We start from the raw sequence: 69,413 nt of genomic DNA on the forward strand, positions 1-69,413 counted from the left end.
CTTTCAGGAAAAAGTGAACAATCTCTCATCTAAAGAAGCGGAAGGCTAGTTAGCTTTCTGCCGTGATGTTGGGTCTTGTTGAAAAAGAGAGATGTTGATTTAACTGCAGTTTAATGAAGAGCTCAGTGGGTGGGAGAAAGAAGAGTGGGGATTTGTATTTCCTTAACTTTCTGGACTTGATGCATCCCAGGCGAGGGCTCTAATTTTAGTTAGAAACACTCCAGTCAGGGCGCCTGGGTGGCTCAGTTGGTGAAGCATCTGCCTTTTGCTCAGGACATAATCCCAGGGTCCTGGAATCCAGTCCCATGTTGGACTCCCTGTTCAGTGGGGAGTCTGCTTCTCCCTCTGCCCCTCACCCCCGTGCGACCCCGCCACTCGTACTCTCAATATCTGCTCTCTCTCTTTCAAATAAATAAATAAAATCTCTGAAAAAGAGAGAGAGAGAGGAACACTCCAATCACTCCACCCCATTGGGGAAGCATGGCTGACGCCCTCAATATCAACAGTGAAATCTGGGTGAGGTCTGTCTCGTGGTGGGACTAGAGATTAGTACTCCATCAGGTTCTTCTCTGATAAACCTTCTCACTGGACTAATGAATGCTCCAAACCAGTTGAATTCAACAAATTGTCGCAAGCACTTACTGGTGCCGAGGACTGTGTTAAATGTTGGGAGTGGGGTCTGAGGTAGAGGTGGAGACGCATACCTGCCCTTTATCATGGTGTCCTCCCCTTGGCCCTTTCCAGCCGGATCTATTTTTAAAGTGTCATTGTTTTTGTGATTTTGTAACTTTGCTCTCACTACAGGAGAATTTTTAAAAATCAAAACAATCCTGGAAACTATACAAATAATATAAAAAGAAATATTTGTGGGAAGTATCATGCTATAAACTCTCCACATCATCACACACTTGATCTCATTTAATCTTCAACAACAATATGAAGTAGATACTATTGCAAAGAAGAAATTAAAAATCACTTTAAATCCCACCATCCAGGGCACCTTGGTGGCTCAGTCAGTTAAGTGTCTGCCTTCAGCTCAGGTCATGATCCCAGGGTCCTGGGATCGAGGCCCACATCAGGTTCCCTGCTCAGCGGGAAGCCTGCTTCTCCCTCTCCCTCTGCCTCTGCCCTCGCTCATGCTCTCTCTGTTGCGCACACACTCCCTCTCTCAAATAAATAAATAAAATCTTAAAAAAATAAATCCCACCATCCGAAGGTAAATATTCTTTGCATTTTGGTAACATCTATTTACACCTCTATGCATTCATAGGGAGAGGGCTACAATTTTATGTAAATTGGATCATATTTTACAGATTATTTTGTATCTTGATTTCATTTTCTCAACAATATGAGATAAGTACCTTCCCCAAAGGGCTGGATATTATTATCTTTAACAGTTGTAGCATATTCCATTGTATAGATATATCAATTTACTTAACCTGCCAGTGAACATCTAAGTTGGGGTAGTTTCCAGAGTTTGCTTTCTAAACACTGTTGCCATGAGTAAATTTCAATAAGCAGGATTGTTTACATTTCTATTCCAAATGCTGAACTGTTTTTCAGAAGAGTTGAATTAACTTCTCTACCTCAAACAGTGTCCAAACAGTGTCTGCTACTTTTTTCTGCAAAGAATGCTGAGGGCAGGGCGCCTGGGTGGTTCAGATGGTTAAGCGTCTGCCTTCGGCTCAGGTCATGATCCCAGGGTCCTGGGATCGAGTCCCGCATCGGGCTCCCTGCTCCGCGGGAAGCCTTCTTCTCCCTCTGCCTCTCTCTCTCTGTCTCTAATGAATAAATAAATAAAATCTTAAAAAAAAAAAAAAAGAATGCTGAGGGCAGATGTGAGAGAGTGCAGGTGAATGTGTTCTTGTGTGAATACCTGTGTGTCTGTGTGAGCTGTGCACGTGTGTGAGGGTTGGTTTATTCATTCAACAAATGTTTCTGAGCATCTACCATGAGGCAGGTAGGGATGCAGCTGTGATAAACTCAGCGTGATCCTGTCTCTCATGGGATCAAACATACTTTTTTGAGGGGGGGGAGGGAGCCCATGCATGCACATATGGGGTGGGGAGGGGCAGAGAGAGAGAGAATCTTAAGCAGGCTCCATGCCCAGTGTGCAGCCCGATGCAGGGCTCTATCTCACGACTCTGGGATCATGACCTGAGCTGAGATCAAGAGTTGGATGCTTAACTGACTAAGCCACCCAGGTGCCCCTAAGACATATATTTTTTTAAAAACCTGCCATAACCGTGTGAAAAAAAGTTATATGAAGATATGGCCACTTATAACTGGGCTCTGCCTTGGTCTAGTGATGGTGGCCAGGGTAGTAGAGGAAATCAGAGAAGGCTTCCTTGAAAAAGGGCTTAGGGCTAAGGTCTGAAGGCTAAGGAGGCATTAACCAGACCGAGATTAGCAGGACGCATGTTCCAGTGGAGAGAAAGTTTTACATCCCTTTTTCCACCCTCAGTGGGAACCATCTTGCCAGGAGAATCTCCTGCCATTCCCCACATTCCTGCCTTTCCCCCTCAGTTCGCTCTTCTCCCACCTCTTTTCCCTCCCGAGGCAGGAGGAGCACATCTTGGAGAATGCAAAGAAGACCGGAGAGGTTGGAGCCCAGAGAGTGAGGCAGGAGCGTGGGGCCCACGGGTGCTGAAGAGGAGGCAGGACCTTGTGTCTGAACATGCCCGTGCCTTTGAGCACATGTGTGACCATCTGAGAGCTGTTGGCAGGTGTATGAGGCGGCTGGTTCTCAAAGTGTGGTCCCCTGACCAGAAGTATCAGCATCCCCTTGTTGGGGGGGGGGGGCAGTGGGCAGCAGTTTGTGATTTAACCCCTGGCGGTTGAGATTTGCACATCAGTTTGAAAAGCATTCCCAGAGGACGTGAGTGTCTGAATGCACCTGTGTGGGACAGGCTTTGGGATATTTGACTTGCAGGTGGAGGTTTGCATGGAGGCATCCTCGTGGCAGGAAACTCACCCCATCTTCTTGACTTTGTCCTCTCAAAGCACTCCCAAGTCTAGCGCAGGCACTCTGGGCCACTTAGCAGATATTAAATGACGATGGTAATGAAGATAGGTAGATAGGTCTCCAGCTGAGCCCCTATTTCTCACCAGTCCTTGGGCAGAGCAGCCACGAGGTGCCCTTCTTTTATCACAGACAGAAATCTAATCTCAATGGTGCAGAAAGCAGGAAATTCACAATGGGAGAGCAAGAGAAATGGCCTATTCAGAGTGGAAAAATACCTCCTTGCACGGCCCCTAAGCTGATGGCCAGGGCAAAGAGAACAATTTCCTGCCTATCCCTGGCTAACGGCTCTGGTGTGCAGGGAGAGACAGAGAGGGCGGGGCAGGTGCTAGGGCCTGGGCCCCACACAGGGCAGGGCTTGCGGGTGGCTGGTGGCTGTGAGAAGGTGTCCTTGTATCATAGGATCATGCACGGTGGGAGCCCGGGGAGCAGAATCTCCTCCTGGGAAGAAGGGGTCAGAGTGCCTGAAAGCCAAGCACTAAGGTTGCATCTTCACCAAACGAAACCCCAAATGAAACCCCAAACGAGTACCCGATTTGCACCTAGATTCGTGTCCTGGCTCTGCCGCTTATCGACTCGGCGACTCTGAGGAAGTTGCTTCAGTTCTTTCGGGCTCAGTTTCCCCGTCTTGGAAATAGGGGTGATGGATCATAGGGTCTGCATCGCAGGGCTGATCTTCGGATTAAGTGAGGTGATGCATGTGAACTCATTAGCACTGTGCCAGGCATACAGGAAATGCTCACTTCAAATTGGCAGTGGCTTGACATGCAGTTCCCTGGCTCTGTAACCTGAGCCAGCTCAGTGAGTTCAGCTGGGTTGATCAGGGTCCCCCAGACACAGGGTGGGGCCGGTGATGCTTGCATCCCTCCCAGAGCACCCAGGGTCCTGGTGGTCTGCAAAGGTGTCAAGGTCAGATGCAGGGGGCATGTTACATGGCGACCTGCCTCGTTCCATGCCTGGCATGTGGTAGGGTCATAGTGGGTGTCAGTTAAAGATAAGATTCTATCTTGGGGCTGGTCAAAGTGGGTTTAGTGAGGACAGGGAAGTCAAGAAAGGATTATTGACTGAGCAATTGTCATTGCTAGTCAGCATGTACTTTCTGAGGGTTAGCTTGATCGGTCCCCACAAGAACCCTATGGAATAGAGAGTAGCCTTAATACCATCTTCCCAGAGAGGAAATGGACACTCAGAGAAGTCAGGTGACTTGTTCAAGACCAGCAGTCCTGGATTCTAATTCGCGGCTCCCCATGCTCATCCTACCAGCCTCTTACTCCTTTTCCAAAGGAACCTGCTCTTCAGCGTGGAACCTGCAGACAGCGTTATCGATTCAACCGCTGAGCGAGAATTATTTGCCAAAGAAAGAAATTGACCAGCCTCACTCGTTTTGCCCACTCTGACGACAAAGGTAGTTCTTCCGTCTGCTTGGCCTTGACCTCTCCTATTATAAGCAAAATCCCTTCTCTTTTGTTCAGTCCTCAGCACAGGGCAGCTGGGAACACTTAAGTTATGTGCTCTGTGCATGGCAGCTCTTAGGAAAGAATAGGAAGCTAAAAATAAACCCACTTGGGTGGTGTCTCTGGGGCCTCCTGTAATGATAAAGCGGGGGGTTGGACTCCGAGGGGAGGGGGGGGAGAGCAGAATTCTGACAGCAGATTCAGAAGCCTTGGCCTCACAGATAGAGTTTCCCAGTTCACAGAGCTGTCTCCCAGGCCCTGGTCAGCTTTCTTAGCAGCCCAACGGGGTGGGTGGGGGCTCAGGAAGTCTGTGCCATGGGCCCTCCCCTTTGGGCAGCCGCCAGTCCTATCTCCCCTCCGTGGGTGGAGGAACCAGATAAGAAAACAGACCCTAGATGGACTCTTGTAAATCCCTGTTCCTTCCCAGCAGGCCTTTCTGAACCTGCCAAGTAGATCAGACTGCACCTCCCACGTGTCTCATTGCAACCTCCGTGCCTGGGTTTGCTCTTTTCCTGCCTCAAACCCCCATCCTCTTCCTTCAGAGGTCAACTCTTTTAGGAAGGCAGCCCAGATTAATTCCACCTTTTATTCTGATCTTTCTCTTACTCTGGATACTCTTGGGATGTTCACATTAATTGGGACATTAATAATTGGTACTCACATGTACAAGGCTTAGTTAATATTTTAAGATAGTTACCATGCATTTAAGAAAGCATCTGTTTTTCTCACTCCTCAGGACACAGAAATCCTGAGAGATAGACGGGCAAGGGAAAGAGTGGGCCAGTACTGAGAAGACCTCGCTCTGGTCCCGACTGGGCCACGAACAAGCTAGGTAACTTTGACTTAGTCAGTTCCCCTCTCTGGGCCGTGGGCTCCCAATTTGCAAAACGTCCTCTAAGGCCTCATCCGGTTCAGATATCCCGTGGCTCTGTTCAGGGCTCTGTGCACAGAGCTCTCTGGTGCCCTGTTTCATCCAAGATGTGGCCTTATCTCTCTTGCCAAGTGTGTCCCTGGCCCGGGTTCCTGCAGCTCAGACGCACTGTGCGCTCTAGGGCTTTAGACCCACTGAGTCTGCGAGCCACGAATGAAGCCGTCCATGGGAGAAGTCACGGGGAGGCTCAGCTCTTTCCCTGGCCCTGGGCAGGTGCTGTTAAAAAGCTGATGCCCAGGTCCTGTTCCTGGATAATCGGATTCATGGGTCTGGGGTGGGGCCCAATCACCTTGCTTGAGTCATCTATTGCTGCAAAACAAAATGCTCCCAAACTTGATGGCTTACAAAACAACCACCATTTTATTTACTCAAGATCTGAGGAGTAGGAGCTGAGATGGGAACGTTGAAGATGGCTTCAGTCCTTTCTCCACGTTCTCTCTCTCTCTCAATCTCTCCAGCAGGGTAGTCTAACTTCTTCTAAGGTGGCTGGCTTCCAAGAGGTGGTGTTCCAAACATTGAAGGCAGAGCTGCAGCTCTTTTACGGCCCCATCTAAAAAGTTATACGGCGATCGTTCTGCCTCTTTCTGTTGTTCAAACTAAGTCCCACGGCCAGCCCAGATTGCAGGGAGGAGAGACAGATGCCACCTTGCCATGGTCGGCGCTGCAGAAGAGCCCGTGGGATGGGAGATACCATCGAGGCCATCTTTGGAAACACAACTTACCATAATTTAAGAGCAGTCTCCAAATGCGTCTGCTGTGGCCCATGTCCCCGGAAGCCTGCTTTCCACCTCCCCCTTTCGTCTGCCGGTCAGACAAGGCAGGCTCAGATGGCCTCACAGCGCTGGTCTGGGGCATCTTGTTCTCGATGCACATTGGTTTTCTCTGTCAATATCACTCTAATCTTTTGCATTAGTAAATACTGATTATCCACCTATTATATTGGCAAGTGTTAGAGACCAGGTGTTAAAAGCATAAAATAAGAAAAAAAAAAAAACCTTAAAAACACCCCCGAACAAAACAAACAAACAAAAAACATAAACTAGACATCCTTCCTGTCTTCAAGTTACTCACCATCCAGGAGCAACCCACTTAGGGGATTGCCCCGGTCAAATCATTGCAACTCTCCTGCCAATTGGGGAACTGAAGGTTCTGAGTTAAACTTAGGAAAACGATTGTGGACTCTCTTTTAAACAATGTGCCGGGAAGGAGTCGTGTTCAAGGGCTATATAAATGTTTAATATTTGAGTGAATGGCCAGAATGGTGAGTGTTTTATGCCCATCGCCTCCCACCAGCCACATCTAAAGTCCATACAAGGCCTGAAAGATGAAAATCAATAGAGATAATGCTTTAAATGGTGGACATCAAACATACCTTTGGTCCGAGAGGCAATTACATGAACAACAACATCAAAGAGAGAACGGAATGATAGGAGGGTTGAGAGAGATGGAGAAGTCAATGAACCCAAGGGTCCATTATAAACAGACAAGAGATATAGTGTCCCCACGACCGCAAGTGGTCTGCTGACCTGTCCGGCATCCCTCTTGGAAGCCCATTGCCATCAGAAATGAGCCCCTTTCCCAAGACAGGCCAGGCACAGCCCCAGGATGCCAAGCCTGCCTGTTTCTTGGGAGAAATGCAGCTTTATCTACAGGCACTGAGTTTGCCCTGCACGGAAGTTGCTTTCCCCTCACGGCAATTAGTCTTCAGGCTTCACACAACACTCTGCTATAAAGTTCAGCCACCTGCCTGCCCCAGATCATTTTTATTGCTCCCCTCAACTCTAGCTTAGGCTTTGGGGAGGGGGTGGGAGTGGGGGATGCAAAAGAGAAAAAGTGGATGCAAGTCTTTCTTGCCTGGATGCGTGACTGGGCTAGTGGGTTATTGTCTGGTTGCAGGGCTGGTCAAGAGACTGAATGGGGGTGCCTGCTGGGTCCCTATGGTTCTTCCTGGCTCAAAAGCTCAGCTACAGCCTCTGTTCTGAGCCTGGATCCAGTGGGTTGAAGGAAGTATATGATGATAAACAGGTGCCTCTCCTCACAAACGTTGGCTCCAGGCACTCCGGGAAGGGTGGGGGGTTCAGACGCCTGCTTATGCCAACAGGCTGTCCGCTTCTCTGTGCATGGGGAAAGCAGAAACATGAAGCTATTCTGGTCTCGTCTAGGGAGCCATTATGTATTGAATTTCCAACGTCATTATCTCCAAAGGGCAACATTGCTCGTTTTCTCCCATTTGCATTCACTGGGAAAAGACAAATGGGTGCATATTTGTGGAGTGGAGAGGCGGGGTGGGGGGGGTGGGAGGGGAGGAGTAGTCATGTGCTCGATTTGGACAACCAGCAGCTCTGGAAGAGGCATGCTCATAATTAGAGACTGGCACCTTGAGGTGACACTTCACACTTACACGGCAAGTTTAAGTTAATCAGGCAGAATTAGTTCTCTAGAGTAATGGCACTGGGGTGGATTTTTCACTTAGAGACAAATCTCATGCACGCTCTGGCGGGCCTTGTTTCCTGACATATGTTAGAGTTTTCCTGTGAGAAGAGAGGGTGAAGTTTTATTTCAGACCTCCCCCACTCTGCCTGCCTTTGCATTCTTCCCTTCTCAAAATCCAGACCCTGCTATAAAGGTGGCTAAGGAAGGGGGCGCTCTGGGGGGGCCGGCTCCAGGAAGAGAGGTGCTGGGGTTGGTATGTGTCAGGTGTGTAAATGGCAGGTAGTGTAAATGGCAGGTAGGGGTCTTACAGGTGAGAAAGCTTCGCTCGTGCTGAATTTCTGCTTTCTCATGATGCGAGGCTGTCCTTCCGAGGTGTTCCTTCCTATTCGTACCAGTTAGGACTGTGTTGGCTACATGGAACAGGAAACCAGCTGCATTTCTGTAATGGGAGCGGAATTTTCTCAGGTGACAAGAACTCTGGAATGTAAGAAGGCTGCTTTATCTCTAGGCATCACATTCATATTTCTGACAAAAAATGGATGAGGAGGAAGAGGAGGAGAAGTAGGAAGGAGAAGAGGAGAAAGTGTTCAAGGTGAATCTGGAGAGGTTGGCTGGGACACAATCGTGCAGGGTCTTGGGAGCTACAATTCCCTTGAATTCAACTAGTTATAGATGGGTCACCAGGCAAGACACTGGGGTTTACAAATGGAGTGAGAGGCCAGGCTGCCCCCAAGGACTTCCCAGTCCATTAAGGCCACACACAGGCAATTATACATAGTAAAAGCCAGATGATGATATGCACCATTATAAATGCAGAGTCACAACACCGTTCGTTCGTGACAGCAGGACAAGACGGCCTTAATTTCAATAAGATGATGTTTGGATTTAGCTTTGCAGAGTAGGTAGGATTCTCACAAGGGGAGAAGGGAAAGAGGGGATGTTTTAAGTAGAGAAACTGTACGAGCAAAGATTGGGGGCAGGCAAGCAGGCAGCATATTCAGATCATTGTGAGTGGCCCTCTTGGGCTGGGGGACAGCATTTGTAAGGATTGGGGTAACAGGGGTGGGGATGGGATGGGGAAGGCCGAGCAAAGAGTGGGGTCAGGAGATGGAGCACAGAAGATGGGTGGGTACTGTGTTGTAAAGACTGGACGTTGTATTAAGAAGTTGGACTGTAGCGCGTAGAAGACACGGAGCTGCTGAAGGTTTGAGTCACATCTGAGCTGCAGAAAATACTGAAGAGTTGATAGCCAGGGGGTGGGGAGACTAAGGCAGAGTCTCCAGCAGGAATCTAGCAGCAGAGAGAACTGATCTAGAACAGAAGCAGTTGGGGGAGAGGAGTAAGGATGGTACGTGACTTCCCGGGTGAGTGACTGGGTGGGGGCAATGCCATTTAGGAATTCAAGAAAGACACAGGAGGGGAAGCACTTTTGGGGTGCGGGGAGAGTCAAATGATGGATTCAGCATGAGCAGTGCTGGGTCCCTGGGGACTACTCCTCTAGGTCTCTGGGGGTGAGGACCAGGCTGGAGAGTGCGGGGCCATCAGCCCTAAGCGGATGGCAAAACCATGGTTGTGGATTGGATGGTCCAGGAATTGTGTAAAGCGACAAAGTTCCCCACATGAGCTGCTTGAGGGAGAAGTTGGAGGGGTTCAAGAAAGACAGGTCAGGGAGGGCAGAAGGGACCAGGTTCAAGGAGCAGTTTGGAAGTGAGCAAGCTCTTTCAGACAAGGACTTAAACGGTTCTCTCCTGGGGTTTGAGGGCTCAGCATTTGGCTGGGGGGAGGTGGTACATTCGAACTTCTATAAAGCAAAGTGAGTGTGAGTGGATTGAAAGTAGCAGTTGGTGGGCAGACTGATGCTTCAGTCTGCACCCGAGGATGAAATGGTACCCCAAAAGCCACCTTGGAGGGTTACCTGCTAGGAGAGGCAGGGGTCTCTCCCCAAGATTTCTGGTCTTGCCCCTTTAATTTTCCCTGCTGGCCCTCCACTTCCAGTCAGTCGGGCTGCAGCTCTGTGCCCCGGGGGCTGACACGCTGAAAGGCTATTTTTGCCACAGTGCCTGGGGACGAGGCGAGTGCTACCCACACGGGGTTTTAGTGTTTAGTAGCACAGTTGTGAGTTACTTAGCTCAGCCCAAGCTTTAAAGCATGAAGCTGTCCCTTGTGCTCCCAACAGTTAGGCTATCCTTCTGAGCCTTAGGTCTTTTCATGGCTCCAATTCTGTCCGCGTGGGGAGCGTTTTAGAAATGGTTTCTAGCCTTTCTTGTCCTACCTCCACCATGGCTGTGCGCCCCTGCCCCAGCTCTCTCTCTCTCTGCTCCCAGGGCCTTTAGAGAAGCCACGTTCTCTTCACTTGGGGGGCCAGGCCCGTTTTGCAACTTCACATTAGCATTGTTCTCCTCACAGCCCCTGACCCGTCGCTGTGGGGTCCCCCTACATCCTAAGCCAGCCACTCCCCAGTTCTTGCTTGCAACAGTTTTCCTAATGCCCTTCAGTGGCTTCCCATTGTCCTGAGGATAAAAGCTGGATTCACCCAGGAACTACCAGGCCTGCCTGGTCTAGTATCTGTTTCCTACCCCAGCCTGTCGCCCCTGCTCAAGGGCCACAGTGGCTCCTTCCATGCCATGCCCCTGGTCAGCAGAGCTAACAGCTGCATCCGGGAAGTAATCTCGCCAAACACCTTGGAATTTTCTGCCGGGAAAAGGGCTGCTACTCCAGGTGACTTGGCTTTGGAGTTCCTTTTTTCCCCAAACAGGCTTGTAAAGCCTGGGTTTGATGTGTCCCCACCAGGAGGAACTCCAAGGAGCAGCACAGAGAAATGGCCGAAAGGCAACATTCAAGGTCATCTGGGAGGGCTTAATCTGCTTGCCCAAGGTCGTGGGCCTACCAAGTGGTGTGGTTTCGTCTCTCTCACCACCTAACGCAAAGGAAGAGGGAAGACAGCTGTCACCAAATCTTCCCTTGTGGAGGAAAATTCAGGGACAGAAAGGTGACTCGGTCTGTGTCAAGTCTCATGGATCGGCAAGATTGCAGCCAGGCTTAGAGCTGTAGCTTTCAGAGCCATCCACAGAACTTGGGGACTGTCTCAGAACCATGTCCATTTTGTCCAAGGTCCTGTGCTCAATGGGTCAGAACTGTCATCCTGTTGGTCTCCCTTGGGCTACCTACTTGTTCTTAGTAGCCACTTAGGGCTTCCAAAGCTGTGCAAAGCCTTTTCGAATTCATGATTACCTTGGGCTTTTGAGACCTGATCATTTGTTGAAATAATCAAATCATCTAGGGTTAGAGCTAGAAGTGGTCTTAGGATTATCTAGTCTTCTTCCTTTCGCAAATAAAAATACTGAGGCTGACGGTTGGGGGTGTTAGAGGTAGGGCTGGGCCCCTTCCCGGCGGTACCCCTGGTCCCAGGGTTGGGGGTCTTCAAGGAAGTCCCTGTGGCCCTGCCTAGGTGTGGATAATTACAGTGTCTCTCGGGAAACACCCCTCATCCTGTCTGCCCCAGTCCTGGCTCAGCCTGGGCAGCCTTGTGGCAGGCAGCATGGCTTCCTGGCTCCCAACTGAGTGGTCAGCTGTGTTTCTGTGGTCTCTGCCAGCCCCTGACTCGGGCCCCTTCCTACAAGCCCTGCTCCTCTCAGTGGCGGCTGGTTTGTTGAGCACTCCCTCTGAGCTCCTGGGCTCAGCCTCCCCGGAGGTGAGTGTTCCCACAGCCATTGTCGCCTGTGAGGAAACTGAGGCGCAAGAGCTTCCCTTAGCCATTGGCTCAAGGTTACATCACGGGTAGACGTGCAGAGCCAGGATTTGCATCTTGAAATTCAGCTGTCATCTTGAATTTGGAGGCTGAGGTTGGGGTGGGTGGCAGGATTGCGACCCGGCGGGGCCAGGATGAGGGGCCCTGGAAAGGGGGTTCTGGGCAGCACACCTGTCAGTCGGGTGAGCCCCCCACCCCAGGCTCTAGCTGGAAATGACAAGTACAACCAGAGCGCGCTCAGGCGCCCACGACACGCCATTCATGCTTCGGGTACACATTCCCCTTAATTGCCAAGCCTCCCAATTAACGTGGGTTGCTGTGTCTGGTGCTGGGTTATTTTCCCGTTCCCCTCAGTTTACTATTTCGGAGAGACACTAGCTCTGCCACTGTGTTTGTCTCGCTGCCTTCCCACCCCTCCCCAGAAGGAAACCAAAAAGCCGCGGCTGGTGGCAAATCCCGGGCGCGGGCCCGCCCCCTCGGCGGCAGTCTCCTGTTGCTTCTGGAGCCGGCCCGCCCTCGGAGACGCGGCCCCCCTCACCCTCCCAGGAGCGGGGAGCAGAGGGGCTACGCGCGCGACGCCAGCCGGTGACACGGCGGCGGCCCGTCCCCGAGCCCGGCCCGGCCGAGCCCCGCCCCCCTCTCCCACCCCCGCAGGCCGCGCCGCTGCCGCCCGCCCGCCCGCCCCAGCCCTGCGCAGGAGGGGAGGCGGGAAACACGCGAGAGCCTCGCCCACCGCCCTGCCCCCAGCCCCGCCACTCCCAGGCTCCTCGGACTCCGTGCGTCCTCCGGGGATCGTCTGCGAGGGGCCCGCGCTGTGCAGGTAGGCGGCGGCGCGGGAGGCAAAGTTGGGCTCTTCTTCCGAGGAGGGCGCGAGGCCGGGCGCCAGGAGCTGCCGGGTTTTGTTTGTTTCGGTGGATGTGAGCGGCCCTCGCGGGCCCGGGGCGGCCCGGGCGGCGGAAACGCGCCGGGGGCTGTAAACGCGGAGGTGGCGTCGGAAGGGGAGCGCGGCCGCCTTGGGGAGGCCGGCCGCGGCGGTAGGGGCGAAGCCGGTGGCCGGCAGGGCGCCGGCCGCTGCCGGGAGCTCGGAGCTACGGTGTTTTGGAGAAAGGGAAGGGGCAGCTCCCACCCTGTATCCAGCGGGAGTTTCCCCTTTGTTACTGGGAGGCTGTGGACACTTGAGCGTGGGCATGTGAAGACGGGGAGGTGGCTGGATGCGAGTGTAGACACACCAGCAATACAAAATGGGGCGGCTGGTTTGGTGTTGGGGGGCATGGGAGCTGAGGCTGGGCGGTGGGCAAGGGGATGGGGAGAAGGTAAAGAAGGGCTGGGGTTCCAGAGCATGGGATTCATGAGAATGTCTGCATTGGTTGTTTTTGGGTTTTTTTCCTTCTTGTTTATCCAGTCCTGTTTTCTTCCAGGGGGCCTCCCTGATCCCCCATTCTCCCCTTTCCTCATGCCCAGCCCCCCTGGCAGAGCCTCCCCCATTGTGTCTTGCTGGGCTTCCATGGACACTTGGAAGAGCAGCCCCGGCTCCTGGCGCTTGCTTCTGGCTCTTACAAGTGGGGCTGTTAGAGAAAGCACCCGAGGGTGGGAGCAGCTGAGCTGGAGAACGGGCCTGGTCAGGCCCTTGCCGCCAACCCCCAGACATGGGGGGCTGGCTGCTGAGCCTTCTGCCCAAGACCGTGGCTTCTGTCTCCACTTCCTTTGTCTCCTGGGCGTTGCGCCCTCCGGCTGGGCCCGAATTTCCCGGTTTGGAGATGGATCAGTGGGCAGCCCATGTCCTCTATGCAAGGACCCCCACCCTGGGGGCCCAGCGCCCTCGGATTGTGGATGTGTGGATGTGTGTATCTGTTTCTGCAACTTAGCCTTTTGCACGTGACCTCCCTGGTAGTTGCCATGGAAACTGCTCTTCAATTCCCAGCCTCCCTTCCTTTTCCTGCCCATTCCTCACCTCCATATCTCCTCCCCTCCCCCCAATATGGTTGCCTGGATACTGGTTATCCCTGGCTTCTCTGGCTGGGAGACCCTGGACAGCTAGCTCCCACACGGGACTGAGTGGCCGTGTACCCACTCCAGTCCTCCCCACAACACGTCACAAACGTGCCCCTAACACTCCAAACACTTATACGCGCATACCCCATTACACACACACACACCACGCATTCTCTTGTGCCACACACTCCATCAACACGCTACACATACATGTCTATCATATCACAAATAACACACCAAATTCACCGTACATAGACCACAGGGGACCGTAGCACCCTCAGTACCATGCACACCACCCCGCCATCCCTCTGTGTATGCTCTCACACACACCAACCATGACACACACACACACACACACACACACACACACAGGACTTCTAAATAGGTCTCAAGCTGGAAGAGAGAGGGCAGTTTTCTGCCTCATCTAACTCTGTGCCGGGGAGTGTATGTCGGGGAAGGCTCAGGCGGGACGGAAGGAAGACATCTCCCCAGGAACCCTGTGGAGGAAGGTAGAGAGAAATGCACTTCCAGATTCCCTCAAAGAGGAGTCCCTCTTCTAGGTCCTCAACTCAAGAGGCTGAGCACAGATCAGAAATTCAGTCCCTCGGCTGCTGCTTTCTCCCTGCCCTGACCCCGAGAAAGTTTGAGGCTCCTGGCCCCAGCTGGCCATCTCCTCTCAGCCCCCGAGTCTTCCTGGCTAACGGGATCCGGCAGCTCCGGGACCAGTAGAAGGCTCAGAGCCTCCACAAAGGAGGGAGGACGGGTTGTGGCTGAGCAAGAGAGCAAAGGGGGTGGGAGAGGGCAGGGAGAGGACACGGAGTGGAGACAAGGCAGGGAGGAGAGGGAAGCCAGAAAGAGCGGGAAAGAGAGGAGCTAGGCAATAAGACGGTACGAGTTGGGCCGTCTGCTCCCATTGGGCTAGCGGCCACCCTCTCCCCTGTAGGCACATTTTCCTGCTTCCTGTGGCTCCTCCGGCCATGTCTGTGCACCTAGGAGAAGGAGCCGGTTCGCAAAGGGCTCTTGCATTGCTAGGGCTTCTCCAGAACCGCATGGCTTCTATGGTGTTCAAGTGGTAGACACAGAGGGAAGAATGGCCTTCCTGGCCTCTGGGCTCTTTGGACTGACGGAGGGTCCATTTCAATCATTCAGTGAACTGTTTTAAGTACCTACCAGGTGTTAATCGCTGGGGACACTCGGGTGAGGAAGAAGAGAATCCTAGATTTCTCAGAGCCAGAGGGGCCTTGAGGGAACATCCACTCAGGACATCACGTAGTGATCATGCACCCAGTGGTGGCCAAGGCCTTCTGGCTGCTCAGCTGGGATTTGTGACACGCACTCCCATCCCACGTCTCTTGTCTTCTTTTCTCTCTTGCCAGGAGTCCTCTGGGGACTGAGATGTCCCTTCCAAATGCCCAAGGTGGGTACCCTAGTGAGCAAAGAGCCTGCTCCATGATACTGACTTGGAGGGTGTGGCAAGGAGAGGGAGGGGACAAAGAGCTGTTCCTTAGGCTCTGGAAGCTTCCCACAGCCTTAGGTGAGCCAGCCCACCTGGATCTGCCCTAAATCAGAGCACACGCTCCCCGGCTCCCCAGTCCTGTTGGACTTAGCTGGCTGCCATCTGGAGGGCAGACTGTGCCAGGCAGCCCCTAGGACTCACTGTCTAACAAATCACCCACCCACCTCTACCCCAGCGCCTGAGCGCCCTGGAGGAAGCAAAGCAGTCTTGACAGGCACAGTCCCTGGAGGCAGAGAGCCTGTGGTAACAAGGCTCTGAGCCTGGAGGCACAGACCCAGGTTCTAGTCCTGGCTCTGTCCCAAGGGCAAGTGCATTCATTCCACAGATATCCTTTTGGACGCAAACGGAGCTTTTCGGGGAAGTCAGAAATGGTTTAGATTGATTTCAAGCAGGTGGAAGCCTCCACAATTTTAGACCTGTTTCTACATCTGTCAATAAGGGGGTTAGATTCCATGATTTCTAAAGCATTGCTTCCTCTAATTTTTTGTAGATTATACAGTCTTGAAAGAGAGCCCTTTTCTCTCCAGGTGCCCAGTTGTATTCATTATTTCATAATACAGGGGTTGCAGCTGAGCTGAGCAGGAAAGGGGCTGGTCTCTGGTTCCTTTGGACAAAGTCTCCCCTTCCAGCTGTTCGGACAGGAGGTGCTCCAGAAGCTGAGACTGGGCTTTCTTCCCTCTGGCTGTGGGAGCTGGCCCCTCCTAGACATTGGTCTACCTGTTTTGTTCTGCCAGGATGCAGACAGGCTGGGAAGAGCGTTCAAAGAGCTGGCCTTGGTGAGGATGAGATCCAGGGCCACTGGTCTTGGGTCTGTGAAATCCCGGGGAGGGAGAGCCTTTGGCCAGCGGGTAACTGTGGCCAGAGGAGCTGAACGGGGCCCTCTGTCCCTGATGAGCAGCAGAATATCTCTGGCCCAGACAAAAGCCTGGAACCAGTTTGGCAGTATCCTCTTTGCTCTGGAATAGGAGGGAGGAGGGAAGACCTTGACCTGGGGAAGTATGAAGTCAGCTTGGAGCCCACACAGGAACACGTTTGTTACAAAGATATTCAGGGCAAGGGGGAGCATGAAGTCCAGGAAGGGGGCTAGGGCCCTGGGGACCAGGCTGGGCCATGGGAATGTGGCTGTTCCCGCTGCTTAGAACATCTGACTTGGGCCAGAGGGGGCCGAGCAGGAGGGAGTTGGAATGACAGTGACCCCCACACAACCGGAGGCCAAAGCCAGGCTCCGAAGAGACCAGATTAATTCACGGCCTCCTTTTAACAAATGGCCACTGAGTCCCTTGGATGCGTTAGGCTGAGTGGGCGTCTCAGGGCCCAGCGGAGCTGTGAAATGGCAGTCCCCCACTCCCAGAGCCCTACCGCTCAGCTGGATCGGTTGCTTTACCCTGTCCCTTCCTCCCATCGGGACGGCTCTGCAACCTTCCTCCGCAGGAAGGGCCTGGCACTCATGCACACGTGGGCTCACACGTGCACACACGTTCCCTTTCTGACACATACCTAACCTTCCATCCCTTGCCCACACACCCTCTCACCTCGCCCAGCTGCAGTCTAACACCCAGACCATTGTGACGGCCCCTTCTCTCGCTCTTTCGGCCCTGATCCACTTTCCCAGTCATCCCGCGGAGGGGGTCCAGCTGCGTCACACGTCCCTCGACTCTCCCTTGCCCATTAACGAGGACAGGTGCCGGGCGCCGGCGCTCAGGCTCTTGTAACCTCGCTGCAGCCATGCTCCCAGCACCGTCCCCAGATGGTCATCCCTGGCCTTGTATTTGCCTCCCATCTGCCTACACTCAGGTCCTGCCCGGGATGAGCCCTGACTCTGGCCCCGCGGAGCAGGGGCTGGTGGCCTTGGGAGACACACGGACTTGGGTTCTGCTCTGGGTTCTGACGCTTCCTAGTTTTCTTGACTTTCTAAGCCTCAGTTTCCTTATCTGTCCAGTGGGCGTGAGGATAATCAGGGCGAGCTCTGTAAGGTGCTGAGCATGGTGCCTGCCGTTTAGCGAACAGTAGATATTAGCTGTTACGATGACGATGATAGTAATGACATTATTATTATGAGAACGGAGTAACTATTATTAAATCAGCCTTCGAGGCTCCTCTCAAGTGCTCATTCTTTCAAATAGTTTTTTCCAAATTCCCAGTAAACAGAAATGCTTTCCTCCTCCCTGGCCTGCTGAACTCCCTGATGATTCTTCCCCGAGAGTGGGCGGCCCATCGTGCGTGCATTTTAGCGACATCCACACGTGTCTTCTCCCCCCCACCTTCCTGACCTCTTCAAAGGCAAGGTCTGTTCCCCACACGGTACCCGGCATGGTGCTGGACACATGGAGAAAGTCCAGTGAGCATGTGTGAACTGAACATATGGGAAAAAGTCCTCACCCACTAGGAGGTGTGGAAAGCCCACTTGTCCCTCAGAGCTGTCTCCCTGCCTGGCCCTCACACCCAGGTGCACACCACACACTCTGAGGGCATGCACTCCTTTATGCCCAGGTATCATCTCCCTGTGCCCAGTTCCTTTGGCAGAGTCCAGAAAACAAGAATTTGCCCCCATCCGAGGGCTGGAGGATGCTCAAGGTCTGACATCAGTGGAAGGAAGGTGTTTCATCATTCCATTTGGTGACAGAGCCCCAGAGAGCAGAAATGAGGCAGTGGAAGGGAGAGAGGCACTAAGAGAGGTTTTAAATTCCTTAAAAATCCTATGCAGATGCTCAGGTTGTTCTGAGCTTGGATTGGCTTATAACTACAAGGGATAATGATCCTGAACACCATTCCCTGCATCATTGACATTTCTTGTGCTAAGTGTTAGAGCTCCAGAGATGCCCAGAATGTGCCTCTTTCCCCAAGGAGTCCATAGTCTGATGGGGGAGACACACGTGGGAAGGGGTGGGGGCCTTGGTTCAGGGGGAGCAGGGGAAGGAGGACGTGTGGCAGGAGCCAGGGGACAGTGTGTTTCCTGCAGTGGAGGCAAACAAGGTTGGGTAAATCCTCCCTACGTGCATTTGCACCCACCTTCACCATCTGGAGGTAGGGCCAGTTTCCAGGTATGCAGGCCTGTGGGTCAGGGTTTGTCCCCAAGCCACTGCCACCGTGAACCAAGGCAATGTGAATACATGAAAAGCACTCTGTGGGCTCAAACACACAGGCCAGAGCTGTGCTTTCCCGGAGCTGGGCTGGTGGGTAGAGCCGTGCAAGGGGGCTGGCCAAGCTGCCTGGTCCTGTGGTCTGCCTGTGGGGTGACGTGGGCCTGGCCCCACGCCTTCGGCCCTGGCAGCTGCTTCGAGTTTCTGTTTCTGCCTCTGGGACTGCTTGTCCAGCCTCTCTTGAAGGGGCCTTTGTCAGCAGGCATGCGGAGGAGGTGATCCCTTGGCTGGCCTGACTCACTCACGTCTGCCCAGCCCGCTGGGGCTCTGGCCCGGGGCTTCTGTGCAGATTCCCCGGAACTGGATGGAGTTCCCCTGGGCGACGGGGCCCGGGCCCCTGTGCTTGCCGTCAGCAGGCCGCAGCCCCGCTCCCTGACTCACTTGGACGGCTTGTGTCACTGGCTGGTGGCGGAGCCGGCCACACCGCCCTGCCCCACGCACCTGCCTCTGCGGGCTGGTGAGGGCTGGCGTGGCGCCGTGGACACTCATGGCTGGTGCTGACAGTGGGGCGACGGAGGGCACTGTGCCCCCACTGGTGGATCAGCTTGGGGTCTTTCCAGAGAACCTTTTAGAAACCAGGCCTGTGTTCATGATTTGTGAACTCTGTGTGTCCCTTTCTAAGGAAAGGGCCTTATTTTTTTTCATGGTTGGTTCTTTTCTTCCTTTGACCATGTTTCTCTTCCCAGAAGGAACTCCACGTTAAAGGTAACGTGCCTCTGGGTTAAAATAATAGCTCCTCTCTAACAGAGGAGCTTTGCCTCTCCCACGCCCCCTGGGCAGCCAGGCTGGATTGGGTCCGGGCTCTAGAGAAAGTGCTTTGGGGCAGGGGACCTGTGGAGCCTCCAGCCTCCCAGCTGTGGGGGCATCGTCCTCCTCCATGAGTGAAGGAGGGTGGTGGGGCAGACCCAGAGATGGGGCCCCTCGGGGAGGCCTGCCAGGCCCTAGGTCCTGCAACGCAATGAGAGGGACCCAGTAGGAAGGGGCCACCCTTGGAGGGGTCAGCATGATGGTCTGGGCCGAGGTGCCCTGCTACGCATGCGGGCAATGCAGGGAATTCAGTAACGTGTCGCAGCCGCTGTGAGCCCCTCGGGCCTCCTCCAGCATCGCTATCCTCCACTCTCTCCTCAGTCTCAGGCTGTGAGTCCTCTCTGTTCATCAGCCCCTCTTTGGAACTTTGTAAGGGGGCCAGTCATTCCAAGCTAGGTTATTAAACAGAATAATTGATGTTTAATGTTTATTTGAGGGGCACTTAAAATGCAAATCAAGGGAACAGGTTGCCTTTTCCTCTGGAGGCCACAGATCCATCAGTGACCTCTGGTTGGACCCAAAGCACTTGTTTTAAATGCAGCTTTAAAAGCCTTTGCTGGGTTTTGGCTCTGTGGTTCTGAACCATAAAAGCCTAGCTCCTATTAACGGGAGCATCAGATGCCATGAACAGGGCACAGGGCTCCACGCTGCTTGCCAGGAAGGTGAACAGATGTGCGAGTGATGGGATGGGGCTGGGGGCTATTTTGTTTTTAACTGAACTGAAAATTTTGTATTATTTTTTTAACAGATTTGATTTTTTTGGAACAGGGTTAGGGTTGCCGAACAATTATACATTTGCAGAAACATTGAGCAGATAGTGCACAGAGATCCAACATAATCCCCCCTGCACACAGTTTCCCCAAGTTTTTTTTCTTTTTTTAAAAAAGATTTTATTTATTTGACAGAGAGAGAGAGCACAAGCAGGGGGAGTAGTAGGCAGAGGGAGAGGGAGAAGCAGGTTCCCCCTGCTGATCAGGGAGCCCGATGTGGGGCTCCATCCCAGGACCCCGGGATCATGACCTGAGCCGAAGGCAGACGCTTAACCAACTGAGCCACCCAGGCGCCCCTGGTTTCCCCAGGTTTTAACATCTTATGTTCGTGTGGTACGTCTGCCACAATTGATACATTATTATTAACTAGAGTCCATACTTTATTCAGACTTCCTTAGTTTTCCCCAGTGTCCCTTTTCTGTTCCAGGATCCCATCTGGAACAGTACATTATGTTTAGTCGTTCTGTCTCTGGCTCTTCTTGGCTGTGACAGTTTCCCAGACTAGCCTGGTTTTTGATGACCTTGACGGGTTTGAGGAGGACGGGTCATGTATATTGTAGGATACCCCTCGGCCTTGGATTTGTCTGATGGTTTTCTCATGGTTCGACTGGGCTTACGGGTTTTGGGGAGGAAAATCACGGAGGTGAAATGCTATTTTCATCACACCACGTCACCATCAAGGGTACGTACTCTCAGCGTGAATCATCACTGTTGATGTTGACAGGACCGGGTTTTCGGCCTCTTTCAGCGCCCCCTCCTCCCCCCAAAACTGGCCAGCTGTACTGCCTCAGCTCTTGCAAGTCATGGGGCAGCACGGAGACTTTTCAGCCAGGGGAGCCTCGTTAAGGAGAGAGCATAAAGCAGAAAGTGCTCTGTGCCAAATCTGTGCTAACAACAGGCAACAGGTGCTCGCCAAGTCTGGGGAAAGATGTGTAGAGTTCTGTCCCTAGGCTGCAGTGGTAGTTAGACAAAGACAACTTTCTCAACCTTGGCTGCGCATCAGGGAAGGGCATTCCAAGTGGTGGGAACAGAATACACAGAGGCCTGGAGATCAGTGCACCCTTGGCAGGAGACTGGAGTCGACTGTCTTAGCTGGAAGTCTGGGAGAAGATACTAGAAGAGGAGAAAAGGGATAGACCTAGAGTGCCACAGTCTATTTTTAAAAAAATGAATGAGATACTGGGGCACCATGAATGTGTTTGAGTTTGAGAGGGAAGTGATCAGAATACCGGTGAGGCAGATTAATCAGGCAGCCGTCAGTCTGTCCGGGATGGACGGGCAGGAGGGGGTTGAAGGTGGGGACAGCTGTTGTCATATGAGGCAAGCTCCTGCAGCCACCAGAGGCTCAGCAGTGAAGGTTCTGGAGTGGAGTGAGCAACGGAAGAGAAGTCCAGATCAGAGGGATATCGCAGGAGTCAGCATGGCCTGGACTCTGCCGCAGATAGAGTGTGGAGGCTGGGAGGCTGGGAGGAAACCCTGTGGACTGGGTTAGATCGTAAGCTCCTGGAGGGGGACTGTGTCATTCTAGTACCCTCAGTGATGGTTTCTGGGCAAAAGTAGGCCGTCAGTAAAGGTTTATTAGCTTGATTCCTGGAAGGATAATAGCGCCGTTCCTTCCAAAGTTACCCCTTGTTGCAACGTTACCTTTCTTTGCTCCACCTACGTGCAGGCAGATGGCAGCTGTGGAAAGCAATCTGATTTAAAGACTCAGGCGACAATGGACGTGACCCTTAGGATGAGAAGTTATTTACCTTTGAAAAGAAGCATTTGGTGAAATTAAAACATCTTCCCTTGGGAGAAAGTTGTGGGTGTGGATCTGTTTTGGAGCAGGAGTGGTCTTCGGTTCTATACCCGGATCTAATTCCGAGCCTCATCAGAGAAAGAGGGATCTGCGGCTGGGCAGCCCCCCCTGAAAGGCTGCCGGGGGTTGGGCCAGTAGTTCCGTTGGCTTCCCCAAACCCCGATGGACAGGATCCCTCCAACTGGCCTGGGACACTGCCCAGCTGCAGCAGGCATGCGCTGACCATCGGCAGGGCAGAGCGGCAGGGCGCCCGGCCTCCGCTGTGGGGGGGCGGGGGCTGCAGACGGAGACCAGGGTGCGGCAGCTGGGCGGGAGGGGGCAGAACTGTGAGCTAGCCTTGGGAGGTTGTCTGGGAAGTAGGCTGTCTTACAAATGGTCAGCGTCGTCAACACCGCCGTCGCCACCCCCGGCGCCTTCGGCCACCATGGGCAGGGATCAGGAGCAGGGTGGGGGTCAGGGGGTGCACCAAATACAGTTGCTCCCCCTTTCCCTCACAGCAGCCACAGGTATACTCGGAGATCTGGGGTGGAAGAGTCTCCGTCCTGGTCCATCTTGTCCCAACGCCCCCTAAACCCAAGAGGCGGGAGGATTAGGGCTGCCCTAGGCATGGTACCCTGGTTTTGCAGAAGTCTGCCTGGCCCCGCCAAGTCTCAGGGCCCGGCCCTCCCAGGGGACACACCGAGGGGACTTCTCATGGAGACAGTGGCTTCTCCCAGAAGGACTTTGGGTTTGGAAGAAGGCTGGGCATCGGGGCTGGGCCTCAGGCTCCTGCACCCTGTCCAGCGGGCTGCCTGGACAGCGGAGTGCATGTGCCTTCCACTGGGCAGCAACCCTGCAGCTGGGGGGGGGGGATGCAGGGCTCCAGATGTTCTCCCAGGAGCGGCAGTGGTCTGTTGACCTTCCTCCTCACCCCCCCACCGCCCGCCCAGTGCATTTTCCTTTCTCTGCTCTTTGGAGCATCTGCGTGACTAGGGCATGCAGGGCTAGGGTGGAGGCAACGGAGGCAGGCACGGGTGGAGGCCCACGAGGGCCTCACAGGGAGGACAGCGGCCTGGAGGCTTGTTTGAGGTTTCTCCAGAGCAGATTGTCTTGTCTCTCAGCAGTCCCCGCCTCTCTGCTCTGCCACCTGTGTCCTTCCTTTTCCCTGCCTCGCATTCGGTCTCTGTGGGGACTCTGGCCCCGGCTGACCTCGGTTCATTGTGCGGCCCCTTTCTTTGTCTCTCCTCTGCTAGCCTGTCCCATACTTCCCTTTGGGTGCATCCCCTGTTCACTTTCTCTTCCTCTGGGACTTCCTTCCTCTTCTGCTGCCTCGGGCCCTTGGTGTATTTTGCTGCTGTGTCTCTAGTTGGGGGCTGCCCCGTTGTGGACGAAGTGTCACCAGGTCTGTCTGCCTCAGTGAGACTTGTTCTCCCCATGCCACCTGGCTGAGGCCCTGGGTGACAGTGGCCGTTTTTCTTGGGGCAGAACAAGGCAGCAGCTCTGGGGGGCCTTTCGAACCTGTCCAGCCCTGCTCTGCTGCGGGCCAAGGCCCCTCCCTGCCGGTTAGGAGGACGCTGGAGCCTTCCAGAGTTTGGTGGATGGCTGGAGGAAGAAGGCAAGGAAGTGAGAGGAGGGGACCAGGGCCCTTTGCCCCCCGGCTTGGGCTCCTTCTCTCTTTCTCTTCCCCATTTCCCACGAGAAGGTAGAAGAACATGGAGGGGAAGCTGAGGAAGGAGTTGGGGAGTGATAACAGTCATAATATCAACTGTTGATGCTTAAAGAGTAGTCCTGTTTAGCCCTGCACAGAGCTCAGCCCTAACATGACAGCTCCTTTCTTTCTTTCTTTTTTATTTTTTTTAAAGATTTTATTTATTTATTTGAGAGACAGAGAGAGGGTGCACAAGCAGAGGGAGGGGCAGAGGGAGAGGGAGAGGGAGAAGCAGACTCCCTGTCCACTGAGCAGGGAGCCCTACATGGGGCTTGAACCCAGGACCCTGAGGTCATGACCTGAGCCAGAGGCAGATGCTTAACTGACTGAGCCACCCAGGTGCCCCATGACAGCTCTTTTCATGGCCAACAGCAGAAAGCCAACTCCATCTTGGTTAGACAAGGCAGGTACCCCATTCAGAGCCAAACTGCGGGACGGGCAGCGCTGGTGAGGGGGCTGGTGGGCCAGAGCACCCCCAGCCCCGGCCCGCTCCCGGGCCCTTCTCCCCTCACCTCTTTCCCCGCCAGCTCTTCTCCTGTGGGCTGCTGGATGACATCCCCACAGCCTCCCTGATCCCCACACCTCACAGCTTGGCAGCTTTGACGGGACAGCCCCTGGAGGAACACTGAAGTCTCAGACCCACTCCTCACCAGGAGACCTATAGGATTGGAGTGGGGGAGGATCCCTGTCCCCTCCAAAAGGAGATGCCCTTTTCAGAAGGGAAGGGTGTGGGCAGACCGGCCATAATGGCCCAGGCACCAAAGCGATTTCTTCTCATCCTCACGGCTCCTGAGATGCGTATTATTATTCTCGTTCTATGTTTCAGAAGCAAAGGCTCCACGAGGTAGAGTAACTTGTTCAGGGCCGCAAAACCGCTGAGTGGCAGGGTAGGAGAGTGGTTCAGAGCAAGGACTCTGGAGCCAGTTTGCTTGGGTTTAAATTCAGGCTCTGCTACTTTCCAGCTCCAGGACTTTGGGCAAGTTACTTAACTTCCCTGGCCTCAGTTTCTCCATCTGTCTCATGGGGATGATCCTAATCATAGCCACCTTCTAGAACTACTGTAGGGATTAAATGAGTTAGGATATTTAAACCACTGAGAAGAGTTCTTGGCATGACACAAATGCACCCTAATCAGCTGTGCAATTCTGTAATCTGTTAAAAAAAAAAATCACCCTCCTGAGTAAACAGCTCTCTATCCAACAAGGGACTATAAATTCTCCCTCAAGGGCGAGTTGGCAGGCGGTGTATATTCACTGTATGAATATGGATGAAGCTAGAGATGCTGGGGAGCTTGTTGGTAACGTTCACGCAGAGGCCCTCTGTTGTGGCCCCCTGTGCAGAGCTCAGCCCACTAGGCTGGGGTGGGAGCAAGGAACAGGGTGGCCACTGCTGGGGGTGAGGGTGGGCCCCCCTCTCCCCGGGCAGCTGCAGTGCAGGTGACTCACCAAGAGGATGTGAGCCCTCCCCTGGGATGAGTCCTGGGCTCCTGGCAGGAAGCCAACCCTTCCTCCACCAGTAGGGAGGCCAACAAAGCTGGGTTGAAGTCTAGAATCCTGTCATCTGCCAGGGGACCGCTCTTTCTCCACCTTAGATTCTTAGCCTTTAAAATGGGTTTGATGAGAGAAAGACATGTATCATATGATCTCACTGATATGAGGAATTCTTAATCGCAGGAAACAAACTGAGGGTTGCTGGAGTGGGGGGTGGGGTGGGAGGGATGGGGTGACTGGGTGATAGACACTGGGGAGGGTATGTGCTCTGGTAAGTGCTATGAATTGTGCAAGACTGTTGAATCTCAGATCTGTACCTCTGAAACAAATAATGCAATATATGTTAAGAAAAAAAAAAAAGACGAAGAAGAAGAAGAAGGTAGCGGGAGGGGAAGAATGAAGCGGGGGAAATCGGAGGGGTAGACGAACCATGAGGGACGATGGACTCTGAAAAACAAACTGGGGGTTCTAGAGGGGAGGGGGGTGGGAGGATGGGTTAGCCTGGTGGTGGGTATTGAGGAGGGCACGTTCTGCATGGAGCACTGGGTGTTACGCACAAACAATGAATCATGGAACACTACATCTAAAACTAATGATGTAATATAGGGGATTAACATAAGAATAAAAAAAATAAAGAAAAACAATAAAATGGGTTTGATGGTAATACATACCTCATAGGCTATTTGTCATGATTATTATTACAACTTCTTATGCCAGTCCAGGCCCCTAGATTGTTCTTCAGGTATGGGCTTCCCATCTGAGACTTTTTAGTTCCTCACATTTCCTTCCATGGAGTTTATAGAAGGACTCTTATGTTCCAGACAGACCTCTGTTCCCAGCCCCAAACCTCCAGTTGCCAGCACCTTGCTCATTCCTACCACCGAATTCACTGCTCCCTACCACCTAGAAGTCTCCCCTGTCTTTCCTCCACCTTCCCTTTCACACTCTGGTCAAGGCTGTGCTCCAGGAAGTGTGCAGTGTTGAGTGGGCTATGTGTGAGCTGCAAGGAACCCCAGCCCTGAGCATCCCTCTTTGGGGGGTTTGTGTTCTGCAGCCCTCAGCTCCAGGGCCCCCTGGCTCATGTGCCTGGACCTGGCGTAGAGGCTGATGGGCCTAGGGGTGGGTGGGGGGTGGGCAGCGCTGCACAGAGGCATCCAGGCAGGGAGGCTGCAGTTAGGTCTTGTAGCCATATGAGGAAGGGGGATCCTGAGCAGCTTTCCAGAAGGGGCCAAAGAGGATCAAGAATCCAACCTGTATTTTACAGAAACAGATGATGAAGCTCATAGCTCTGGGTCAGTGTGGTTGGGGAGCTTCAGGGTCAGAGTTTAGGGCATCCATTTGGGGATTTGAGGCCACTGTGTGGTCCTGGCCTGTTTCCAGGTCGCTGGTCCCAGGGGACACGAGGTGAGGGGCAGACACCCCATCCTGAAAGCAGAGAAGAAGCCAGAGGCAAGCTGGGCTCAGCAGGAAGGAATGTGGAAGAGTGCCCTCTGAGCCCTTCTAGAGACAGCTGTCAAGTAGAGGATGACTGTCCTTTTGTTCTTTTCTTTCTCTTTATTTTGGTACGTAAAATGCCAAGCAAAGAGAGCTTCAGGCCAAAGCATCCAAGATGGGAAGCAGGAAGGTGATGAGCAGTTAGACAGGACAAGGCCTCTCTACATGAGGGGGGCGGTGGTTTGTGTTGAGGGCCGAGGATGCCTGGTTGCCCAGGCTAAGGAGGCCTGGAAAGGCTGCCAGGGCCTGTCCCCCGTCTCCAAAAGGATCTTGACACAAATAGATCAGACCGCCTCATCCTGTTTTCCTGCCAAACGGTAAGATTTAACCATCAGTGTCTTAGGCACGTGAAGAACCCACCTCTCTGTCAGTAAATCAGACCAATTTGTTGGTGATGTTTTTTAGTCCTGGACCTTTTCTCTTTTTAGTCCTTCGCCGGCCTTAGACTGTTCAGATCTTGCCACCTGCACCAAGCTCAGCCACACAGCATAGTCAGCATAATCGGAAAGGACTTCCTGTTATTTTTTTTCTAATTTTTTTTTTGCCCTCCTGTTTTTTGCCTTCCCATTGAGAGAGTAAGAGTTGGGCTCCGAGCCTCCTATAGGCCCTCCCTGGAGTGGATACTACTGCTCGCCTTCCGGAAGCCACCACGGCCCCCCTGAACGTCTCTGGTCAAAGGTGGTCTTCCATTGGAGAGCCAAGGAGCCTGTCAGGGGCTTTCCTCCGACCCCCTCTCATCGTCCTGGTTGCCCCCATTGCTGCCGGTGCCCTGTCTTCCTCCCTGCTGCCTCCCTGGCCTCCCGTCCTGCAAGCCTGGCCTGCCCACCTCCCAGTCCCTCCCAGACAGGAGCAGCCGACAGCTGTGTGCCCTGACCAGCTGTGTGAACCGGCTGCATCGCTGCTCTGTTGGGGCCTCATCTCCTCAAATAACAAGTAAGAGCTTTCATCTCCGTCCTTCTAACCCTAGCGTGCTGTGATTCTAGCTCCATCTGGTAAACCTCACATCTTGGCTTTATCCTATTTATACACAGTGCAGTTTTCTTTTACCAGGTTTCTTTGTGGCAGATTTGGATACATCACAGGCTAAATCACGGCCCCGGGCATACAGTAAGAGTCGAGGTGAACCAGGTAGCCCAGGCGTTCTGTGACACCATCAAGAGCCCCTTCCAGCATGTCCTGTCCAGAGGGGGTGGGAGGAGGGCTCACATCTTTTTTTGGGGATCCTGCCAGGACCCAGGCCTTGGTGATCCCCCTGGGCATGTTTTCGATGGGCTGAGCCTGAAGGAAGGAAGCAGGGGAGATGCACAGGATGGATGGGCTGCGAGGCTTGAGGGGCGAGGGACAGAGGGATGAGCATGAGATAATCAAGGCCCACTGTAATTTGGAGGCTGTGCACTTTACGGGGAGGTTGTTTTGGAGTTATTTTCACAATAGAACTGGGTATTCTGATCTACCTCACTGCTGCACAGAATCAAAACTAATAGAGCATGTTGCTGTATCATCAACCAGTGGCTTCTTTTTCTGAGCAGCTTTTACTCAACAATTATGTGAAATTATGTGACTCAGAATGGAAAGATAATCGCCGGAGAGACTCTTCTGATTGCTTTCTCCCGCACATGCAGAAAGCAACTGTGCAAAAGGCAGGGGGAGCAGGGGACAAAATTAACATTGAAGGGGGCTGCCGCCACCTGAAATGCCAGCATTGACCGATATCGAGATAATGGAACATGGAAAGGAGGGGAAGAGAAACGGGTAGAAACCCGAATTCTCTCTCACACAGTGCCACGGAGGAAGCAAACTGTGGCTCGTCCCATTTTCCAGCTGGGAAGGGTGGCCTGAAGGTTCTAGAGTTCCCGAGCTGGGGAGCGGCAGAGTGAGGAGGCTCCGGAGCCTCAGGGTAATGACTTCTCCCGAGCCCTGGTCTGGAGAGCCAGGTCCTCAGGCACCCCCACGCCGGGGCCCGGGGCCTCCCGTGCACATGGAGCCTCATGTGGCTTCCTGAACGCCCTCTTCCAGAGATGCCTCCCTCCTCTCTTCCATTTACTCCTTAGACTCTGTGGCCTGGAAACAAGAGTTGTCACTTCTGCCGCCTCTTAACCTAACCCCCTCCTCCAGCACCCACCCTCAGCCAGCCCCAGGCTGCCCTGCATCCTTTCTGGGAGCAAGGAATGTGTGGTAACTGGGAGGGCTGGGGAGGGCGTGGGGCACCAGGAGCGGTTGTGTGGGAGGGAGGGGAGGCCCAGATGGGGTTTCTCGGTGCATCAGTGAGAGCAGAACATTATGTGTCTTTTCAGAGCTTCTGTATGTGTGTTGGGCCACTTGACTTGGGCAATGCCAGTGGTACCAACGAGACTTTTAAAAAATGGGTGTCAGGGCCAAGAGGCACCCTGAGGAGGCCTGTGCTGAGGTGTGGCTGGTGTAGGCCAGGCCTGGGCAGCAGCTTGGAGGAGCAGGGAGTTGGTCACTTTCCAAATCTGTAACAGTATTTCTTTGAGCACACTGTAACTCGATCAGAAATGCTTTCTTCAGAACACAAAGACTGGTCTTTACTCTTCAGCTTGGCATTCGAGATCCTCTGCCATCTGACTTATCACAATTCTCGCCATCCACCCCTCATGCTTTACTCAACAAGACTGTTCACTGTTTGGAAGGTAGCTTATTCTAGAAATGGCACATACTTGGCAGATTTCTGTCCCAGCCCCATCCTGTGCTTCGCAGGCATTACTAATGGCTGAGGCCCTCTTTCCTGATGGATCTCGTTCAGAGTCCTTCTGAGGTAGGCCCTTCAGGCCACCACCGTTGAATGAAGTGCCTTGAGGGTCAACTTGAACTGAGCTTAGAACTTGAACTGAGTACTGTTTGTTTTCCCTGCCTTCCATTTTCCCTTCTGTCTGCCTTGGCTCATGCTATTTATTTAGTCTGCCAGAATGCCCTGAGTTTCTCTCTCCTTGTCCCTCTCCATCAAAAATCCCATCCTCCTTTCAAGGTCCAGCTGAAATGTCAGCTCCTCCGTGGGAACGTCCCAGGTTCCCTGTTGTATTCCCTGCTCCCCCTTTCCTTGCCCCGACGGACTCTCCTTTGTAGTCTCTACCTCTGCCTCTCGTGGAGCTCTCTTCACCCTTGCTGATGTATCAGAGCCCTCTGCTTCCAAACCCTGCCAGTCCTTCGAAGCTGAGGCTATGTCTTGTTTACCCGTTTATCCTTTGCAGAGCCCAGAAGTGCATGCCCCTTTCTAGGATTCAGTGTGTGTTTGTAGGACGGACTTGAACCTGAGCATCCATGGAAGGGATTTGGGGCAGTTGAGGGAAAAGCACAGCAGTGACTAGTGCCCTGGAACCCTTGACATGTGTCGTTCCTGCTCCCAGGAGGGGCCAAAAACCCCTCTCCTGGCTAGCAGCCAATCCCAGCTGCTGTCCCCATCCACAGGGAGGGCATTACACGAAGGCTGGAATACCGGAGGTAGGTCAGCGTTACTAGGATCACCCCTGAGTCTGTCCACCGGAAGGGTGAAATGAAAACATTTTCAGAGACACAAAAACCGAGTTTGTAACCAATAGATTTTCATTGAAGAAAATTCTAGAAAGATGTTCTTCAGGAGTAAAGAAAATGTCCTGATGAATGGCTAAGATTCAAAAAGAATCATGAAGAAATCAGTTAGTAAATATGTTGTATTAGTTATCTTGTGCAGCATAACAAATGAGCCCCACACAAGAGCATTCGTTATCTCGTACGGTTTCTGAGGTCAGGAATGAGGGAGCAGCTTGGCTGCGTGGTTCTGCTCTGAGTCACTAACGAGGTTGCAGTCAGGCTGTCAGCCAGGGGGGCAATCAAGTGGAAGCTGGAGGATCTGCCTCCAAGCTCACTTACGTGGTCCGTGGCAGGTCTACTTCCTAGTGGGCTTTTGGGCTGAGGTCCTCAGTTCTCTGCCATGTGGGCCTCTCCACAGGGATGGCTGAGTATCCTTAAGACATGGCAGGTGATTTTTCCCTAAGAACAAGCAATCTGAGAGAGAGAGAGAGAGAGAGAAAAGAAAGCCATGGTACCTTTTGTAATCCAGTATCCGGAAGTGAGATATCAGTTCCGTGTTTTATGGGCCACATGGTGCAGTGTGGAAGGGCTATACAAGGCTGTCAATACGAGGGGGTACTGGGGACCATCTTGAAGGCTGGCTACCACGCATGTGGGTAAATCTAAATGAACATGTTTCCATGAAACATAAATATTAATATCCATGTCATAGAATTAAAAAAAGAACGGATAGTTTTATAATAATAGCATACCTATTAGGAGAGAGGTGATTTGTGTTTTTGTATTTTTTCAGGAAGGGTATTATGCCTAGTAACTCTGATACCTTTTAATGTTAGACTTTCTAAGTCTTTGTTAAATACTGTCTTAGTCTGCTTGGGCTGCTGTAACAGAGTACCATAGACTAGGTGACTTATAAATAACAGAAATTTATTTCTCACAGTTCTAGAGGCTGGAAGTCCAAGGTCAAGGTGCTGGCAAATTTAGTGTCTGATGAGAGTCTGCTTCCTGATTCATAGATGACCCATCTTCTCACTGAGGCCCTGACTTGGTGGGAGAGGGGAGAGAGCTCTCTATTATAAGGGCACTAATGCCGTTCATGAGGGCTCCCCCTCACGACCTAATCACCTCCCAAAGGCCCATCTCTAAATACATCACATTGAGAATTAGGTCTCAATACAGGAATCTGGGGGACACAAACATTCGGTCTATAGCAAACACACATGCAAAATTCCAAAGGTAACCATTAAGCGACTAGAAATAGCTTGTGTAATTTCTCAACCGGTAGAGGGAGATAGTAAATAAGAAAGAAAGAAAAAAATCAATCAATTGGAAAAAAAAAAAAAAGTCAAAAGAGAAACAAATCAGACCAAATGTATCAATAGTCACAATAAAGTTAAAAGGGATAAACTTGTTAATAGAAGTTATCAGGTGGAATTTTTAAAAAATGTAGGTTTTTGCCATTTATAAGATGATAAAATGCACAGAGATCACATAAGGACACAGGAAGGTGGAAAGTGAAACAATTTAAGACAGAGAGAGGATCACTATATAATCGGAAAAGATCCAACTCACAGGACAATTTTACAATTTTAAACTCTCTGTTAGAATATTGTAAGATTGTAAGAAACACAGGGATAAATATATAAATCCTTCCTCACAGAGGTAGCTTTTAAAGACCTATCTCCATTTTTGATAGCCCAAACAGTCAAAAAGAATAAGAAAATATATAGAAATTTAAACAACACAGTTAATCTTAATTTGATGGGCACATAGAACCCTCTTCCCAAGAATGAATTCACAGTCTTCTAATAAATGGAATATAATTTTTAAAATAACTAACCATATCATAGGTCGATAAATTTCGAGACATCTCCATCCTCAGACCATGTTCTCTGACCACAGTGCACTTTAGTTAGAAGTCGATTACAAAAGTAAATTAAAAAATCACTATGCTTTTGGGCATTTAACATACACACTGCTTAGTAATGCTGGGGCCAAAAAAAATTATAGTGCAAATTTAAAATACTAAGAACTAAACGATAATCCAAAAACCACATTTCAAAACTCATGTGTTGGGGTGAAAGTGGCACTTTATAGTGGGTTATAGTCTTAGATGTTTAGATAACAAGAAAGGCTAATTATTTATGAATAAGTAGGTATCCATCGTAAGAAGATAAATATAAAGAAAGAATAATAAAGTCAAAGAACACATAAGGGCAGAATGAAGGGCAATTTAAAACACAGTAGAGAGGATCAGCAAAACCAAGAGCAGGTTCTTGAAAAGACATGAAATAGGTGAATATCTAGTGGAGATGATGAAGAAAAAAGAGTCATCACAAATAAACAATGTTAGGAATGCAAAAAAAGACATAACCACAGATCCAACAGAAATTAGTGGTTTCTAAGGATAAATAGAAAATACTATAAACAACTTTATAAAGAAGAAAAGAGCAAATTGCTATAAAAATTATACTCATTAAATATATTCAAGAAGAGAAATCTGAGGAGTGTCATGGCCATTAATGAATTGAAAAGGCAATTGAAAATCCTCCTGCAAAGAAAAGACCGAGTCAGATGATTTCACAATTTCGTGCTACCAGACGTTCAGAGAATAGGTTATTTCAGTCTTCTGCAAACTCTTCCAGGGAATAGCAAGAGAGGAAACACTTGTTCTGTGAGGCCAGGACCACCATGATACCCAAACAAGGCAAGGCCAATACAATAAAATAAAAATTGCAGCCCAATCTTACTCTTGCACCTTAATGCAAAAATCCTAAATAAAATCTCAGCAAACCAAATCCATCAGTTTACTAAGAAGACAATACCTTGGTTTTATCCCAGCAATGCAAGGGTGATTTGACATTAGATAATCCAGGCACATAATTTCTTTCATTGATAGATTAAAGGTTAAAAGCTGTAGATGTAGAACACTCATTTGTAATTAATGTAAAACAGAAACATCTTGGAAAACCAGGATTAGAGGGGAACTTATAAAACATTAGAAGAAATCTATTTAAAATCCATAATTCCCTTCTTTTGATGGCTGAATAATATTTCATTGTATTTATGCCACATTTTCTTTATCATTCCTCACCATGCACACAAAAGGTAATTATGTGAGGTGGTGGAGGTGTTAACTAATCTTATTGTGGCAATATTTTGCAGCATAAACATGCATCAAAGAAATCATCGCACCTTAAATCTAACACATTGTTAGGTGTCACATCACAGTAAAGCTGGGAAAAATTAAAAATAAACACACACAAAAATGAAATACAAGTAAAAAATAAAACCAGTAACAAGGCGGGGTGTGTGTGTGTGTTTCCAGTATTCCTGCTTCTATTCTACATTTTACAGTAATGCCTGGCAGGACATAAGAAATAAAAATCAACAGGGTTCATCAGCAAAGGGGAAACAGTACTGTATCATTTGCAGATGGTATGTCAGCAGAGAAAACCCAAAGGAATCTACAGGTAAATTATTAGAAATAATAAGAGAGTTTAGTGAGATTATTGGATTCAAGATCAATATGTACAAATCAATTGCCTTTCTCTGTACCTACAAAAATTAGAAAACACACACAAGAGATAGCATTTAAAATAGCAATAAGAAGCATAAGGCACCCAGGAATAAATCTAATAGAAGACGTGCAAGACCAATATGAAAGCATTTATAAAACCATTATAAGACATTAAAAAGGATACAAACCAATGAAAAGATGTATTTATGGATAAGGAGACTCAAGATTCCACGGATGCTGTTTCTCCCCGGGTGGTTCTACGCATAGATCCCTTGCAATGGCAATGAGAACCCCAACAGTGTTAGATGAATTTGACAGGCGATTCTAAAATTTCTATGTAAGAGCAAAAGACCAAAAATAGGGAGGATATTCCTGAAGGAAGAGGGGAAGAGGAAGAGAAGTAAGAGGAAAATGAAGAGGGGAATTTCTTCTACCACATGGGCAGATTGCTATCAGGCTGTACCAATTGAGACACGGATTCTGATGCAGGAGCAGACAAATGGACCAAGAGATCAAAAGAGGAATCGCAGAAACAGACACACACCTGAGTAGAAACCAGGTATACGACGGAAGTGGCAGGACACATCCGGAGGAAAGGGAGGATGGGTTGCCAACAGAGTGTCAGGTCAGCTAGTAAAAATTAGATCCCTACCTCATGCCTTACATGAACACCAGTTCTGGGTGGAATAAAAATTTCAGTGTAAGAGACAAAGCTGTAAAATGTCCAGAAGAAAATTCTTTCTGACTCAGGCAGACAAAGGCTATCTTCCACGGGACACACACACAAAGAATCATCGCATTCAATTACATTAGCATTAAGACATTCTGGTCATGGAAAGACAGCAACAAAAGATGAAAAGACAAGCCACTAATTGGGAAGGGACATTGGCAGTACTTAATGACAAAGATTTTATATCCAGAATATAAGTGGATAATACTAATCATGTCAACCCACTTGAAGAAAATGAGCCACAGACATGAAAGACACATCACTGATGAAGAAAGAGGAATGGCAAATAAACAGAAGCCCAGCTCCATTACTCAGTGATCAAATTAAGACCACATTTTGCACCTCTATATTGGCGGAAATTATGTAGTCTGGCAATATCAAGCATTGTTATGGATGCAGAGTAATAGGGATAGTCGTGCAGCTGGTGAGATGTGGAAACGGGCATGACCACTTTGGAAAACAGTTTGCAAGTATTCTGTAAGGTGGACGATTTGCATAGTGACCTCCCTCCTTGGCCTGTCTCTAGAACAAACATTTTCCTACTGCAGAGTGACCCATTCATGGGCCTAGCCCTTTTATTTTAAAAAGGGAAACTATAGGGGCGCCTGGGTGGCTCAGCGGGGAGCCTGCTTCTCCCTCTCCTCCCCACTTGTGCTCTCTCTCTCTCTCAAATAAATAAGTAAAATCTTTTAAAAAAAATAAAAGGAAACTAGAAAATGTCAGAGGTCATCATTCATTTTAAGGTTAACTGTTTTGCGATGTTGTTCCTGGCATATGTGAATATATATTTGCAATGGGTTCCAATGTAAAAAAGCATTTCATATGAAAATGATGGCAAAGAATTTGAAAAAGAGTGTCTTGCATGTTTGCCCTGGGCAGCATGCAGAAAAATGTGCACAGCTGCATTATTTACAATCACACAAAATGGGAAAAACAAAAAAGATATCGACTGACAGGAGCATGGACAGGATAATTAACCTGCATAATGGGATGCTACACAACTTCAGAAATGCATAAACTGTGGTCACATGTCATAATGGGTGAATCTTAGAAACATCATATGAACCAAAAAAGCCAGTCCCGGGAGACTGTAAACAACATAATGTCATAATTACAAAGCTCAGAACTCCACTAAACACCATCTTATTATTATGTGCATGATAAATAGATTTCTAAGGAGAAGAGCAGGAGGGATGCCCATGCAGTGGGTTATTACTCAGCCATAAAAAGGGATGAAGTTCTGACATCTGACATCGATGAACCTTGGAAAACGTGATGCTCAGTGAAAGAAGCCAGATACCAAAAGCCACATATTGTACAATGGTACAATTCTTTTACATAAAGTAAGAACAGGCAAATCCACAGAGACAGAAAGTAGATCAGAGGTTGTCAGAGCCTGGGAGGGGGTGGGAAGGGCAGAATGGGAGTGACTGCTGACGGGGACAGGGTTTCTTTTTGGGGTGATGAATGTGTTCTGGAATTAGTGATGGTGGTTGCACAGTTTTGTGCATATACTAAAAAGCACTGAAGTGTACACTTTTAAATGAGTTTCATGGTATGTGAATTATGTGTTAATTTTTTAAAAATGTCTTTGGGGCGCCTGGGTGGCTCAGTCGGTTAAGCATCCGGCTCTTGGTTTCGGCTCAGGTCATGATCTCAGGGTCCCAGGATCGAGCCCTGCGTGGGGAGTCTGCTGGAGATTCTCTCTCTCTCTCTCTCCCTCTGCCTGCCTCCCCACTCCTGTGCTTTCTGTCTCTCAAATAAATACATAAATCTTAAAAAAAAATGTCTTTGAAGAAGAACAAGGGAGTGATGACAAATGTATGGATATCTGTTGTTCAGGATCCTGTTCACCTGTGGGAATGAGGCAGGGGGATGGGCTGGAGGAAAGTACAGGCGTACTGTTGGAGGAAATGCAGCAGGTGTTTGTAAAGGTCTTGTTCTTACGTTATGGGTGTTCATCTTATTACTCTGCTCCGTTATATGTGTGTGCTACATATATTTTTATACATATAAAGTCTGTAAACTTGAAAAGAATTACAAATATTAGATGAGATGGCATTAGAAGCAAAGCACTGCCTTTTGATACTTCCCGAGTGGCCACCTCCAAGTCCACGGCTGTGCCTCAGGGGGACTCTGGATGCAGCTGACCTCTGGTGGCCGAGAGGTGCAGTGCACCTGGGGCTGCTCGCCTGGGGCCGGGAACGTCATAGGGGCGATCCCTCAGAGCAAGCATGGTCTGGCCACCCGATACCAGTCCAGGGGTCAGGCCACTGCCCGTGTCACCCCCTGGATAAAGGGCGGACAGCCTCGTGCTTTCCTGGTTTGGGGTTTTCCCCTGCTTTTCCTTGCTGGCTCTTCACCACACTTCCTTAAGCCCAGGCGTGACGTGTGTGTAACCCCACTAAAATCTATCCCGGGAAGGGACCATCTGGCCACCTTCTGCCTCCATCCAGATGGCCCATCCTGGGGTCCCTGGCCACAGAGACAGGGGCTTGATGAGCTCACGAGCAGAAGTCCAGGGAAGGTGAGAGGTGAGGGCGCTGAGGCTCCGAGAACCAGCCTTGGTTTGAGCAAACCGCCTTTCTGGAGAATTATGAACTAATCCTGTGGGAGGCGTTGGCTCGGGCACGTTAGAGGTGAGGGTGTCAGGGGTAACTGAAGGAGAGCTGTCAGCATTTCAGGGTTTCCCGTATGGAGACCAGTAAGCAGCAGGACTCCCGCCCCGCGTGGCTGGCTGGGCTGGGGAGGCATTCGCTTACCTGCCCCATTTAATCTCATGGAAGAACGACTTCTGCTGGTGGGTGTTGGCTGTGGGGACCCGGGCCAGGAAGTGCCAGACATCTTAAGTGAACTGGGGGTGGCCACGGCAGGATGGCCTGGAGACAGGGGTGCAGCTGGGGTCATTACCAAAGCCCTTGGGGTTTTCTGGCTCCCGCATGGGAGAGGCAGTGTGGTGGAGGGCTTCCTGAGCTGGGTGAGGACCTGGCCTCCATTGCTCACCATCATGGGTGTCATTTATCCTCTTCAGGCTCAGGTTCTTCACCTGCAGAATGGGTCAGTCATCGTGTGTGCGGATGGCATGGATTCCCTTGTAGTCACTGAATGATTGCCCGCGGAGCCCTCTGTAAGAGTCAGTAAATGGTAGCAGCTTCTGCTGTCTCGCTTGAACTCTCACCGTGCGGAGAGTACTCAGTGTAGGGCTGGGAGCCCGACTCAGCCCCTCTGCTCAGGCTGAGGGTTGGAGTGGGGAGTCTCCCATGCAGAGAATGACTTTTCCTCCTCCGTCCCCAGACACCATGGAGGTGGTGCTGATCTTCCTGTGCAGCCTGCTGGCTCCCGCCGTCCTGGCCAGTGGTAAGTACCCCTCCAGGTCCTGGCCCTTTGGGACCGTAGGGCTGGGGGGCTCTCAGATTCGACATGGCTGATCAGCGACTCCCCTGCCCCCACTTTAGTCAGCAGAGAAGGTGCTAGAAGGCAGCAGGTGTCCCCAGGCCCTACGCCAGGCTGCCCACCTCTTCCCACAGGGCCCAACAGGCTCTGCTTTCAGCCCTCAAGCCCTCCACGTCCCTGTAGACTTTTGGCCGGAACCTGGGAGCCAGGCCTACTCTGGATTCTGGCCTGGTGCAAGTCACATGTCCTTCCTTCTTTCTCCGCTTCCCCGTGTGTAACAAGAGGGTGGCAGACCCTGCCGTGGGGGGTGATGTGAGAATACAAAGGGTACGGATGCGCTGTGGAGGCAGAATCTCACTGGGGCTCTGACAGTACCCCCCCGGCTCTCAGGCGGGCCCTAGCCCTCCGTACTTCCCCAGGCATCTCTGCTTAATGGGCCCTCCTCTGCAGGAGTCCCTTTGTGGGAAGTGAGGTTTGTGAGGCTTGGGGGAGGTTCTGGAACCACAGGTGTCGCTGTCTTTCTCTTACCCACACTTGTTTGTTTTTTTCAGCAGCTGAGCAGGAGAAAGAAAAGGACCCTTTCCATTATGGTGAGCAGTGATGGGAACTCTGGGTGGGGAGGGGGGTGCAGCCCTGGCCCCCCGGGGAGGCGGAGGGCAAGGCACACCCCTCCCCGCCTTCTTTCCCTTCCATCTCTCCCCCTTGCTCCTTTGGCAGACTACCAGACGCTGAGGATTGGGGGATTGGTGTTTGCCGTGGTTCTCTTCTCGGTGGGGATTCTCCTTATCCTGAGTAAGTTCTGGACACTGTTCCCTCTCCACTCTGTAAGCTGCTAAGCAGGTGGAGAACGGTGTCAGAGCCCTGCCGTGCTCTCCCTGGGAGAGGGGAGGAGACTGTCCATTCTCCCCGTTATCTCTAGGACCTAATACAGCACGGGGCACATAGTAAATACTCAGTTAAACAGTCAAGAATGAACAAAATAAATGCTTGATGAAAACCAGCGGGTAATAAGAAGAGGCAGAGTAGCTCTCCCGGTGCTGTGTCCGGGAGGCATATGTGGGGGAGAGTCACAGGAGATAGGGGATGTCCTCAAAGTGCTCCCAGGGAGCTGCCGTATGTTTGTCTTTCCCACATGAGCCTGGGCTGCACGGAGCCCCGTGCACTTGTCTGATCAAGCAGACTGTGGTAGGGTAGTCATCAAAGCCGCTGAATGTTGAACCTTGGCCTTGGAAGAACCCTACTCCGACAGAGGTTTGCTGCATGTAGCTGTGCTTTTTATGTAGTCCCACATGGTGGCCCTGCTGTGGTCAAGCCGGGAGCATGACCTTGAGCTCCAGCCGGGAGCATGACCTTGGGTGGTTTCTTTGCCTTTCAGGTCGCAGATGCAAATGCAGTTTCAATCAGAAGCCCCGGTAAGGATGCTGTGTCTGTGGACATCTGAGGTGACATTAGGAGGGGACAGGGAAGGCCCCCTGGTGTGTGAGCCCAAATGAGTGTTCTTTTGGATTCTAATCCCAGAAAGAGGCCATGTTGGGAGTAGATGTTTTGAAGATTGCCAGGCATATTCTGGGACAAAGGAGAGGTCAAAATGTCGAGGGTTAGCCCCTCCTTTCTTCTGATGTACACTGGGAAAGGGGGTAGGCCAGAAGGTGCTGGACTCTTGTCTGGAGGCCCTTGAGACAGTTGGGCTTGGGAGAAGGGAAGCAGAGGGCCTCAGAGCTTCTCGGGAGGTCCTCCTCTCTACAGGACCTGGGACACTGTCCCTGCTTGTCACCTGTTCATGGGGCTCTTTGGCTGAGTAGAAGCTTGGGCTCCCGGTCATTCACACCCCACCCATAAAGGGCATACCCCATTAGTCCACTACAAAAACCAGGGGTAGCACTGGACCTCAGAAGTCCGAAGTCTGGCGGGACGCACCCCAAGCCCCCAGGCGCCCTAAGCCACTCCTTCCCAGCACTTAGCTGTCTCGAGGGCCAACGCTGAAGGGTACCTGTGAGTTCCCCTGACACTGCACCCTTTAGTCCCAACTTCTCCTGCTGCCTCTTGGTGGAGAGTGCGCCAGCCCTCCAGTGACTCGGAGGGGATGGACCCAGACAGCCGTGCGCGGCGAGGAGAGTGGGTTCGCCGTGCAGACCACTAACGGGAGGGCTGTGACTCTTGCAGGGCTCCAGGGGATGAGGAGGCCCAGGTGGAGAACCTCATCACTGCAAATGGTAACTGTCATGACCACCAGCCCGGGTGGAATAGAAGTAATTGGGGACGGTCCTCGTATAGCTCAGGGAGGGATGGTTGTCTGACACCACGGCCTCCCGAGAGCTCACCAGATGTGCTCCCATGTCTGCGCTCCCTCGCCTCCACCAAACAGGCTTCGACTCGTGACAGCCACTGTGTATAAGGCATCTGCTTTGTCTGGGACACCATCCCAAGCGCTTTATAGACCCCACTTCACGTGCACACAGCCTGGTGGTGTAGACATCGCTATCCGCATTTTATAACGGAGGGACCCAGGAAAGTTAAGGAATGTGCTAAATTCCTATAACCAGCAGGTAGCGGGACAGGGATTTGCCCCTGGGTCTGTCTGACCCCAAATCCTGCCACATCGCGTCTTCGCTGTAGGGTTTGGACCCTCCAGCGTCAGGCATGGGCGCAGCTTCCATGGGGGCCGCCCGCTGGGGCGAGGGGTCTGTTCACTACAATCTGTTCTTTTTTTTTTTTTTTCCTAGCAACGGAGCCCCAGAAAGCAGAGAATTGAAGTGTAGCCCTCAGGTGGGAAGGTGAGATTCTGTCTGCCTGTGTCTTCCCCTGGCCCCCTCGCTGTTCCTGCCTCAGAGAAGTGCAGCGGGCCCCGCTTCTGTTATGAGCCGCGCTCTGAGGGCAGTGATACAGACGGACCGACACAGCGGAGTACTGCACATGTGCAGTAAATGGTTGGGAACTAGGGCCTCTGCACAAGCCAGTGGTCAAGTTCGCGGGGTGTCATCTTAGCTGCCGTGTGGGCAGGACTTGGGAGTGAATTACGGTTGGCGAAATACTCCCACTCTCCAAGTAGCATAAAGAGAATGGCTTTTAGTGATGATTCAGAAAGTATGTTAGGGCCACTCCAAAAAAAATTTAACATTTTTTTTTTTAAAGATTTTTTTTATTTATTTATTTGAGACAGAGAGAATGAGAGAGAGAGCACATGAGAGGGGGGAGGGTCAGAGGGAGAAGCAGACTCCCTGCCGAGCAGGGAGCCCGATGCGGGACTCGATCCAGGGACTCCAGGATCATGACCTGAGCCGAACTGAGCCACCCAGGCGCCCAGAATTTAACATTTTATAATGAAACTTTCAAAGTCTACACAAAACTAGGGAGAACAGTGTATTGCCGCCCCCCGCCCCCCGCCACTCCGGCATCCTCCATGCACAGCCTGTATGCACATTGTGTTTAGCATTTGCTTCCATTGTTCGTTGTAGGGACACGGGAGAGTCATAACCGTCAAATGCCTTAATTTTCCAAAATGCTGCCACGCACAGACTCGCTCGAGCCTGCCGGAAGACGCGGCATAGGTGGGGTTGAGCCCCATTTTGTAGATAAAGAAACTGAGGTCACCGAGAACAGCCAGATAGCAAGTGACAGGTGGAACTTGAAGTCGGGCCCTTTAGCTTCGGGCCACTTCCACCACACCCCTCGGTGTCTGCTCATGTCACTCTGTGACCTCCCTGGACTATACGGGGGCCCGGGGGGTGCGGAGGTCAGTCTCCTGTCTGCTCACATCTGCCTCACCTAAGGCATAATAGGCAGGTCTATGACTTTATCCTACATTGTCAGTGAAGAGATTTCTGGTACCGAAATGCCTGGTACACCAGCTTTTACCGTGAGCGCAATTACACTGTGTACTTGCATAGCACGTGAATTTTTTCCTGAGTGCTTTTATGTCATCATGACAACCCCATGGGCGGGCAGAACAGGGCTCATTATGTCCATCTTCTAGATGGGGCTCGGAAAGGTCAGTGATCGCCTACGCACGAGGTGGCCGTAGATGCCAATCTAGGAGGCAGGCGTCCAGGCTGGTGGCATGGTGTTCTGTCCCTTTGTGGTGGCTGGCAGGTCCCATCTTGGGGATGGTGGGGGGGGGGCTCGAGGGAGGGAGGCATAAGCTAGCAGTTGTTGTGTCTTTTTTTTTTTAAACTAGGACTTTCTCAGAAACCTTGTTCTCTTAGATCTCGGGACTGAGCCACTACTGGGGGTGTCCTGACATAGAAACCCTGGGTTTAACACTTTTCTTTCCACGTCTCCCAGGTTCCAGCCCCGCTGAGAGAAGCACTCCCCGAGGGGCCCCCCCCTCCTCTGCCCCCACCTCCTTTCCCTGCATCTCAGGCTCGTCCTCCTCGTGTCCCCAGGAATGTGGTGCTCGGAGCGGGTCTCATCCTGCGGGTTTCAGGGGGCACAGGGGCTGCGCTAAAGGCAGGGGGGCAGCCGGTAGAGAGTCCTGGAAGGAACCCAAGTTGTGTTTTAATTTAAATTCTCTCCCCCTTTAGCCTCCAGAACCTGAAGGGAGCTGCTCGAACCTTTAGATGCAAATGTTGATGCTTACGAACACTGGCCACTTTGGCAGCAGATCTTTCCCCAGGAGAAGCCAAGAACGTGTGTGTCCCCTGCCCCCTCCCCATCCCCAGAACACGGTCCACAACTTAATGATGCAACTAACACCCGCCTCCCCTGCCCGCAGCCTGCGGTCTCGTCCACCTCCTGTGACGTGTCTGTGTGTGTGTTTGATGACTGTGGTCTCTGTTGCTGCTTGTTTGTGGATGATGTTATATTTTAGTGACCCCGGACTCACTTTCCTGGGCGGGTGCTGAGCCATGGTGCCATCGGCCCCTCCCTTCTCCCCTGGGCCCCCCATCATCTCCCAGTCCCGGGAGTCTGCTTTTTCCCTTGAGAGACCAGTCCCTTCTCTTGAGTGAGGGGTGGGTGTAGGTAGGGGTAGGGGGCATGGGTGGGGGCCTCCCATTGTCTTGGGACTTGGGAAGGTTTATATGACCTTTGTGATCATTCTCCATGGCCTCTCTTCACTTCCTTCACAAGAGCCTGGCTTCTGTATTCTAGCCCCGACCCGAGTCTGTTCTGGGGTCTCTTGGCAATGGGGGGTTCACAGCAAGGAGCTGGTGAGCCCAGCTTTGCCTCCAGGCAGGCTCTGCCCTGTCCATGGTCATTTCCTCTTGGGGCTTCTGGCACGGAGTCCTCATCTGCCCCGCACCATGGCAGCGCAGCCCGGGATCCCGGGCTCGGGGCTTCTACCCTGCCCCTTGGGGAATGTGCCCCTTGCATATCTTCTCAGCAATAACCCCATGGGCTCTGGAACCCTGCTCCTCTCCCTCCACCCCCCGTCTTCCCTGCTTCGGAGACTCCCAGCTACAGCCCAGCCCTTCTGGACTCAGACGCCTGTCCCTGAATGAGGTCTCTGGGAGGCGAGGGCTGAAGGGACCCATACTGTGGGGGCCAGCACTGTGGGGAGGGGCAGCCAGGAGAGCAGGGGACCTTTGCTTCTCTGCGCTCCCCCCACCACCACTGGCCGGGCAGCGGATGGCTCCGCCCCTGTGCTCCGCCCGTCCCTGGTTAGAGAGGCAGGTGCAGCTGCCGGCTGCAGGTTAGAGACCTGGCAGGTGCGCACAGCCCTGCTGCAGAGGGAGCAGCGAGAGGTCGAAGGTCCGGCCAGACCCCGCCTGTCCCATCCATCGTGTTCTTGTGGAAACTAGCCAAACCGCACCGCTGTGACCGGCACTGCTGTTCTCCGTGTTGTGACCTATCCTCTCAACAACAAAAAGGAATAAAATACCGTTTGTTTCCTAGTGGCTCTGGAGTGCTTTCCTTTGTGTCAAGGAGCTGGAGTATTTGTAGGGCCTTTGGCACTTGTAGGGCCCCAGGGACTCTGTCCTTGGTCAGAGGGAGGAGGTGGCCGCTGAAGAAGCAGTCAGGGGGTGTGTGTGGGCCAGCAGCTTCTCCCCTTCCCCGCACCCCTTCCTCCTCCCGCCTCCCCCTGCTCCTGGGTCAGTGGGTCCAGCCGCTGCCCCATGGCAGGACCTGTACCTTATGCACGGCCTGCACAGAAGCAGAGGGTCCCGGTGGCTCCACTGAGGGCCTGCTGGCTGAGAACCAAAGGTTCTAACCTCTCCCTTTGGTCAATTCTGGGGCCGCTACCTGGGGACTTGGCAAAGAGGGTGTGGGTGGGTCACTTGGGTTGTGATCAGAGCCCTTACTTACCCTTTCATCTCTCTCCAAACCCAAATACCCCCTCCTCTGTGAAGCCTTCCTGGACTTCAGGTAGAATGAGTCCCTTCCTTTCTGTGCTCCGGTCACACAGGGTCCTGCCTTTATTTTCACATTTGAGGATCCATACCTCGGCTCCAAACTCTGGAGGCCAGGTAGATAATAGCCATTTGTGAATCCGCTGTTGTGACACGAGATGGCTCGTAGGGGCCAGGGGTCACCGACAGTGTCCTCCCAAAGACATTCCGGTTCAGTCTTTGGGAAAGGACTGTTGGCCAAATGAGCCCGGCTGCAAGCTGATCCCTTGGGAGGTCGCTGGTGTGCGCCCCCATCTCTGTGCGTCTTGTGCGTTTTTATCGTGAGTCACCATTCCCAGGGGGCAAGGACTAAGTCTTGTTCTAACGTGACTTCGTGGCCTGCCCCCCAAAACCTGCAAGGAGTCTATCTAGGTTCTATGAGTTGTTTAGAGCTGCGGAATTCGCAGGTGCCGGTCCCGAGGGCCTCAGGGCTCCAGCTACCTCCCGGCCACCCCTGGGACATGCACGGTGCCCGTCCTACTTACGCAACTGCCCTGCCCTCTCTCCCCCAGGTCTTTGATAAAACGGAGGCTTTCACTGAGATCTAGCTCACTATTGTCGACTCTGTGATTATGGAGGCTAAAAAACCTCTGGTCGCACCTCAAGTTTGTGAGTAAGCTACTGACCACTGTTGGTGGGACACTCGGGGGTCAGGGAATTTACAAGGCTGGTAGCAGTTTCAGAGCTTGGCCAGAGGAAGACCCTCAGAGGCCCCAGGAACGCAAAAGATCGGGGGTACCTCCCCACATTCGTTATTAAAGCCTTAAACTCTACAATAAGTGTGAGGAAATCTAATGGGGGAGATTCTGAGTTTTCTCACGGTAATCCTGTTCATAACAGAGTGATGTTACCAGCTCTAGCATATATAGAAGAGTTTTCCCTCCTTTGCCTGACTCTCGGCACCCACTCTTTTGCCTCCTGCTAACCCAGCCTTATTTCTGAGGTAGGTAGGATAGTCACACTTCTGATAAACTTGTGGCTGGTCTAGGTCATACAGCTGCCTGGTAGAGGGGCTAGGAACCGGGCGCAGGCTGTCTGTCTCCAAAGTTCCCTCTGGCACACCGCACGGCCTGGTTTCCCTCTGCAGGGGAGGGAAGGGAGGGAAGACGAAGGGAGAGGATCACCTGGCTTGGTGTGACCACACCTGGAACCTGGCTGGCCCTTCAGGGCGTACACTAGCGAGACTACCCTCTGGGTCTTATGGCCTGGAAATAAGACACATAATGAAGAGTCAAAGAAACTGATGATCAAAATAATGGCAATAATATTATTATTAATAACGAAATAAAGCAGCTAATATGTGCTGAACCCTGGGCTGACCACGTCACACAGATCAACTCATCAACTCATTCGGAACTCACGGCACTGCCCGAAGGTATCTCAGTTTTACAGATGAGGAAACTGCTGCTCGGTGGGACTGGCGTGAGTTTGCCCTCCTGGGGGCAAAGCCAAGGTCCAGCCCAGGCCCATCCAGCTCCAAGCCTGTCTCCCTCTGCACAGCAGAGGAAAGGTTGCAGACCCATCAAGTGCACATGGGAGGAGGCAGAATTTGGCCTTGTGTGGGGGAGTCCTTGGTTCCCACAGCCGTGATAATCCCAAACTGGAGTGAACTCCCCATCACTGGAAGTATTCAAGGGGATGGGATCCTCTGGCCAAGACGGACTAAGAGAATCTACCCAGGATGGCCTAATCTACCAGGTCCAGGCTCAAATTGAGGAACAACCCCTCCTGCCCCACCCCATCCCACCCCCACACATAATGGGCAAGCCCTTTCTCCCTCTCTGGTCTAGGGCTGTAGAATCCTACAGGGAAGAAGAATCCAGAATCCAGGCATGGATTGCTATTTAATGTGTGTCTTCCCTCCCGGACCAGCACTCCATGCTGGGCAGAACCATGTCTGTCCACTCAGCCCCCCGCCCTGGCAGGTGACTGCAATCTGTAATTTAGTTGGATATAGGAACTGTAACCTGGTTATACAGGGAAGTTGGCATGTCGCGCCACTTCCCAGAAGGGAATGCTGAGTCCCCTGGCCTCAGACAGTGATCCCAGGTGTCCTGCACATTTTACCTCCCAAATACTGCCCCCTCCCCATGAATTCCACTCCAGAGATTTTCAAGTCTATTTGCATGGAGGTGTTTATGTTTACTTAACACCACATAAAAATAGGTCAATCTGCCTTCTGGGCCCCCAGGCTGTGGCCCTCCCCACCACTCTGGGTTTTTTGCAGGTCGTGGATTGGAACTTGCCAAATTGTTCTTGGAAGAGAGTCAGAGGTGGAGCGCAAGCAGCAGGGAGGGGTGGGTGGGTGAGGGGGATGCCAGGCTGAGGCACACGCCAAGGTCACCGGGCTCTTTCTCTCCTTCCCCTGGGGAGGAGGGCTCTGGCCTCCCAGTGATCGTGGGCTGGCAGGGGTGGCCGGGCAAAGCCAGGCTGGGAGGGCTGTCCAGCTCTATCTGGTTCACCCCACCTTGTCCTTGGCTGCTCTGCCGCATCTGGGTCCAGAGAGAGAGAGAGATCAGGTGTGTTTGCCTGAGCCGGGGGAGGAGCTTTGGAAATACCTGTCTCCAGGCCACAAAGAGGAAGAATGCCACCTCTCACCATTAGTGTGATTCATTGCTGTCACAGCTAAACTCCAGGGGGGCAGAATCAGCCAGCTCAAGCCAACGGCTGCTGATTTTATGGAGCCGGCCGCAGCCCTGTGCCTGCCTGCACAATACTGGGGCGCCTGCCAAGACAGCGATGGCAGGGCAGGTGAGGCTGGATCGGATGTCATGGAAGACTTGGGCCGGTAGGGGCTGGTATGGGGAGGGCCCCCTGCACCGTCCGGAGGAGTGGGCTCCTGCCTCAGAGCCAGGCGCGGAGGCAGGCCGGTGGAGGAGAAGGAGGCTCAGGACATTCCCTGGTCTCCCCCTCTCCTCTCTAGCTGTGCGAGCTCAGGCACACCCCAGCATCTCTGTCACTTTCTTTGCAAAATGTAGTCCTTCTTAGCCATAGGGTGAGCTGGGCGCCAGTGTAACCCTAGGAAAGCCACGTAAGCCTCAGTTTCCTTACCTGTGCAATGGGTCCTTTCCTGTTCCCTCACAAGGTCAAAGTGATACAGTGGACATAAAAGCACTGAGACTTCTCCAGGCAGATATTATGTTATTAATGTTTACATTACCTTTCATTTCCTTATGCATCCTTTCTTTGATGGGGGGGGGGTGCCCCTCCTGTCTGTCAGACCTGGGTTCAAGTTCTGCCTCACCTACGTATCAGTACAGTTTCCTCCTCTGGAAGTTACATATCACAACACCAGCTTCGCTGAGTCACTGGAAGGAACGAAGCAGCTCAAGGAAGCAAAAATTCTTTGGAACTCTCGAGAACCATGAAATGAATGGAATTGTTACCAGTGAGGATTTCTGGGCAACGGACTTTGAGAAGACACATATATTTAACAGACACCCTGAGCTGAGTTCTTGAGATTGGCCAGACTCGGCCATCTGTGAAATAAATGACAAAGATGTCATTATAAAGCCAGGTGTGAGCCATCTGGGCCACACCAGTGTAATCCAGAAGGTCACCAAGGAAAAGCAGGAGCAGAGAGGGTGGGCTTGCTGCTGGAGGTGGTGGGGCCTGGAGCTGCTTTTCAGAGATGAGGGGCAGGGGGGAAGTGGGTACTAGGAGGTGAAGGACCGCAGCTGGAGAGAATAGCCTCTATTCCAGTTCAAGCTCAGACGTGAGTTCCGAGAAAAGTCAAGAATGTATTTCTCTCCAGGGTATTCGCTGTGGGAGAGGTGGGTCAAACAGGTTCGCCCTTGTCAGCAGCTGGAGAAACAGAAGAGGACGTCCCCATCCCCTGCCAGCTCAGGGAGCAGAAAGCCTTGGTGACCTTGACTCTCCTAGTACATTGCCCTTTGGCAGCTCCCAGGACCTGTGTGCCCCACGGCTCCGTCATCTTGAAGCTAACACTTAAGGAATGGACCCTCCAGGACCCACCTCCCCTGGCCTCGCCTTATAAGACCCCAGTGACCCTGGCATCGGCGGCGACTGCAGGAGACAGGAGCCAACCCTCTTTGGGGTTCAGGACCTCTGGGCAGCACAGATGGGGCCTGGGAGCTGCCACCTTCCCTGCTGAGGCTGAGCGGCCACGCATGCCATGCAGCTGCAGACCGACCCCAGCCAGGAATCAGGGCTTTCTAGGGGCTTCTGGCTTCTTCCCAGCTGCAAGCCAACACCAGGAGGATTGCGGGGGCCCTGGAGCTCAAGGCTGTGCGCTCTGACGTGCAGCCCCAGACATGCAGGGATGGTGGAGTGGGAGCAACCCCTCTTGGGAAGGCTGCTGGTGAGGGCCTTTGCCTTGTGGCTAGCTTTTGAGCACCAGGCAGACAGTGCTCAGCTGATGTTCCCGCATGCCGCCTCCCTATCCCAGCAACCCCAAAGTGACCACCCAGACTGTTGCCCCGAGACTGAAGATGCTGCTTGGGGAAGACAGGGGAGACTGAGGCCTGGCAACCAAGGACATTGTCCCACTGGGTATGACAGTGCTGGAAGAGGGACCGGGACTTGCGGCTCCCTCTCCATACCTCCCAAAGGTCTCCTTGATCTGTGGGTCTTGGGAGGAAAGCAGTGTACGGCTGGATGGTCCTCTTTGGCTCCAGCCTGGACCACTCAGACAGAGGGAGGGCGGCCTGGGGTGGGTCTTTGCCTGCCCTATGGCCTTTCTGGGACAGCAGAGTAGCACTCCCACCCCATTTGGCCCCATATCCTGAGAAAGACTAAAAGAAGAAGGGCAACCAGACCCCAGGAGCGACCAGCGGTGCTGCGTAGGTGTGGGGAAGGAGAGGAAAGTTGGGGGTGAGGGTTGGATGGTGGGCCAGCAGAGATTGTGCTGAGGGTCAGAGAGCGGGAGGTGCTCTGGGAACATGCCTTAGAGGTCACCTTGGCAAGGGACTTAGCCCAGGGAAGGGATTACAGTGAGGGTCCTTGCCTCCTAGAAACCCATCTCAGGTGAGGATAATGAAGTCAACCTTGATTAGGACCTTCTTTGGCCAGGCCTTTTACCCACATCATCTCAATTCCTACAAGAACCACGAAAGGTAGGTGTTTGATCCCATTTTACAGATGGAAGGACGGGTGACCTTTCCCAGCATCACAGAATCCACAGCAAAGTGTTGGGATGCAAAGGAGCTTAAGTGTGGCGAGTCTGTGCCACAGGGTGGCCCCCGCGTGGAGGAACACATGGGAGGAGAGGCTCTCCTGGGTGGCTCCCCGGGCTTCCTGGGCCGCAGGCCGAAGGAGCCGGGGCCTCCCTGCTGAAGAGCAGGGTATCTCTGAGCCAGGGGCTCCCTTGGCCCCAGTGACAGCCAGGCCGATGACCTCAGCTGGAGGTGGACAAGAAGAAGTCTGAGGGAGGACTTGGGTGTGAGCAAGAGAGAGTAGACCTTCTTGACTCTTAGCCCCAGGCTTCCCCTGAAAGGAGAAATAAACGCTTGCGTGGAAGTTGCTGCAGGTCTCTGGGTGAAGCGCCAGGGGGAGTAGAGGGTGGGGATGGAAGGACTCTGGGGTAGCCGCTGGCAAGACATGGGGGTGGCCGACCACCCACTCTTTCTCCGTGGGGGCAACCTAGTTCCTGTTACCTATTAGAGGGCAGGGGATCTCAGGGGAAGAGGCTGCGTTAGGCAAGTCCTGGGCCTCCCTGAGCCACTAGAGAAATGACTTCAACTCTGGGATGCATTCATTTGTTTAACAAAACTGGGGGTGCACCATGTGCCAGGTCCTGTTCTAGGCCCTGGGAATCTGCAAATGAACACAACAAAAATCCCTGCTTTCCTGGAGAAAACAAAACAAAACAAACTAAGAAAGGGATTTGAGACGGTTCAGAGAGTGGGTGTGAACATTTTAGATTGGAGTGCCAGGAGGGGTCTTCTGAGTCAATCAGTGAAATGAGGTGTGAGCAAGGTTAGCCAGGAAGTTCTCTGGAGGAAGAGTGTTCAGGAAGAGGGAAGAGCCAGTGCAAAGGTCCTGAGGCAGGAGCATGCCTGGAAGGTTAGAAGAGCAAAAAGGAAACCAGTATGGCTGGAGCAGAGAGAAGGGACAGGGAAGTTGGAGACAAGGTCAAAGATGTCATTGGGGCCAGATTAAGAAGTGTCCTATAGGACACAAAAAGGACTTTGGTTTATTCTCTGAGGCTTCAAAGGGTTGGAGCAGGAGAGTGAACCCTTTATAAATGATGGGGACGGGTAGGATGACTTTGGACGCCCTTTCCAGTTAGCCAGTCCAGGACACAGGGTCTCCATTTGGGATCAAGATGCCTTCCTTTGCAGCTTTAGGAGCTGGTAGGGAACACAGAATGTGTGTGTAGGTGTGTGTGTTTGCGGGAGGCCGTGAAGGGGGTTCTGGCTGAGATCGTCACGTTTCTGAACCACTGATATGTTTGGACCAGGTAACTTCTGAAGTGTCATCCAGTGCCGAGATTTCTGAATCTTTCCAAGTGCCCGGCTTGGAGAATTTCTGCTCGACAGCCCTGAGCTGTCTGAATGTGCAGGTTTCCACTTGGGATCATGCGACAAGGCCGGGTCGTGGGAGCAGCTCGGCCACGGGGCAGGGGCCTCAGGACAGACCTCAGCCCCTCCAGATCACGCCCCTCCAGGCCTGCCCTTCTTCATTTCCAGAACGTCTTCCAGCTGGGAGGTGGCTCTCTGGGGGTGTCATTAGTCATCCCCTCAGGGCAGGAGATTCTGCTAAGGAGGGACGGAGAGGCAAGTCGTTGTCTGACTGGAGCAGGGGGTCAGAGCCGGGGGCCTGAACCAGCACCTCCCAAACCCTGCTTTTCAGTGTGCATTCTGGGGCGGCCGAGTAGGGTGGCCCCCAAGTCACCGAGGGAGATCCCTTGCTCCGGAGTGAGCCACACCCAGCCTGCTTGTTGCGACCTTGCTCCAGGCCCTCAGAGGCCCCGGTGGCCCTGGGAACTGAGACTTGGCTGAGCCAAGGCAGGGGGCCACACCTCCCTGGAACCCGAAGGGCTGTCTTCGGACCATCCCCCTCTGGCACCAACCAGCGGCCCTCAGAGGCCGCGTTAGGCTGCTACAGGTTGGCTGCCATGGAGCGGCTCCACACCAGCGCCCCCTCCTGGCCCCCAGCTGCTTCCCATGTGGGCCTTACTACCTGCAGCTGCGGCCTCAGGCCTGGCCCTGAAAAGCGCCCCCGCCCCACCCAGGGCAGCTACCGAGGGGTCTGCTGGCATTCTGTGCCATCTCAGGGGACGCCTGCTGCAGAATGAGACCCGAGGGCAGGACATGTCGGGGCAGAGGCCCTACTGGGCTCGACGGGGGAGGTGCAGCTGAGTAAAGGTTTGGGGGGGGGGGCCCATAGGTGACCCTCGGGGTCTCCCTCAGTCACCCCTAGGGTGGCCTTTGCAGGCGCCCCAGGCTTCCTGGAGGGCGCGGCTGTGGTGTCTCTCCTGTGGGGGCAGAGGGGCAGCGACTGGGGCTTGCTTTGCTGTGGCTCCCAGCTTCCCCCTTCCTCGGGTGGAAGTCAGAGACCCTCTGATGGGGATGCCTGGCACAAGGTGAGGGCTCCCTTGCCAGCTCTCCTCCCTGACTCTGTCTCTTCCTGCCCCCCCCCGGGGGGGAGGGGGAGGAGGTGTGGAGGAGGGAGGGCCGCACTTTCCAGCCAGGCCCTTGGCAACCCATGCTTCGCCACTCTCGTCCACCGAGGACTCCCCGGCCGCTCCTGCCATGGACAGGTGGTACCTGGGTGAGTCCCCTGAGCCCCACGCCCCCCGTCTGCTCAGACTCGGACACGGGTGTCCACCTCCTCACTTTGAGGTGCAGCCACCTGCTCCCCAGAAGCGCAGGGAAAGCCGAAGGGAGGACAGGCAGGATTTCTCAACAAGGGCATCTCAAGGTGGAGTCCTGGACGTGTGGGGATCTCTGCCCTGAGCATCTCTGAGCTGCAGGAGCTAGGAAGACAGCTTGTCCAACAGCCTCCTTTTCTGCCTGTCTAGCCACCGGTCCATCTGCAGGAATTCCAGAGCCGGGCTGCTGGGTTCAAATCTTGTTTTCCCCACTCCCTCGCTGCCTGAGCGCCGGCAAGTTGTTTAACTTCTCTCCTCGGTGTCCTCATCTCTAAAATGGGGATCCTGATGATGGCTTCCTTACCTCAGGGTTGTTGTGATGATCACATGCTTAATTTTTGTTACGTGCTCAGAACAGGGTCTTGCACATAGAGTTTAAAATTCAGATAACAACTTGTTTTTCGGGGCGCCTAGGTGGCTCAGTTGGTTAAGCGACTGCCTTCAGCTCAGGTCATGATCCTGGAGTCCGGGGATCGAGTCCCGCATCGGACTCCCTGCTCAGCAGGGAGTCTGCTTCTCCCTCTGACCCTCCCCCCTCTCATGCTCTCTCTCTCTGTCTCATTCTCTCTCTCAAATAAATAAAAATAAAAAAAATCTTTAAAAAAACAAAACAAAACAACTTGTTTTTCATATTTCTGCCACCCTCCCTCTCTCCCTCCTTCCCTCTATCTATCTATCTATCTATATCTATCTATCTATCTACTATCCTTTCCACCCATTTTTATATCTACTATGGCAGATAGAATCCGCAGTAGCTTACAGAGATAGACACAACGCACTAAGATACTGAGACAATGTGTGGTAAGGGGCACTGGTGTCTCGTGTAGAGAGCGACAGTAGCTTTGGGAGCACAGCCTTGCGGGTCTGGCTTTCTAGGCCTGGTTTTGTCACTAACTGGATGTTGCAGGCCAATCCCTCAAGCTCCTTGCCCTCAGTCTTCTTGTTCTGCCCAGTGGGGCTCATGGCCCTGCCCTGGCCACCTCCAGCGGTCTCGTTGCAGGGAGCAAATGATCAGCCTCAGCTTCTTCATCTGTAGAATGGAGCAAGCCCAGATTCAGTGGGACAGTGCATATAAAGAACCTGACAAGGGACACCTGGATGGCACACTTGGTTAAGCGTCTGACTCTTGGTTTCGGCTCAGGTCGTGATCTCAGGGTGGTGGGATCGAGCCCTGCATGGGCTCTGCTCTCACAGGGAGTCTGCTTGGGATTCTCTCTCCCTCTCCCTCAGCCCCTGGCTCACACACACTCGCTCGCTTGCTTTCTCTCAAAATAAATAAATAAATCTTAAAAATAAATAAAGAGCCTGACACATGGTCAGCCCCTACTAAGCATTAGCTGTGCTATAATATTCTCATGAATATTCATTGCTCGGCTCTGAAAGCAGAGAGTGGAATGGATGTCACAGCTCCTGGGCTGCAGGGCCATGGCCATGACATTCTCTCTCCATCTCACCCCCATGCTGATTTTTGCTGGAGGGGGGTTGGCTTTCCTGCGTCCAGCAGTTAATGTTCAACAAAACATGAATGCCCTTTATTTTCCAGTTGACACAAATATGATGGTAACTATAGTGACACTTGCTGTGTCCCAGGTCGTATGCCCTGCTCTTCACATGCATTATCTCCTTTCTCTGCACAACAACTCCCTGAGGCAGGGAGTAGTCCCATTTTACAGACGAGAAGACTGAGGCACAGAGAGGTTCAGTGACTCGACAGAGGCCATTTACTTAGCAAATGGAGGAGCCAGGAAATGAACTCAAACCTTGATCCCCTGCAACCACTCCAGGGGGATTAACAGAGGGATTCATTCCCTTTGGAAGGAGCAGTCCATCCTTGGTGGACACTGACCGCTGGCTTTGGGCTCTTGGCTACCATTGAACATTAGCCTCTTCTGGAGGCCAGTTCAATGGACTAGAGCTCAGCCAGGAATATGAGCACTCATGGAGTACCCAGCCCTGGGGTCTCTGGGGTGAAAGAGGCCGCCGCAGAGCGGGGAGGCAGCCTCGGAGGTGTGGGAAAGCACCTGACTCCTAAAGCCTAAGGCCTGCCTGTCCATCCTCCATCTTGCCCCTCACCGGCTGTGTGACCTGGGGCCAGGGCCCTACCCTCTCTGTGCCTCGGATGCCTCATCTGTAAAATGGGAAATAACACAAGGCACAAGGGGATACTAGTTAGGCAAGTGCTTTGTGAGTCAGAAAAGCAAGCCCTTCTCCAGGTGGTAGGCTTGGCCCCTTCCTGAAGGAGCCGACAGCGCAACCCGGGAAACTGGCATGGGAGCAGCTAGACTGCAGAAGGAAAATGCCAGAGGCAACAGGGAAAGAGATTAGTTAGGGGTGACTGGAGCCTTTCTGACGGAGGTGTGAGCTGCTGGATGCAGCCCCGAAGGGTGAAGGAAACAACAGGAACGGGGCAGCTCAGGCCTGGAGGCGTGAACACGCACGATGGGCTCGGTGTGGGCTTTGTGGTGGGAGGGGGGCAGGTGCCTGGGGACGTCCGCAGGGAAGCCCCGGATGCCGGGTCGGAAGTAGCAGCTGAAGCTGTGGTCTCCGTGGTCTCCGCAGGGGGGGGAGGTGGGCAGCTGCTGGGGTGGGGTGGCGTCTGTGGGGCCCCTGACGTGGCCCCTCAAGCGCTGGTAGACACTGAACATATTTTGAAAGTCCCACTTCCCCCGTGCCCCAGCCCCAGCCACGGCTTCTCCAGCCGGTGGAAGAACACTGTGGCCTACCCGTCCCCGACCCTTCTCTGGAAATTTCCTTTCGGGAGGGTTTGGAAACTCAGCCAGCTCGTCCCTGCCCCTGCGTGCGCACACACTTCCTCCTGCCTCCGAGGGAGCCCCTCCGCTCACACGAGGGCTTCTCTCGTGACCAGGGTAAACATTACCTGGCACTGTTAATGTTTAATGCCCCCACCTCTCCCCTGGCCACCCGCAGCCAGGTACTCTCCCCCGAGCAGAGGCAGGGGAGGGCAGCCGGGACCAGCCCGATCAGCTAGGGGAATGGCAGCACTGTCCCTGGACGACGGTGAGTGTGTGTGTACGTGTGTGAAGCAGGAGGTGGCCTCTCCTTGGACCACCTTTGAGGGGATGAGCTGGGCCCCTGGCACCCCTGCCTTCCAGGGACCCCAGCACCCCTCCCCCAACCTTGCCAGCCTCCTAAGAGGATTTAAAAAAATTGCTTTGAAAAAGAGGGTCCTGCCTTAAGTCTGGAGGAATAGAGCTTGAATGGCAGAACCTGGGGTGCCAGGTAGGAGCTGGGGGATGGGGGTGGGGATGAGCTCCTATCTTGACTCTCCGGCAGGCACCTGTCCTGGTTCAATGTATCTTTCTGGACTACCCAAGCTCAGAGCGGGAGGTGGAGGGGGGTCAGGCTGGCTTTGGGGCCAGAGCCCCCCAAGTGTGGAGGGACACCGCCAAAAGGATCCCGTGATGGGGGTGACTCGGGCCTGGAGGCCAACAGGGACCTCTGTTGACTGTGGTGGGCTTTGAGCCAGACCTAGAAAAGACGAGGGCTTTGGGTGGGCGTGGGTTCAGTGAATGGCTCAAGACAAGGGACGAGGGAGGAGGCGGCTCCCTGGTGTGGTGAGGGGAGCTGCCAACCTAGTCATGGCTCTGGGGCTAACTCCCCATGTCACCCTGCACAAGAACTGAATCCGGAGACAACGCTGATGGGCTCCCACATGGGGACAGGCTCCTGGGTCCCCATAGCCCTCCCCTAGAGGCCCAGGCACTGGCCCCTTCTGGCCAGGGAGGCTGCACAGGGGACACCCTGTGGTGTCCCCAGGCCCCCAGGCCCCCCACCACCCAGGGCACAGTTCAGCACAACCTGGGAGGTGCCGACTTGTGCATCCCTTCTACCTCAGGCACTGCCTCCTTAGTGCCGAGAAGGGACCCGACAGAGGGTAGGAAAGAGGGGCCACCCCCCACCATGGCCGCAAAGCTCTGGCCAGGTGCCCTCGGGCTGCCCAAAGGCAAGTGTGCTCAGTTTCCAGGGCTGGAGGGCAGAGCTATGACCTCTGGCGCTGAGCAGCAACACGTTGGGTGGGCTAACACTATAGGACGCAGGGGACTGGACCATACGTGGCCTTGAAATGTCTCGTGCCTTCTGACCATCTGAGAGGCAATGTAGCAAAGGGGTAAGGCGCCTAGATTCTTAGCAACCTATTGCCTGGGTTTAAGTCCCAGCTCTTCCCCTTTATGCTGTGTAACTGTGGGGGCGTTACTTAACCTCTCTGTGCCTCCAGCTTCTAGGGATTGTATTGGAATCATATTAATGCTTCACGGGATGCCTGTGACGGTAAAATGAGTTAACGTTTTGTTAGCCTTCGCCTAGCGGGTGGTAAACACTATATATTAACGATTCTTAAAAGAATTTGCTTCCCCTTGAGGATGGAAACATAAGAGAGAAGGATCTAGAAACCTGAGTCCAAGACCCAGTTCTGCCCCCAACTTTCATGGGGGACCTTAAACAGGTTCCGTTTTCTCCTGTGCAGTGGAAGTGAAGGGCCTCTTCAGTTCATTCATTCCACAAGTATTTGCGACGCATCTTGCCGTTGATTAGTCACATGGAGGGAGGCTACCCATGGGTCCAATGGGAAATGTCTCCCATGGCCTTGCTTACGGTTGTAGAAAGAGAGGAGAGGAAAGATCCAACCCTCCCAGAGTTGCCGGAGGCCCCCACAGGCAGCACGGCACCCTGCTTGGATGCTTGGTGTTTGGTCCCAAGCTGATTGTCTCCAAGGTGGCCCAGGACAGATGCCCCCACTGGCAGTGGCCTTGGCAGGCCCACCAGCCTCCTCTTGCCCACTTGGACCCTTGGGGCTGCCAGGAAGGGAAGGATGGGAGGTCCACTGTTTCCGTGGCTGGCTCACCCTGCCTCTGGCTCTCTCCTCAGGTGGCAGCCCCAAGGACGACGTGGACCCATTCTACTACGGTAAGCCTGGTGGGCCCCCCTCCTCAGCCTGCCACCACGCACAGACCCCCGGTTCCTGGCATCCCCTGGTTATGGCCACCACCTTCCCCTGGTAGCCTGGGGCTGCTGCTGGGGTGGGATGTGGGAAGGGCGCCTGGGATGACCCATCCCACCTCCTTGCCCTCTCCTTCCTCAGACTATGAGACTGTCCGCAAGGGGGGCCTCATCTTTGCTGCCCTGGCCTTCGTCGTGGGGCTCATTATCATCCTCAGTAAGTGGGGCTTTCGGAAGGGGCCGCTTCATGGGGCCATATCTCTTCTCAGAGCCACTGAGCATGGGTTCCCCAGGCGGGGGTCGGGGAAAGCCCTCTCACCCTCTTCTCAGATCCCAGAAGGGAAGTGAGTTTCTCCCTCCCCTCCATTCCCCTATGCAGGATGTGGGAACTGACAGATACCCTCATGGACACAGGCTTCTTGGGACGCCTCCCTGCTTGGTCCTTGGGCAGCACAGAGGACGTGCCCTTTTCCTCCAGTGCGCCCTCTGGTGGCCCTGGGAGGAGCTGCTGAGGGGGAGAGCTAGCTGTGTCCAGCCTGCGAGGGACACTCCAGCACACGGGGTTCAAGCCAGGGGAGGGAACCAACCTCCACTGGATACCTCCCTTGGCCAGATCTGGGCACTGTCCTTGCTTGGCATGAGCTACATCTCAGTCCATTTAATCCTCTTGGCAACACTGAGGGATGGCCCCTATGGTCACATTCTACAGAGGAAAAGCTACCCACCGTGACAGGTGCAACAACTTGCCCGGGGGGCCACAGCCAATCAGAAGCAGAGCTGAGCTCAGCTGAACCCAGGGGTGTCCACCTCCCACCGCATCCCACCGACTGCTGGAAAGCAAGTGTGGCTGGGAGCCAGAGGCATTCAACCCCATCACCAGTTTACTGTGTGTGGATCCCTAACTCCCTGGGCCTCAGTTTGCTCATCTGTTAAATAGGGATGATCCTACTTATCTCATAAAGTTAGGGCTAGCATGACAGCCAAGGGAGTACTCAGGTGCAGGCCTAGAGTGTTCTGGAGGAGAGACGGGTCCTTGTATATCCCCTAGCCCCAGTAGGCACACAGCAGGGTTTAGTAAATGCTCATTGACTCGGTTTGGTGCAACCAGAAGAAAAATACACAGAAACACAAACACCTCTGCGTCTTGGGATTCTAACCCGTCCATGGTTGGTGCCATTCCATCTGAGGGCTTCTGTCTGCAGACATGGCTGCTCTCCCCAGCTCAGCTGGAAGGGTCTTGTGGGCGGTACTGGGTCGTGGTCCAGCACACAGGTGCAGGGGGCAGACAGGCCTGAGCAGAGATTTTGGCTCTGGACTTACGGTCCTCCTCCCCCAGGAGCGTATTGAGCAGCTACTATGTGCTCGGCCCTGTGCCGGGGGCACCACCATGGGCCCGGCTCGGCCACTGCTCTCAGCAAGCTCACGGTCCACCAAGGAGCCGCTGCGGTAAATGTTTGTTGACTGACTGACAGATGTACTGACTGACTGAATGCTTATGGCCCAGCTCCATATAAAGACAGAAATGGTCCACTGTGGCTCTGGTGGGCGGGAGGGAGTAAAGGCTCCAGGGCTGCATCCTTCAGGGCAGAGAGGCTCTCCCTGGAAGCAAGAGGTTGATGGAAACTCATCTCCTTTCTCCCTTCAAGGCAAAAGACTCCACTGTGGGGGCAAAAAGAAGCACGGGTGAGTGCCTGCTTAGGGTCCCTGAGTGGGGTGGGGACACTGCGGGGAAAGGAGGCGTAGGCCAAGGATTTTGGTCTCCGAAGCCTGTGAGGAGGGGTCCCCGACTTCAGGGACCCTGAGACTCACCACGTCCCCCTCTGACTTCTTCCCTCTCTTTTTCCCCTCCCCCACCCCAGGCAAGTCAATGATGATGATCTGTAATGACAGGTAAGTTGGGGAGGGACAGGTGAGGGGGGAGCCAGGGATGGCTCTGGAGAAATCAGGGAGAGCTTGGGACGGAGCCGGGAAGGATTTCAGGGTCTTCCAGCCTCCAGCCAGGTGGTCTGCCACCCACCCTGGCTTTTTGATTGATGGCCAAGTGTCTGGTGTGGCGTGTGTGGCCAAGGGAGGGGGCAAAGAGAAAGGTGAGATGAATAAGGAATAAAAGAAAAATCCCTACTCCTGCCCCCATTGCAACCCAGATCCTGTCTTTGTCTTTTCAGAGTCAGCCGTACTGCCTTTGCAGTGGGGCCTTGGGAAGCCTTCCCTGAGCTGCAGACCTTTGTCCCCAGCACTGCCAGGCCCTCGGGCTGAAGGAAGCACCAGGCTCCAGGTGACCCCTGGGTTTTCATGGCCTCCTCCCAACCCCAGGCTGCCTCATGTTAATAATAAAGCCAGCCTCAGAGACACAGCTCCTTCCCTGGCCTCCCTCCCTCCCTCCTTCCCTCCCATACCTGCCACAACCCACTCGTCCTTCCAAGCTGGAGTACAATGGAGCCATGACCTTGGTTTTCAGTGAATTGCTCAGGTGCCCATGCCTACTCATCATCTGCAGGCCTCTCCTTGCCCCCCGAATTACCAGGAGCCCCGAGGACAGAGGACTCAGCCTGCCTTCCGCACCCCAGGCAGAGAGAAAGCCGGGAAGCGTGAAGGTCAATGACAAATGGGTGCCGCTTTGGTATCTGCTCAGGCCCTGGGTGCTGCTACTGGAGCTCTCTGCTGGGAGTTCCTGCAGATGTGCCCTGAGCGGCCAAAGTCGTAGCTGTTTGTGACCATAGTACGTGCTCTGCCACCTCCCAGGAGCTCCAGCATGCCAGGATGGGTGGGCCTGGGGGCCTTGGTGTGTGCCTCAGCACACGCTCTCTCCCTAACCCCCTCCTGACCCTGGTGCTAAGCTCAGGCCACTCCCTTTCTGCTCTCGGGGCTTGGGAGCCCCCCACTGCACCTGTTCTCCTCCACCTATCTGGGTGCTGCCTTGGTTAATCCCAGGGCCAGGGAGTGGACAGGGAGGGTGCGGACCTCCAGCCCTGTGCACTCTGGCAGGGACCCAGCCACCGGCCGCAGGAGCCACGATGGTGTCAGGCTGCCTCTCTGCCCAGAGCCCAACTTCCTGAAGCCTGTGGCCCCCTTGCGGCGCAGCATGCTCCCCTCTGGCAGTTTCTGCACTCAGAAGGAGCCCATCTTCCCTCTCCTGCTCTTCCGTGTCGAAGGGATGGGGTGGCAGGATCACGGCACCACCTAGTGTCCATTTTCCCCATCTGGGTCTGTAAGCCTGCCAGGGAGGGGAGGGGAGAACTTGGCAGGAGAACCCAGACAGCAGCGAGCTAGTGGAGTTTACAATGAACAGGGGGGTCATGAGTTCAAGCCCCTCACTGGGCGTGGAGCCTACTTAGAATAAAAATTTTTAAAAATTTTTTTAAATTTAAAATGAACAGGGTATATTTGGGGGCCAGAGGCAGAGTAGACCACCGTTCCACTTGCAAATTCAGTTCTTTGTCTAAATCCACAGACCCCAGGTCCTGAAGACCACCAAGCCTCACAGAATCACAGAAGGCTTGAACACAGAAGGTCCTTAGGGAGCGAAAGAGACAAGCTTCACTTCTCAGAAAGGGAAACTGAGACCGTAGGAAAGGCAGGGACTTGTCCAGGTGACACAGCCGGCCTGTATCAGGGCCAGAGCTAGAAGCCAGCTCTCCAGTTCCCATTCCAGCATTCTCACTGACACCTGACGGTGGTGGGCAGATTCCCCACTGACCCCCTGTGGGCTTGGAAAGCCGAGGGAAGAGAGAGAGGGCCTGGCTACTTACATCTCGGGGCCGAGGTCTTTGCGACACCCTGCTCCAAACGTGGGCTCACCAAAGACAAATAAAATGGGACAGTCCACACCCCTAAATAGAATTCAGTATTTCCATACACAAGACGGAGCGTGTACCTGACCTGTCCATCCTGGTGGGAGAAATGAACAGGAACGGGTGGGCCCGGCCAGGGGTGCTTTCCCGAGGAGGTTCGCTCCTGAAGCTTCTTGGATGTAGCGGCAAGACAGACAGGAGGAGGGGGTGTTCCAGGTCTGTGGCCCAGAGCAGTGGAGAGGAGTGAACAGTTCTAGAATGTTCTATACACCAACCTCTGAGGGTGCCAACTAGGAGGGGCATTCTAGCTGTTCCACAGGGGAAATGGTCCCAGGTGAGCCACTCCACTCTCCACCCCTGCTGCAAACCCTCCGCCCTTGTGAAATGTGAGGCTCCTATGGTCCCAGGTTATGTACCCCAGAGAACCCAGGGTGCTGTTGGAACCACCAGACACCCAGCATTCCCTCCAGACCTATTGAATGTGACTCTTGGGCTGGGGCCCACGAAAGTTGATGGTCAACAAGCTCCCAGGTGGCCCCAGAGAGTGGCCAGGGCTGAGAACCACGGATCTAAGTGACATTCTGAGGTCTGTGACCTGTTCGTGGTTCAGGGCCTTTATGAATACTTTCCCTTCCCTCTCCACAAAGGTCACATGCACTGGGAACTACTGAACTTTCACTTCACTCTGGGATTTTTCACAATTCAGACACAAATTGGGTCACAAGGAACAACCAAGCCTGGGAACGACTGTATGAATGACTCTTGATCACCCAACAGCAACAACAAAAAACCCTTGTCTGAGGGAATGCAATCCCCCTTGTCACCACCAGAGGGAGCATGCGTCTTAGTCTTAAAGCTCCTTCAAATTGGAGTTTTCAACTCCGTCTTTCCGGGGCCTGGGGCCCTTTGCAGACGGTAGGGCCCCCTGAAGCCAGGGAAAGCTTTGAATTCTTCTCAATCCGTTTGCACATCCCTCAGGTGTATCGCTTGCCCTATTCTGGGGGTGATTCTGGGCTGTGGGTCTCGAGTCCTCACCCCCTCTGGAAGGCAGTGATCATACGTGGTCTGCATATCTTCCGCAGCGCTTGGGGTAACCACGAAGCCTCCAGCCCCATAGTTGGAGCTAATCAACGTCATGAGCAGGACCCGAGAGAGGCAGAGGCGCTGAGCACCGGCATCTGTGGGGCGGCAGGTGGGAGAAGTTGGTTGGTTGTCTGAGCGGCTCTGCCTAATAAGAGACTGGGCCACAGAGATTCTGGCTTAACTGATGAGATGCTGGTCGTGTTTAATGCCACCCCCAGGAGAATTCCTTCTGGAGGTGAAGTTGCAAGTTATTAGCTTACTGGGTGGGCACAGCTAGGGCGGTAAGGAGAATGGGAGGCAGGGGAACAGATATGGGGTGGAGACTCAGATGGCCCCGGAAAACTTGACCTGCTTCACGGTCTGGGGAGACGGGCAGACAGTGCCACCCTGCCCCAGCGGTGGCCTCACCCCAGCTCTCTCATGAAGGTGCTTTCAGGGCATAAAAGGTACGTGCTGGCCTTGGACACTAGGGCCCTGAGATCTCCTGAGCCTGCGCTACCCTGGCCTTTCCTCACCGGCCTCCATGAGGCGGAAGGCCTGGGCAGGAGGTCAGGGTGGGACAGTATTAGCTGGTGACCCTGTCAGTTAGTGTCGCCCCTGTTCCAGGCTGGAGCGCCCACTGCCCTAGCCTCTGTACACTCGGGCATGGGGAGCTCACATATGTGTGGGCTGGGGTGGGGGGGCGGAGATCCCCTCTTGGACACTCTGGTTAGGTGGCCTGTGGGGGGAAGCTCTCCTCCCTGCCCTTGGTTTCCCCATCAGAGGGACTGGAGGCTCGGACTGGATGGTCCCTGGATCCTACAGGTGTTGATCTCCTTTCCAGAGTGAGGACACCCCTGCCTTAGGCCTCTGATTTTTCTAAACTTTGGGGCCTTGGGGGACTCCCCGTCATCCCCAGCAATCCCAAACTCTCCCCGGCTGAGCAAGGAGGGGGTGCCCCAAAGAACCCACCCCAAGCATCTACTCTGGTCCTACCTCTGTCAGAGGGAGTGGGGCTCTGGGCAGACAGGGAGGCAATGCGGGTAGGGGGCCCTGCTGACGAGGGCCCAGAGCAGAGACGAGAGCTGAGCCTTCCCGGACGCTCCCCCTGCTCCTCCTTGCTCCAGGCAGGGTTGCTGCCGAAGAGATTAATGCCTCCCTGTTGATCCGCGGCCCCAGGCAGCTGAGCTCTGAACTGCAGTTCGGCAGAGGCCTCTGGGGCGGCAGCGGCGTGCCCATTCTTCATCCTCCGCCTGACGCAGGCCTGGCCAGCAGAGATCAGAGGCAAATGCCACAGCCGCCAGGCCCTGTCCTGTGGTGGCGGTGAGTCCCTGGCTGGGAAGATGGATCAGGCAGGGCCTGGGAGCCAGGACCATGGCAGCCTCCATCCAGGGCCGCGGGAGGGCAGTACTGAGCCCTGGGCTGGACTGCCAGAGCCAGAGGGGCCCCCAAGTGACCCAGCCATGGAAGAAACCCCCGGCTCAGCCTCAGTGCCCCCCTCCCAGACTGGGGACACTTTACATTGAGTGACCGAGGGCTTGGGAAGCCATCCTACTTAGAACTTGGAACCTGGGTGCCCAGGGCATCAGCCCCGACCCTGGAGGGGTTAGGGGTGTGGCAGGGGAGACCCGAGTGAGGGGTTGACCCCACCGGTGTGGATGGGTGTGGTGCCTGGCAGGAGCTGCCTGCGGGGGGTGAGGGGGCAGCTTGTATTTCCAGCTGGTTGGCCTGCCTGTGCCTACCCCGTGTGACCTCCCATAGTCCTGCTCCCCCAGCCCCCAGAGGCCCCCCAGGCTCTCCTGGCTGCTCTTTGCCTCTAGGGCTCTAAACTTTGGTTCCCTTTCCAAGAAATTCTGTCACTTCCCCACTGGGCTTCTTTGGTGTCACTAGGAGGAACTCCCAGGTGAGTGTGGCAGAGGATGGGGGGGTGGAAGTCCCGAGCTGGGCTGGCATTTTGTGGGCCCAGGACGCCCCCAGTGGTTCTGTGTAGCCGGAGCAGGAGAAGGTGGAGAACTGGTCTCACTGGTAGCCTTGCCCTGGGCCTGCTGTGTGACCTCGAGAAGGCCCTCGTCTGTCTCTGGGCTTGGCGAAAAATCCCAGGCGTTGGCTTCCAAGTCAAGGGGCAGAGGGAAAGGGTCAGTGGGGGAGCTGTGGCTGATCCCTCGTTCCTTCCCGCCCCCAGGAGAGCCGGGCTTGGGGAAAGCGGGGGGTGTGCATGTGTGTGCAGACACACACACACACCACAAATACACACTTGCCTCCCCCTGGTAGTGAAGGCAGACAAAAAGACACACTCGAGAAAGCATAGGCGAGGAGGCCGGCTTGGCCCCGAGCCAGGAGCATGTTGAATTCTCTCGTGGTCTTTGTTTCCTGAAAGGCCTATCAATCAGTAAGAGTCGTGCCAAACCCAGCCTGCATGGGAGGTAGTGGGGTGTCCTCTGCTCCGAAGTAAATAATATTTCAGGTCTCATGTCCCCGGACCATATGTTCCCGACACAGTTAATAACATCATCCGGGAGTGGCCTCAGCCCTTACACACCTGCCGAGGGCATGAGTGGGATAGCCCCAGCTGGGCCTCAGCTACCCCTGGACCCTTCCTGCCCCGTCCTCCCCAGCACCCCTGGAGATCTGCGGGAACCCCCCATCTCCCTGGATTCTGACCATCCCTTCATGTCTGCCTGCCCTATTGCCCCCAGCCTGTCCCTGGCACAAAGTAGGTGCTCAGTGTTTGTTGAAGGAACACATGACAGGCTGACCAGAGGAATGAATGAGTGATGAGTGATGACCCACAGCTGCCCACCCTCCCACCTCCCAAGGGGCAAGGAGAGCTGCTGGGCATCACCATCTGGGCAGGTGGTGTATGGGTGCTCACTCAGGATGCCGTGCTGGGGACCTGTCCTGGGGACAGCCAGCTTTTCTTCCTTGGCATCGTGGTAAAGACCATAGGCTTTGGAATCAGCCAGCCCGGCTCTGAGTCCGGGCTTCACTAATGGTGAACGATTCGGGACTGTGGGCAAGTCCCTCCTGAGCCTCAGTTTCCCCAGTGGAGTGATCATTTCTGACCCTTGGTGGTTCCTTGCTCCCGACCAGGCTGTAATGAGCTGAGGCTATTGCTGATTGTCCCGAAGCCTCTTTCAGCTCTAACACTTGATGCTGTGGCCTCTTCCTGGACCCCTCCAGGCACCTCAGCCCCTTCCCTTTACTGCTTTAATGTTTGTTCTTCAGCGTGGTCTTCTCAGGACACTTCGGGAGGACCAGGAGGCAGGGTCCTGAGTCCCACCCTGAGTGGGACCTGAGTCCCACCTGAGTCCCACCCTCAGATGCGCCAGGTCCCAAGGAGAGGCTGGTGCAAGCAGAGGTCCCAGCCCCAGACACTCCTTAGCACCACGTAGACCTGGTGTGGCCCATTCTTTTTTTTTTTTTTAAAGATTTTATTTATTTGACAGAGAGAGACACAGTGAGAGAGGGAACACAAGCAGGGGGAGTGGGAAAGGGAGAAGCAGGCTTCCCGCGGAGTAGGGAGCCCGATGCGGGGCTCAATCCCAGGACCCTGGGATCATGACCTGAGCCGAAGGCAGACACTTAACGACTGAGCCACCTAGGCGCCCCTGGTGTGGCCCATTCTTGAGGATCTCCCATCCCCGGGCCCACTGCCAGCTCCGTGTGGGCTCCCCAGTTCCTTGAGACCAGCGGAGGGTGATCTGTGGCTCTGGTGCTGAGACCAGAGAGGGTTTGTGGAAAAAAGTGTCTTGATTATAGATTTCCCCTTGGTGTGTGTTGTGTGTGTGTGAGGGTGTGTGCATGTGAGGGAGAGAGTGTGCGTGTGCGTGTGTGTTGCTAGTGGTGTTGGAACTGGGAGGAGCCCAGGAGGCCAGGAGCCTGGGAGGGACCCCGCAGAGGGTACAAGGTTGTGGCCCCAGCATCAGGAGACCCTGCCTCCCTGCAGGCCCCTGTCTGGACCTCGGCCCCTCAGCTGAGAGTCAGGACCTGGATGGGAGGACATCATTCATTCATCCCTTCCAGTGATTTCTTAGAGACCAACGTGGAAACAGCTGGGGCAGAGAGTGAGCCCAGACTCCAGGCACCCCCCTCCCCCCAAGAGGCACTGCCTGGCCTGAAGGCAGGGCCAGCAGGGTGGAGAGCCCGAGCTGTGTCGGGGAGCACAGCATCCTGCAGTGCCCCATCCCCTCCCGTGGCACTAAGGGGAGGCAGATAACCAGATTCCCGGTGCAGAGGTTTGCGGGTGAGGGGTCTGCAGGGCAGTGGAGACTGCCCCTAGGTGGGAAGGCAGCCAGATGCCCCTCCAGAGAGCAGAGCCATACCCCAGAGGCCAGGCCCTGGAGGGGGAGGCAAGCTCCTGTCCTTCCCAAAGTGCTGAGAGCCGATATTCTGGGCCACCCGAGTGGGATCCACCCGCCCTCCCTGGAGCTCCGCACTGAGCCCCTTCAGCAGATGAGGCAGGGTTTCTCTTGACCCTGGGGTCTCTGGACAAACTCCTGGTGTCACCTCTCCCCAAATTTGAGGTAATTCTGACCGTTTAGGAAAACTCACTCTCTCCTAGATCTGATATTTTCCCTCCTCTCAAACCGTGCAGTGAAAATGCTATCCGGCTGGAAGAGTGCAGTGGGAGAGGGGCCGGAGGTGGGGCAACACAGACTTGGGTTCAAAGCTTGCCTCTGCCCCTGACTAGCTGGGCAGCACTGGGCAAGCTCCTTCGTGTCTCTGAACCTCCTCCTCCTTTCCTGTGAAATGGGCATTACAATACTCAGCTCATTAAAGAGATGGAATGGGATCATGTGCATAAACAAACCATAAAACACCTAGGAAGAGTGTGGCTTTGAGGGATGAAGCAAATGTCAACTAAGGCTTTCATGGAGCCGGGGGATGGGCATTCTTTTCCAGTCATTCATTCAGCAAAATAGTGAAGTATTTGAACATCAAGTGATGTGGCAGGCACTGTGTTAGGCGTTTCGATAAGCTTAAGTGGAAGTTGTTTATGAAACCACAGAACCTAAACCCATTAATGATTCTTCTAGTCTCATGTTTCCCAGATGCCAGTCGCTAGTCTCCTTCCTAGCTGCTTACCTACACATTACCTGGGACACGTAGAATGTAGCTCCCTGCTTCTGTAGCCTGGGATTTCTCTGTGTCCCCTGTCCCCCCCCCCCCCATGTGTGCGTGTGCTTGCGCACACGTGTCCAGTTGTGTAGCTGAGCTTGGGAGCCATTGATCTAGTTCAGCCCCTCACTGAACAGTGGAATCTGAGCCCCACAGAGGGGAGACGTGCTGAGGACAGCATCCATCATCTCGTGGCTGTATCACCTTTAGCAAGTCACTTGTTCCTTGAAGCCTCAATTTCCTCATCTGTAAAATGGGCTTATTGATGCCTGTTTCACGGTGGGGTCTTCCTATGAGCATGGTTTGGAGGCGGCACAGTTCCACTTTTTAACTCTGGGTACAGCCAGACTGACTTTTCTAAGGAGAAATCCCACAGGCTAAACTTTCTTTCACTTCCCCCAAGTCCAACTGGCTCTAATACGGGAAAGATAATCCTCTCAATGGAGTAGCCCCCAGCCCGCTTTGCCCCACCCTGTTTTAGGTGCTGGTCTTTGGGTGACACCTGCTGGCTGTGGCGGGTACTGCATCCTTCCCTAGCCAAACAAATGCACAGATAAAACTTGCCCATCTCTTTCTTATTTTTTAAATTTTAAAAAAGTTTTTAAAAATGTATTTATGTAGCCTCTACACCCATGTAGGACCCGAACTCATGACTCTGAGATCAATAGCCGCACACTCTTCCGATGGAGCCAGCCAGGTGCCCCTTCCCATCTCTTTGGACATTCGCGGCCACACTGTCAGGTAGGCGTTATGCTTCCATTCTACAGATGAGGGAAGTGAGGCATGATACTCTCAGTTCATGAGAGGCACAGTGAGTCTCTGACTGTGGACTGAATCCAGGTGCTTCAGCTACATCTCCTCCATACCTCTTGTTCTTAGACCGGGCAGGGTGGAGAATCATTCCCTCCTGAGCAGAGGAGAGCACCTTGAATCATCTTGAAATAGGGGCTGGGTTTAGGGGAATGGCCGGGGTTGAGAGCCAGGTCCAGGCTGGCCGAGAAAGACTTGTTTTTGTGGCCACAACCCCGCTAGGCAGGAGACTACCACATCCAGCTGTCTTCCATCTCCAAAGGAACTAGCCTGCTGCCAGGGGCTTCAGTTGTCATAAGACACTCTGAGGAGAGCCAGAGAAGCCATCTGGCCAGGCTGGGAGGCTCGGGCTTTAGGTCCGGCTGCCCAGTGAGCTGGTTGCCTCTGTGCCCAGAGGGTGCAAGTTCAGCTCTCTCAGGCAGTGGCTAGCCTGAAATCCAGTGCGTGTATATTTATATGTGGGGAGGGGAGGGGCCCTACCTGGCCTAAGCTACTTCTCAGTCAGAACACATACAGTGTAGTGATTGAGAATGAGGATTCAGCCTTATTTTTTAGAGATGCATGCTAAAAGATTGACAGATGAAATTATATAATGTATGCAATTTGCTTCAGAAAAAAAATCCTTGGTGATGGGAAGTCGGGGGGGTAGTATGGGAATAAAAATGAAACAAGATTGGCCATGAGTCAACAATTGTAGCAGCAAGAAGATGGGTACGTGGCATTTCATTTCACTATTCCCTCTACTTTGGGTATGAAATTTTCTATATTAAGACCTTTTTAAAAATGTGACAGCAGAAACACTACCAGCCACCCCCAATGGCAATAAAACAGGATGAGGCCTCTGAAATCAGACTGTCCAGCTCAAGGCTTGGGCATCTGATGTTTACCAGCTGGGTGCGTTGGACAAGTTACTTAATTTCTCTGTGGCTCAGTTTCATTATCCGTAAAATGGGGATGATAAAAATTATACTGGTCTTATAGGATTGTTTTGAGGGCTAACTGAGATTATGCATCTATAGTACTTAGCATAGGGCTGGACCCGCAGCAAGTGTTCAATTATAATAATGCTTATTATCAGAAGTTCATGGTTCTAATTTGCCCAAAGGAAAAGCTACCTTGGCTGACTCAGACAAGCAACTGACCAATTCAGTTCAGCTCCAAAGTTCTAACCAGTGAGTCTGGGAAGACACAGCCCTGCCCCCCCCCCCCGGTGCTAGGTGTCTCTGATGGGTGGGTGCACACCACAGATCACCTCTCCCGATGTCTGCTGTGTCCTTCTCCCTCCAGCTGGGCCTGTCCAGGATCTTCCCATCATCCCACCATGTGGGGTGCAAGCCCACCCACATCCTGCCTTGTTTTTTTCTGACCACGCCTTTCTCTGACCTGAAGGAGCTGGTTTTACAGACTCATCAAATCTCAGCCCTAGATGAGAGTTAGAAGTCCTCCAGCCCAATCCGCATGACTGGGGCCATGAACACCAGGGTAGATGGAGTCAGGACCCCAGGAGTTAAGCCCCGCCCAGCCCTTGGGCCATGCGGCCAGGGGTGTCCTTCATCCACCTGGCTACCATTTCCTCCTTTGAGACACAAGGTGCTTGGGGTAGATGGTCTCCAGGCCCCTTCCCACTGTGACCTTTTGACTCGGCATGTGGACCTCCCTCTCTGCTCTCTGCAGGTCGCCCCACTGGAGTGCAAGCTCCCCCAAGGCAGTGGTTCTATGTTGGGATTTCTAGGGACGCTGGGAGCTCCCTGCATGGGGCCTGGGCACAAACTTGCTGAAAGAATAAGTAGACGGACAAGATGTGGGCGCTGGCCAATGAAAGGACAGAATTTTTAGACCAAGAGATGTGGGAAACCGATCCCCAAATACCTCACCCTGTATCCATCACTTGGAGGTTTGCCGTGTCCATTAGTGTTTCCAAGGCTCAGGGCACCTATTTACCTTGGGTTATTCCAGTGTTTTCCAAACCTATTTGACGATAATTTAGTTTTTGCATATGACCTCTTTCCTTCTCATGACACACTTGGGGAATGTGGTGTAAGATCTATTTGCCTTTT

The 69,413-nt window shown here is 53.4% G+C and overlaps 2 protein-coding genes across 3 annotated transcripts; both read left to right on the forward strand.

Annotated features, from left to right (window-relative positions):
• Positions 1-12,298: 12,298 nt before the first annotated feature.
• On the forward strand, positions 12,299-43,287 carry FXYD6 (FXYD domain containing ion transport regulator 6). 2 transcript variants are annotated; one of them, XM_021696243.1, is made up of 8 exons: positions 12,299-12,408; positions 37,358-37,420; positions 38,008-38,046; positions 38,174-38,248; positions 38,832-38,868; positions 39,620-39,669; positions 40,180-40,230; positions 41,977-43,287. In XM_021696243.1, exons 2-7 carry the CDS (start codon positions 37,363-37,365, stop codon positions 40,206-40,208), a joined length of 288 nt encoding a protein of 95 aa, XP_021551918.1. In that variant the 5' UTR covers positions 12,299-12,408; positions 37,358-37,362; the 3' UTR covers positions 40,209-40,230; positions 41,977-43,287. The 2 variants fall into 2 exon arrangements, with proteins under 2 accessions (XP_021551918.1, XP_044775814.1); XM_044919879.1 differs by having other exon boundaries at positions 38,011-38,046.
• Positions 43,288-51,405: 8,118 nt separating this feature from the next.
• FXYD2 (FXYD domain containing ion transport regulator 2) lies at positions 51,406-58,976 on the forward strand. Its single transcript, XM_021696446.1, has 6 exons — positions 51,406-51,516; positions 56,504-56,542; positions 56,718-56,792; positions 58,222-58,258; positions 58,435-58,465; positions 58,741-58,976. The coding sequence occupies exons 1-5, from the start codon at positions 51,498-51,500 to the stop codon at positions 58,457-58,459; spliced, it is 195 nt and encodes a 64-aa protein (XP_021552121.1). The 5' UTR covers positions 51,406-51,497; the 3' UTR covers positions 58,460-58,465; positions 58,741-58,976.
• The last annotated feature ends 10,437 nt before the right edge of the window (positions 58,977-69,413 follow it).

This window comes from Neomonachus schauinslandi, chromosome 11 (genome assembly GCF_002201575.2).
Source record: "Neomonachus schauinslandi chromosome 11, ASM220157v2, whole genome shotgun sequence".
Classification (NCBI taxonomy): domain Eukaryota; kingdom Metazoa; phylum Chordata; class Mammalia; order Carnivora; family Phocidae; genus Neomonachus; species Neomonachus schauinslandi.

What these genes read in the sequence shown, in the direction of transcription:
- FXYD6 (XM_021696243.1), top strand. Translation starts at nt 37,363, where the DNA reads ATGGAGGTGGTGCTGATCTTCCTGTGCAGCCTGCTGGCTCCCGCCGTC. An exon ending in TCCCGCCGTCCTGGCCAGTG is followed by an intron (nt 37,421 to 38,007) that starts GTAAGTACCCCT and finishes TGTTTTTTTCAG; the next exon opens with CAGCTGAGCAGGAGAAAGAA. An exon ending in GAACCTCATCACTGCAAATG is followed by an intron (nt 39,670 to 40,179) that starts GTAACTGTCATG and finishes TTTTTTTCCTAG; the next exon opens with CAACGGAGCCCCAGAAAGCA.
- FXYD2 (XM_021696446.1), top strand. An exon ending in CGTGGACCCATTCTACTACG is followed by an intron (nt 56,543 to 56,717) that starts GTAAGCCTGGTG and finishes CTCCTTCCTCAG; the next exon opens with ACTATGAGACTGTCCGCAAG. An exon ending in GGGGGCAAAAAGAAGCACGG is followed by an intron (nt 58,259 to 58,434) that starts GTGAGTGCCTGC and finishes CCCCCACCCCAG; the next exon opens with GCAAGTCAATGATGATGATC.